The sequence below is a fragment of the Oncorhynchus masou genome, chromosome 22 (assembly GCF_036934945.1).
Source record: "Oncorhynchus masou masou isolate Uvic2021 chromosome 22, UVic_Omas_1.1, whole genome shotgun sequence".
In the NCBI taxonomy this organism is placed as follows: domain Eukaryota; kingdom Metazoa; phylum Chordata; class Actinopteri; order Salmoniformes; family Salmonidae; genus Oncorhynchus; species Oncorhynchus masou.
In genome coordinates this window covers 4,992,022-5,064,110 of record NC_088233.1, presented here as the reverse complement: position 1 = coordinate 5,064,110, position 72,089 = coordinate 4,992,022, and the positions used below count along the sequence as shown (strand labels likewise).

At 46.2% G+C, this 72,089-nt stretch overlaps 1 protein-coding gene and 2 pseudogenes across 1 annotated transcript; all 3 read left to right on the top strand.

Moving 5' to 3' along the window:
* The first annotated feature begins 20,712 nt into the window (after positions 1-20,712).
* On the top strand, positions 20,713-20,868 carry LOC135509804 (U2 spliceosomal RNA; annotated as a pseudogene).
* Positions 20,869-25,767: 4,899 nt separating this feature from the next.
* LOC135509803 (U2 spliceosomal RNA) lies at positions 25,768-25,895 on the top strand (annotated as a pseudogene).
* A 6,628-nt stretch (positions 25,896-32,523) lies between these two features.
* Positions 32,524-47,238, top strand: LOC135508918 (tripartite motif-containing protein 16-like). The gene is made up of 11 exons (XM_064929137.1): positions 32,524-32,875; positions 33,844-34,825; positions 35,014-35,149; positions 35,362-35,457; positions 37,597-37,698; positions 40,453-40,599; positions 40,900-40,922; positions 42,518-42,663; positions 43,506-43,720; positions 44,395-44,517; positions 46,032-47,238. The coding sequence occupies exons 1-11, from the start codon at positions 32,605-32,607 to the stop codon at positions 46,254-46,256; spliced, it is 2,466 nt and encodes an 821-aa protein (XP_064785209.1). The 5' UTR covers positions 32,524-32,604; the 3' UTR covers positions 46,257-47,238.
* Positions 47,239-72,089: the final 24,851 nt, after the last annotated feature.

Here is a 72,089-nt window from a genome sequence, read left to right as displayed (position 1 = left end):
GTTGAGCGACCCTAAATAAAGTTGGGCGAACCTGAAAAAATTAGAACGAACCTGAATAAGGTTGAGCGAACCTGAATAAGGTTGAGAGAACCTGAATAAAGTTGAGCAAACCTGAATAAGGTTGAGCGACCATGAATAAGAACGAACCTGAATAAGGTTGAGCGAACCTGAATAAAGTTGAGCGAACCTGAATAAGGTTGAGCGAACCTGAATAAGGTTGAGCGAACCTGAATAAGGTTGAGCGAACCTGAATAAGGTTGAGCGAACCTGAAAAAAGGTTGAGCAAACCTGAATAAATTACAACGAACCTGAATAAAGTCAAGCGAACCTGGATAAGGTCGAGCAAAACTTCCGGTTCCAAGTGGAATAGGCATCTACTTTCTTAAAAAAAAAAAAATAACAGCCTTCTCCATTTACTGGCATTTCTAAATGGATAAGAGCCTGTTTTACATGTTTTTTTAACATTATATCATACATATAATAATGTCACATATCAGTTTGCAAACAATATAAAAAAAAATAATAGGGTAGCCTAGTGGTTAGAGCATTGGGCTAGTAACTGGAAGGTTGCAAGTTCAAATCCCTGAGCTGACAAGGTACAAATCTGTCATTCTGCCCCTGAATAAAAATTAAATACGTATCGCAGGGGTTGGTAATGTTCTCTAGTTGATTGGCTCAGTGTTCTGTCACTCTTGGAGACACTACGTCACCCCCAAATCTAAGGTTAGAGCTCGAGAATTCAAGCCCCTTGGGTGCTGCCGTAGAGTTACATTCGTAGTAACCATCCAAGAAGGCTCAAGGTCATTGGCCACAGATAAAATTATGTCAAATCACAGTATATCTACACTAGTAGCTTTGATTGGACTGATCATGTCAACATCATACTTTCAAAATGTTAGCTAGCAGTCATCATCATGAATCAAGTCAACAATCTACTGGCAAATGCTTTTAATCCTTGTCATATGAAGAGAAATAATGAAGGGAAATTATAGATAAAATGTATCAGTGATCATCGGCTATTGGACATAAACATTACACAACAAGTTGAAAATCGGAAATTTAGCAATGAGTGGTTTGGAAGGAACCTGTGGCTAACTGCAAGCATTGCAAAGCAATTACTAGTCTGCTATTCAGTGGAGTGGGTGTGTGGTCCAAGTCTGGATTTAAAGGTCTATTTTCCAAGTCAAGTTTTCATGTCAATCCAGCATGACTTCTGCCGCGATCAAAACAATTGGAAACATAGAAAATGGGAACTCTGACTTCAGTGAGTTCAAGACAACTGGGAACTCTGGAAGAAAATCAAGCTCCAACTGGGAAAATACGTTTCGAAAGGTAATCCAACTCAGAATTTCAAGTCGGGAACTCAGGTCTCTTTCTAGAGCTCCAACCTGAAGATCACTGACGTCATTAAGATTCAACCTTGTTTTTTTCAGAGTTCCTCTGTTGTTTAATGAAAAAGTTTGCCCACGAAGGAGCCCCATGCCACCTTCCTGTTCAAGTGAGCACAGCACAACTGTGAGTCCAAAACTGTCTTGTAATATCCCAGGGAGATATGTATACTGTAGCTAAGAAAGTAATACTAAGTGTATGCTGTTTAGTAAGCTGTTAGTAGGCCATGTGTCTCACCCTAATCATTTCACCTACTGTTCTGACTTGGTGGTGCACATGTAGTCTATAGCCTGTTTTAGAGAAATGTAATCATTAAATATTGTAAGAGCATTCATTGTCTGCTTATATGCCCCCTTTATTTATTCAAAAGGTTCTGACTTGGTGTACAGGGAGAATACTGTAAGAACGGCCCATGTTCTGAATTCTGTTGCTGAACATTTCAAAAGTGCTGAACAAATAGTTATATTGACTATTCATTTTCAATGGAAGGAAAGCGGTGAGGAGCGGAAAAGATGGGACCGTTGGGCAGCACGAACGCGGCATGGGAGTCAGTGAAAAAGTTCAAAATTTCCCAACTTTATGCAAATCATCAGTCGCGACCGCTAGGCGATGATCTATCATATCGAGTGGTTCCCATGATGAATTTGACACTATGCGACCCAAGGCCGGAGACTTTCTTTAGCAAAGATGGCTGACAAAAATACCAGGATGGAAGCAAATGTAAGTAATTATAATTTCATAACGAATCATGCAAAAACTGTACAGTTGAGAGGAATATGTTAGTTAATGTAGAAGCAAACGAATATGCATTTTTTTTGTCATAAAGTTAACTTATGGAAATCGCTATTTACCAAGCTAGCTGACTAGCTAACATTAGCCAGCTAGCTGGCTAGATTTATGGGTGTTGTGAAATGAGTATGAAATTGTACTTATGGTTGTTTAATGTTTTAGGGACTCCTGAAACAACCAGCTACCCAGGCTGTCTTGTGAAACAGTGGATGTAAAGAATCTAGCTAGCAAAAGCGTTTCCTGCCTATTTAATGGACAATTTTGTAAGCTCGCCTTGCTGATATTTGCCATGCAGCTGAAGTAACACGGCTAGCTAACTACTTTCTTGCTTATTGTGCAGTGGAGGATAACAATACCTGTATGCCTATGGATGTGTAGCTAGCTATCTAACCGATCTGTGCATGGACCAAAACGTTTGGTATACATATTAGTTCAGAACCTAGCTATGAACCTGGGCTATCATAGCAAGTTGTGTCAACTTCAAAACAAGTCTGAATGACATTAATGAAGCCTATGGATTGAGTAGAATATAATATAATATAACTTTGTGCTTGAGATCCCCACATTGTAGCCTGTACATTTCATATATTCACTGATCATGTACTCTGCCTTGGCAAATAAAAGGTGCGGTCCAGGTATGAATGTCTGTGAGATTCTTTTTCAGTCATATCCAATACCAGGAGTATCAAACTCCAGTCTTTGAATGATGCTGTGTCTGCATGTATGTATGTATGTGTTACGTACATACATATACATTTGATTTGACAATTATATCCTTCAACAGTGTTAACCAATCCTGGTCCTGGGAAACATTGTAACTATGCAATAGACTAGAAACATGATTTAACTAATTAAAAGGCTGATTTGTAATTTGTATATACAGAAATATAATTTTAAAAACAGTACACTGTAGCAGTACACTGCATACAGGTATTGTTACTTCCTATGCATCATAAATACTCTAAAACTGGTTGATCTCGATATCTAATTTCCTTCATCTGCATTGATCTGATAATGTCACGACTTCCACCGAAGTTGTTCCCTCTCCTTGTTCGGGCGGCGTTCGGTTCCCATCTCATAATTATGTTCCTTATTTAACCCTCTGGTTTCCCTTTCTGTTTGTGTGTGATTGTCTTTCGTGTGTTGGAGTTCTATCCTGTTTTGTCCTTGTTTGATAACAGGATTTTTGTTACGTTCTTGGATTGAGTAAATACAGTGTTTTTTTTTAACTCTTACCTGTGACCTGCACCTGACTCCTTTGCTATCCTCTAGATAGACTCTGACAGAATCACGCTCCTCTACATGGAGTCAGCAGGTGCAGCCAGCTCTCCGCTTCAAATGGAGGAGCGCGTTCAGCAGCAAACCATGGAGCAATGGCTGAGAGGGGTATTTCCTGTGAACCCTGTGTCCTCCCCTCAGGTTCCACCACTACCTACCGTGATGTCCGCCTCTCCATCCTCAGGATCCGGTGGGATTCAGCTCTCGCTCCCGAGGGCGTATGATGGGACATCAGGAGTTCCTACTCTAGCTGGAGCTCTACCTGGCATCTGTCCGGCCAGCTCCTTCGGGACGCGAGATAGTGAGCGCCCTTATACTCCAGCTGGAGCTCTACCTGGCATCTGTCCGGCCAGCTCCTTCGGGACGCGAGATAGTGAGCGCCCTTATACTCCAGCTGGAGCTCTACCTGGCATCTGTCTGGCCAGCTCCTTCGGGACGCGAGATAGTGAGCGCCCTTATACTCCAGCTGGAGCTCTATCTGGCATCTGTCCGGCCAGCTCCTTCGGGACGCGAGATAGTGAGCGCCCTTATACTCCAGCTGGAGCTCTACCTGGCATCTGTCCGGCCAGCTCCTTCGGGACGCGAGAGAGTGAGCGCCCTTATCTCCTGTCTGACCGGTAAAGTCCTGGAATGGGCCAACGCCATCTGTGGCAGGGAAGGTCCGACGTTGGATGACTATGGGGAATGGGCGGTATTCGATCATCCCCCGGAGGGGAGAGCGGCGGGGGAACGCCTATTTCATCTACGCCACTAGGCAGGGTAGCCTAGTGGTTAGAGCGTTGGACTAGTAACCGGAAGGTTGTGAGTTCAAGGTTGTGAGTTCAAACCCCCGAGCCGACAAGGTACAAATCTGTCGTTCTGCCCCTGAACAGGCAGTTAACCCACTGTTCCCAGGCCGTCATTGAAAATAAGAATGTGTTCTTAACTGACTTGCCTGGTTAAATAGGTAAAAAAAAGGTAAAAATTAACTTGTAAGTCGCTCTGGATAAGAGCGTCTGCTAAATGACTTAAATGTAAATGTAAATGTTAAGATTTTGCGCTGGACTTTAGAACTCTGGCGGCCAGCGCGGGATGGAATGAGCGGGCCCTGATCAATCACTACAGGTGTAGCTTACGAGAGGATGTCCGTCGGGAGCTAGCCTGCAGGGACTCCACCCTTACACTGGACCAGCTGGTGGACTTGTCAATCCGGTTGGACAATCTGTTGGCCTCCCGCGGACATCCTGATCGGGGTCCGTCAGTTCCATCCCCCAGCGCTCCTGATCCAACACCTATGGAGTTGGGGGGCGCTGCAATGAGGGGGACCGGAGGGGGGGGATCATTCCCTGCACCAACTGTGGCCGTAGAGGGCACACTGCTGGTCGGTGCTGGGGAGGTTCCCCAGGAGGTAGAGGTAGCAGGCGGAGTGCTGGTGGGTCATCCCAGGTGAGTAGGCACACCACTCACCCAGAGCTCCCTGTTGCACACGTGTGGTTGTCGATTGAATTTCCAGACTTTCCCCCGCATTCCCAGCAAAAGGCGCTAGTAGATTCAGGCGCAGCTGGGAACTTTATCGACCATTCCTTTGCTATGAGATTAGGGATCCCTATTGTGTCTGTTGATGTTCCCTTTCCTATACATGCCTTAGACAGTCGTCCTTTGGGGTCGGGGCTAATTAGGGAGGTCACAGCTCCGCACACCATGATAACGCAGGAGAGTCATAGGGAGCAAATTAGTCTCTTCCTAATCGACTCTCCTGCGTTCCCTGTTGTGTTGGGGATTCCTGGTTGGTTTCGCATGATCCCACTATTTCGTGGCAACAGAGGGCTCTCAAGGGATGGTTCCGTCAGTGTTCAGGGAGGTGTGTAGGTGTTTCCTTAGGTGCCACTACGATGCAAAGTCCAAACCAGGTCTCCACCATGCACATTCCCCCAAATATGCCAATTTGGCACTCGCCTTCTGTAAAAAGAAGGCAACTCGATTACCACCCCATCGACAGGGGGATTGTGCGATAGATCTCTTGGTAGAAGCTGCACTTCCCAGGAGTCACATGTATCCTCTGTCACAGGAGGAGACGGCGGCCATGGAGACATGTGCCACCGAATCTCTGGGACAGGGATACAATCAGCCTTCCATCTCACCTGTCTCCGCAAGTTTATTTTTTGTGAAGAAGGATGGAGGTTTGCGCCCGTGTAATGATTATCGAGGTTTAAATAAGATCACGGTAAAATACAGTTACCCGCTACCGCTCATAGCCAGTATGACCCCACGAAATTGGACCTCATGAGCGCTTACAACCTGGTGCGTATCCGGGCGGGAGATGAGTGGAAGACAGCATTTAGCACCACTTCTGGGCATTATGAGAACCTCGTCATGCCGTACGGGTTAATTACTGATCCATCAGTCTTCCAATCCTTTGTAGATGAGATTTTCAGGGACTTGCACGGGCAGGGTGTAGTGGTACATATAGATGACATTCTATTATACTCCACTACACACGCCGAGCATGTGTCCCTGGTACACAGGGTGCTTGATAGACTGTTGGAACATGACCTGTAAGTCAAGGCTGAGAAAAGTCTGTTCTTCCAACAGTCTGTCTCCTTCCTAGGGTATTGCTTTTCCTTGTCAGGGGTAGAGATGAAGAATGACCGCATTCCAGCCGTGAGTAATTGGCCAACTCCAACCACGGTACAGGAGATGTAGAGGTTTTTAGGGTTTGCCAACTACTACCGGAGATTTATCCGGGGTTTTGGTCAGGTAGCGGCTCCCATTACCTCACTGCCGAAGGGGGGACCGGTGCGACTGCAGGGGTGGACAGGGTTTTTGGTCAACTGAAGGCTCTGTTTACCTCGGCTCCCGGTGCTGGCTCATCCTGATCCCTCCTTAGCGTTCATAGTTGAGGTGGACACGTCCGAGGCAGGGATAGGGGCTGTGCTGTCTCAGCGCTCGGGTACGCCACCAAAGCTCCGCCCCTGTGCATTCTTTAAGAAGAAGCTCAACCCAGCGGAGCGAAACTATGATGTGGGGGACCGGGAGTTGTTGGCTGTTGTCAAGGCTCTGAAAGCATGGAGACATTGGCTTGAGGGGGCCAGACACCCTTTTCTCATTTGGGCTGACCACCGCAATCTGGATTATATTCGAGCAGCGAGGAGACTGAACCCTCGCCAGGCAAGGTGGGCCATGTTTTTCACACGCTTTTCTTTCACCCTCTCCTACAGACCAGGTTCCCAGAACGTTAAGGCAGTCGCACTGTCCCGGATGTATGACACAGAGGAGTGGTCCGCAGATCCCGCTCCCATTATTCCAGCTTCTTGCCTGGTGGCACGGGTGGTGTGGGAGGTGGTCGCGGACATCGAACGGGCGTCACGTTCAGAACCCACTCCTACCCTGTGTCCGGTTGGGCGTAAGTATGTTCCGGTCGGTCGATGTTTTATTTATTTATTTATTTAACCTTTATTTTACTAGGCAAGTCAGTTAAGAACAAATTCTTATTTTCAATGACGGCCTAGGAACAGTGGGTTAACTGCCTGTTCAGGGGTAGAACGACAGATTTGTACCGTGTCAGCTCGGGGATTCGAACTTGCAACCTTTCGGTTACTAGTCCAACGCTCTAACCACTAGGCTACCCTGACAATGTCCGCAATCGTTTGATCTGTTGGACCTATACTTCACCCTCCTCTGGTCATCCTGGCATCGGCCGGACAGTGCGCTGTCTTGCTGGGAAGTACTGGTGGCCCATGTTAGCCAAGGATGTGAGGGTTTATGTGTCCTCCTGTTCTGTGTGCGCACAGTGCAAGGCACCTAGACACCTGCCCAGAGGGAAATTACAACCCCTTTTCGTTCCACAACGACCGTGGTCACACCTCTCGGTGGATTTCCTGACGGATTTTCCACCCTCGCGGGGTAACAACGCAAACCTAGTCGTTGTGGATCGGTTGTGGCTAAAAACTCCCCCCGCCACTCCTCCACTAACCTGTCACCTTTTCAGTGTGCGCTAGGTTACCAGCCGGTCCTGGCACCATGGCATCAGAGCCAGATCGAGGCTCCTGCGGTGGATGAATGGTTTCGGCACTCGGAGGAGACATGGGACGCTGCCCATGTGTGTCTGCAAAGGGCCATCAGGCGGCAGAAGATGAGTGCCGACCGCCACCGCAGTGAGGCCCCGGTGTATGCACCGGGGGGCCGGGTCTGGCTCTCGACCCGAAACCTGCCCTGCCGGAAGCTGGGTCCGTGGTTTGTGGAGCCATTCAAAGTCCTGAGGAGACTGAACAAGGTTTGCTATAGGTTACAGCTCCCCCTGATTACCGTATTAACCCCTCATTCCATGTGTCTCTCCTCTGGCCGGTGGTGGCTGGTCCGCTCCTGCAGTCTGAGGTGCGGGGGTTCCTCTGCCCCTTCTGGATATCGAGGGGGCCCCAGCATGGACTCAAGACGTCGGGTGAGAGTACCCATTGGAGTGGGAGGGGTACGGCTCGGAGGAGAGATGCTGGGTACCAGTGGGGGACATCCTGGACCCATCGTTACCCCAGGAATTTCACCGACTCCACCCGGATCGCCCTGCGTCTCGTCCCCGAGGCCGGTGTCGGCACGCTGCTGGAGCCCGTCAAGGGGAGGGTACTGGCACGACATCCACCGAAGTTGTTCCCTCTCCTTGTTCGGTCGGCGGTCAACGTCTTTCTAGCTGCCACAGATCCATGTTTAATTTTTCCTTTTGTTTTGTTTGTTTACACACCTGGTTCCCATCTCATAATTATGTTCCTTATTTAACCCTCTGGTTTCCATTTCTGTTTGTGCGTCTGACTCCTTCGCTATCTTCTAGATAGACTCTGACAGATGAACACAGGATAGGTGTAGTATTTCATCAAACGATAGACTTAATTTCAACCAGTAGAGAATGTGAAACACTTTATTGAAAGAAGTTAATTAATAATCCAAGTGTTAACATTACATAATACATGCACTATAAATATTATAATTGTAATTTTATATTATAAATACAAGTTCAATCTGTACTTCACTGCACATCTGGTGTTAAAAAAAGAGAGGAAGAAAGAGGTGGTGGTGAGAGAGGTGTAAAAGACAGAAAGGGAAAGAGGTCAGAACAGAGGAGCAGGGAAGGCAGCATATGATTAATGAATTACAGTGCTACCCTAATATTCCCTTAGTTCCCAACACTTACATAATAATGTCTCTAGTGGTGTCTCCTAACCAGTCCTGGGCTCCCAGTCGGCCCAAATGGTATCTTAAGGGCGGGTGAGGTGGCGATGACGGGACTGGGGTTTGGCATCCTCTCTCACATTAAAACATACCTGCAGATGACACAGATGGAGAGAGAAAGAGAGAGGGAGCATGTTTAAGCCTTGTTTTTATTTTTTATTCTAACATTGTCAGTCATCATAATAATCAGAAGGTGAAATGCAAAACTGACCTTGGATCATTAACTCTGGGACTAGATAACATTATGTTGGTCGGAGGGGGGACATTCAGCATATACCAGATAACAATATGTAGGGGGAGACATTCAGCATATACCAGATAACAATATGTAGGGGGAGACATTCAGCATATACCAGATAACAATATGTAGGGGGAGACATTCAGCATATACCAGATAACATTATGTTGGTCATGGGGGAGACATTCAGCATATACCAGATAACAATATGTAGGGGGGACATTCAGCATATACCAGATAACATTATGTTGGTCATGGGGGAGACATTCAGCATATACCAGATAACATGATTTGGGTCCTGGGGGGGGCATATACCTGATAACATTATGTGGGTCCTGGGGGGGGGGCATTCAGCATATACCAGATAACAATATGTAGGGGGGAGACATTCAGCATATACCAGATAACATTATGTGGGTCCTGGGGGGGGGCATTCAGCATATACCAGATAACATTATGTGGGTCCTGGGGGGGGGCATTCAGCATATACCAGATAACAATATGTAGGGGGGGAGACATTCAGCATATACCAGATAACAATATGTAGGGGGAGACATTCAGCATATACCAGATAACAATATGTAGGGGGAGACATTCAGCATATACCAGATAACAATATGTAGGGGGAGACATTCAGCATATACCAGATAACAATATGTAGGGGGAGACATTCAGCATATACCAGATAACAATATGTAGGGGGAGACATTCAGCATATACCAGATAACAATATGTAGGGGGGAGACATTCAGCATATACCAGATAACAATATGTTGGTCATGGGGGGGAGACATTCAGCATATACCAGATAACAATATGTTGGTCATGGGGGGAGACATTCAGCATATACCAGATAACATGATTTGGGTCCTGGGGGGGGGCATTCAGCATATACCTGATAACATTATGTGGGTCCTGGGGGGGACATTCAGCATATACCTGATAACATTATGTGGGTCCTAGGGGGGGGGGCATTCAGCATATACCTGATAACATTATGTGGGTCCTAGGGGGGGGGCATTCAGCATATACCAGATAACATTATGTGGGTCCTAGGGGGGGGGGGGCATTCAGCATATACCTGATAACATTATGTGGGTCCTGGAGGGGGGGCATTCAGCATATACCTGATAACATTATGTGGGTCCTGGAGGGGGGGCATTCAGCATATACCTGATAACATTATGTGGGTCCTGGGGGGGGGACATTCAGCATATACCAGATAACATTATGTGGGTCCTGGGGGGGGGGGGGCATTCAGCATATACCAGATAACATTATGTGGGTCCTGGGGGGGGGCATTCAGCATATACCAGATAACATTATGTGGGTCCTGGGGGGGGGGCATTCAGCATATACCAGATAACATTATGTGGGTCCTGGGGGGGGGGGGGGGCATTCAGCATATACCAGATAACATTATGTGGGTCCTGGGGGGGGGGGGCATTCAGCATATACCAGATAACAATATGTAGGGGGAGACATTCAGCATATACCAGATAACAATATGTAGGGGGAGACATTCAGCATATACCAGATAACAATATCTAGGGGGACATTCAGCACATACCAGATAACAATATGTTGGTCATGGGGGAGACATTCAGCATATACCAGATAACATTATGTGGGTCCTGGGGGGGGGGGGGCATTCAGCATATACCAGATAACATTATGTGGGTCCTGGAGGGGGGGCATTCAGCATATACCTGATAACATTATGTTGGGGGGGCATTCAGCATATACCAGATAACATTATGTGGGTCCTGGAGGGGGAGACATTCAGCATATAACTGATAACATTATGTGGGTCCTGGAGGGGGGGCATTCAGCATATACCAGATAACATTATGTGGGTCCTGGGGGGGGGGGGGCATTCAGCATATACCTGATAACAATATGTTGGGGGGGACATTCAGCATATACCAGATAACATTATGTGGGTCCTGGGGGGGGGGGGGGGGGCATTCAGCATATACCAGATAACATTATGTGGGTCCTGGGGGGGGGGTTCAGCATATACCAGATAACATTATGTGGGTCCTGGGGGGGGGAATTCAGCAAATACCTGATAACAATATGTAGGGGGGGGGGCATTCAGCATATACCAGATAACATTATGTGGGTCCTGGGGGGGGGGGGGGGGGGGTATTCAGCATATACCAGATAACATTATGTGGGTCCTGGGGGGGGGGGCATTCAGCATATACCAGATAACATTATGTGGGTCCTGGGGGGGGGGACATTCAGCATATACCAGATAACATGATGTGGGTCCTGGGGGGGGGCATTCAGCATATACCTGATAACATGATGTGGGTCCTGGGGGGGGGCATTCAGCATATACCAGATAACATTATGTGGGTCCTGGGGGGGGGGGCATTCAGCATATACCTGACAACATTATGTGGGTCCTGGGGGGGGGACATTCAGCATATACCTGATAACATTATGTGGGTCCTGGGGGGGGGACATTCAGCATATACCAGATAACATTATGTGGGTCCTGGGGGGGGGACATTCAGCATATACCAGATAACATTATGTGGGTCCTGGGGGGGGGGGACATTCAGCATATACCAGATAACATTATGTGGGTCCTAGGGGGGACATTCAGCATATACCAGATAACATTATGTGGGTCCTGGGGGGGGGACATTCAGCATATACCAGATAACATTATGTGGGTCCTAGGGGGGACATTCAGCATATACCTGATAACATTATGTGGGTCCTGGGGGGGGGGGCATTCAGCATATACCAGATAACATTATGTGGGTCCTGGGGGGGGGTTGTTCAGCATATACCAGATAACATTATGTGGGTCCTGGGGGGGGGACATTCAGCATATACCAGATAACATTATGTGGGTCCTGGGGGGGGGGGGCATTCAGCATATACCTGATAACATTATGTGGGTCCTGGGGGGGACATTCAGCATATACCAGATAACATGATGTGGGTCCTGGGGGGGGGGACATTCAGCATATACCAGATAACATTATGTGGGTCCTGGGGGGGGGGGCATTCAGCATATACCTGATAACATTATGTGGGTCCTGGGGGGGGGGCGTTCAGCATATACCAGATAACATTATGTGGGTCCTGGGGGGGACATTCAGCATATACCAGATAACATTATGTGGGTCCTGGGGGGGGGCATTCAGCATATACCAGATAACATTATGTGGGTCCTGGGGGGGGGGGCGTTCAGCATATACCAGATAACATTATGTGGGTCCTGGGGGGGACATTCAGCATATACCAGATAACATTATGTGGGTCCTAGGGGGGGGGGGGCATTCAGCATATACCTGATAACATTATGTTGGGGGGGGGGCATTCAGCATATACCAGATAACATTATGTGGGTCCTGGGGGGGGGACATTCAGCATATACCAGATAACATTATGTGGGTCCTGGGGGGGGGGACATTCAGCATATACCAGATAACATTATGTGGGTCCTGGGGGGGACATTCAGCATATACCTGATAACATTATGTGGGTCCTAGGGGGGACATTCAGCATATACCAGATAACATTATGTGGGTCCTAGGGGGGGTCATTCAGCATATACCCAATAACATGATGTGGGTCCTAGGGGGGACATTCAGCATATACCAGATAACATTATGTGGGTCCTGGGGGGGACATTCAGCATATACCTGATAACATTATGTGGGTCCTGGGGGGGACATTCAGCATATACCTGATAACATTATGTGGGTCCTGGGGGGGGGGGGGGGGGCGTTCAGCATATACCAGATAACATTATGTGGGTCCTGGGGGGGGGGGACATTCAGCATATACCAGATAACATTATGTGGGTCCTAGGGGGGACATTCAGCATATACCAGATAACATTATGTGGGTCCTGGGGGGGGGGGCATTCAGCATATACCAGATAACATTATGTGGGTCCTGGGGGGGGGACATTCAGCATATACCTGATAACATTATGTGGGTCCTAGGGGGGGGGACATTCAGCATATACCTGATAACATTATGTGGGTCCTGGGGGGGGGGCATTCAGCATATACCAGATAACATTATGTGGGTCCTGGGGGGGGACATTCAGCATATACCTGATAACATTATGTGGGTCCTAGGGGGGGGACATTCAGCATATACCTGATAACATTATGTGGGTCCTGGGGGGGGGACATTCAGCATATACCAGATAACATTATTTGGGTCCTGGGGGGGGGCATTCAGCATATACCTGATAACATTATTTGGGTCCTGGGGGGGGGGGCATTCAGCATATACCTGATAACATTATGTTGGGGGGGCATTCAGCATATACCTGATAACATTATGTGGGTCCTGGAGGGGGGGCGGGGGGACATTCAGCATATACCTGATAACATTATGTGGGTCCTGGAGGGGGGGACATTCAGCATATACCAGATAACATTATTTGGGTCCTGGGGGGGGGCATTCAGCATATACCTGATAACATTATTTGGGTCCTGGGGGGGGGGCATTCAGCATATACCTGATAACATTATGTTGGGGGGGCATTCAGCATATACCTGATAACATTATGTGGGTCCTAGGGGGGACATTCAGCATATACCTGATAACATTATGTTGGGGGGGGGCATTCAGCATATACCTGATAACATTATGTGGGTCCTAGGGGGGACATTCAGCATATACCAGATAACATTATGTGGGTCCTAGGGGGGCATTCAGCATATACCAGATAACATTATTTGGGTCCTGGGGGGGGGGGCATTCAGCATATACCTGATAACATTATTTGGGTCCTGGAGGGGGGGGCATTCAGCATATACCTGATAACATTATTTGGGTCCTGGAGGGGGGGGCATTCAGCATATACCTGATAACATTATTTGGGTCCTGGAGGGGGGGGCATTCAGCATATACCTGATAACATTATTTGGGTCCTGGAGGGGGGGCATTCAGCATATACCAGATAACATTATGTGGGTCCTAAGGGGGGGGGGACATTCAGCATATACCAGATAACATTATTTTGCATGACCTGCATTCTCTTTTTCAGCTTTTTTGATAGCCCACTATACCAAGCAGCGCAGGCATATGCAAAATGACACTGAATCAAGGTTGAGACAAGCAGTTTCTTAACTTTGATGTTAAAATATCTAGTGTTACGATAGAAATGTTAAGTTGTTCGCCATTTTAGAAAGAATTTTAGCAGCAATCAGGTCTTCAGAAAGGGATTCATCTCGTGACACAGCAAGAGAAGTTACACATGTTTTAGATTCAATCTCCTTGCCTGCACAGTTCCCCTTTATCTTGTCAGCCCTGAGCAATCTATGTTTTGTTCCAAACTAAATCGATTCAGTTTTTCACAAATGTAGCGACAATTTGTTGTCAGTCCACCAATCTCTAACAAAATGCAATTCCTCTCCGAGTCATTTTCTGTGCCCACTGCTGATACATCGACTATCTCATCTCTAGATTGCACCCATCATCCTTGCTTGTGTCCAGCATCCCAATGTTTGGCACCGCATTTAAACGGCATACATTGCAAACAAGCGAAATGTGACTTTGATATTTCACAGCTTCATCATACAACAAGGGGTTTGATACTGATCCACACTTTATGTGAACGAACAAACTACAAATGTCGCAAGTCAACCCTTTTTTTAATGATTCCTTACGGTTTTACCACAGTGTGGACATAGTTGTTGAGCGTGTTTTGTGGTGTTTGGGCCAGGACAGGGCTTTTACATTGCCACAGGGTAGCAGGCTGAAGGTAACACGCGTCGTGTCGGGTCTCAGCGGCGCTTCCTGTGCACCTCTACCGAGCGGCTCAGCTGTTCCCGTAGGAAAGGTGATATCAGGTGCCGGTAAAGTTGTTCATGGCTGAAATTCACACTATGAAAGCGAAGATTACCACCCATGTCTCTCGGTGCAGGTGGAATGACAGTTTGGGATGATCTCCGTGTTTGAATTGTAGAATAAATCAGAAACGCCAAAATAGTGTACTCTCTCGTTCACCGACACAGCTGATATAACCTAGAGGAGAGAGGGATGAAGAGAGGGATGAAGAGGAGAGAGGGATGAAGGGGAGAGAGGGATGAGGTGAAGGAAAGAGACTTGTTATTGCATAGTGTATTCCTTTATTTAACAAGGCAAGTCAGGTAAGAACAAATTCTTATTTTCAATGACGGCCTAGGAACAGTGGGTTAACTGCCTGTTCAGGGGCAGAATGACAGATTTGTACCTTGTCAGCTCAGGGATTTGAACTTGCAACCTTCCGGTTACTAGTCCAATGCTCTAACCAGTAGGCTACCCTGCCGCCCCTTATTGAGAAAATAAGGTAGTTAAATAGACAGTCAACATGAATCTGTGTGTGTGGCCTCACCTGGTGTCCACACTAAGTGGCTGCGTACTTTAGGCTGAAAAACATGCACAGACAAACGAGGACAAACAATACAACGTAGTTATAGAAATAATAAAGTGTCTTCCTATTCTCCATGGTTGGGCTTCTTACCTATTCTTTGAAGGTGGAAGAAGCCACAGTTATACACCTGAGCCTGCTTACTGCACAACACAATCCATCAATCAGATTGATATATGAGTGGGTAGGTGTGGGTTATAGGGTGTCTAACAGTTCTACATTTTTTTTCAAATTGGGACTTAAAATAACCTGTTCTGTTTTTATACAGACGTCACACCCTTACCTGAACAGCATCATTACCTGAAATTGAAAGAAACTGGGAATTGAATAACTGCAGTTGACATAGTCAAGAAAATGGAAGAATAGTCTTATTGCAATGTGAATGGATCTTCAAAGAGCCTTTGGTTGTGCATAGTGTAGTCTATGGTGTTGCCAGGAAACAGCGTCCTCTTCAAAGAGCCTTTGGTTGTGCATAGTGTAGTCTATGGTGTTGCCAGGAAACAGCACCCTCTTTAAAGAGCCTTTGGTTGTGCATAGTGTAGTCTATGGTGTTGCCAGGAAACAGCACCCTCTTTAAAGAGCCTTTGGTTGTGCATAGTGTAGTCTATGGTGTTGCCAGGAAACAGCACCCTCTTCAAAGTGCCTTTGGTTGTGCATAGTGTAGTCTATGGTGTTGCCAGGAAACAGCACCCTCTTCAAAGTGCCTTTGGTTGTGCATAGTGTAGTCTATGGTGTTGCCAGGAAACAGCACCCTCTTCAAAGTGCCTTTGGTTGTGCATAGTGTAGTCTATGGTGTTGCCAGGAAACAGCACCCTGTTCAAAGTGCCTTTGGTTGTGCATAGTGTAGTCTATGGTGTTGCCAGGAAACAGCACCCTCTTTAAAGAGCCTTTGGTTGTGCATAGTGTAGTCTATGGTGTTGCCAGGAAACAGCACCCTCATCGAAGAAGCAGGAGGTGAAGATCTCCCGCACATGGATTGCCTCTTGCTGTGTTGTTGGATCCCATCCATGAAACATCCTGCAGAGCAGCAGACCTCTCCTCTGGCACACGGCGGCGAGCTGCAGATCCCCTCCTGGTCCTCGTGTCCATCCTCATGAAGTTACGCCGGACACAGATAGCCGCACACACCTGAATTCCCCCAGGAGACAGTCCCAGATGACTGTGAACGCTCTGAGAGACTCTGGGTTGAGGTCAGTGGGCTGACTGAACGCTCTGAGAGACTCTGGGTTGAGGTCAGTGGGCTGACTGTGAACGCTCTGAGAGACTCTGGGTTGAGGTCAGTGGGCTGACTGTGAACGCTCTGAGAGACTCTGGGTTGAGGTCAGTGGGCTGACTGTGAACGCTCTGAGAGACTCTGGGTTGAGGTCAGTGGGATGACTGTGAACGCTCTGAGAGACTCTGGGTTGAGGTCAGTGACAACGTAGTCTACAGTACTACTGCCAAGAGATGAGCTATAGGTGTACCTACCATTGGAGTCTCCTCAAAGCCTACCATTGACTATGTACATACCCAGCGTGCGACAGAGCTGCAGGAGTTGTGACCCGTTTTTGTTAGTTATGTTGTGTTGGATGTGCCTAAGGGGGTATATGGGGGAGGGAATGCTGCAACCTCCTGGTAGGTGTTTGTCTACCTGTGTGCTGAGGGTGGAAGGTTCTTGTCCAGTTCTGGCATTTAGGTCTCCACAGACTAGTACATGTCCCTGTGCCTGGAAATGATTGATTTCCCCCTCCAGGAGGGAGAAGCTGTCTTCATTAAAGTATGGCGATTCTAGGTAGCAGGTAGCACACAGGAGGACATTTTCTCTGTTGAGATCATTTCCTTTAGAATTTCTAGCCAAATGTAAAATGTTCCTGTTTTGATTAATTTAAAAGGGTGAGGGGTCCCGCAGGTCTGGTAGAGTATCTCGCTGGTCTGGGAGGGTGTCTCGCTGGTCTGGGCGGGGTGTCTATTGATCTGTTGCTCCTGTGTGAAGTGTTGGGTCTGCGTTTGAGGGCGATGTCCTTTAGAGTCTGGGTGAAGGTGGGCACCGCTGCCATGTAGAGGTGGACCTGATCGTAAAGGCTGTTCAAGTCCAGGGTGGAGTGGTGGGCCAGGAAAATATTTGGTTTTGAGCCACTGTCACGGGAAATACTTGCGTTTACCCGATGTATGGTAGTAGGGTGGAGATAACCACTTGTGCATTGGGGAAAGTAGAAGAAGCTTTTTCAATCACTCCCGTCAGTGCTGTGGCCACCCTTTCCCGCTGTGCTCTCAGGTCGTTGTGCCTGTGTGTATTATCATGTGGCTGGGTGAACCTAGTTGGTCCTCAGACAGAAGGTCTAGGGCGCGCTGGGTATTTGGACACCAGAGTTTAGACACTCTGTGTTTGGGAAAATGTTTATTTTCTTCTATATATTTCACATTTGAGTCCATAAGGAGTACAATATGTGTCTTCTGTATGTCCTCAGTGGGTGGGGTGGGGGGGGGTCCCCTGGGTTTGGGGTTCTTCATTTGTGTGTCCTGCTGTGATGTCGACGCTATGGTCAGGGTCTGGGGTGGACTGTTCTGCTGTGGTGTCAAGGCTTTTGTTGGGTGCTGAGGTGGGTTGTTCTGCTGGCTGCTCTGCGGGGGTTGCCTCCTCTGTAATGGTTGTTCTGCTGGCTGCTCTGCGGGGGTGGCCACCTCTGTAACGGTTGTTCTGCTGGCTTCTCTGCGGGGGTTGCCTCCTCTGTAATGGTTGTTCTGCTGGCTGCTCTGCGGGGGTGGCCACCTCTGTAACCGTTGTTCTGCTGGCTGCTCTGCGGGGGTGGCCTCCTCTGTAACGGTTGTTCTGCTGGCTTCTCTGCGGGGGTGGCCTCCTCTGTAACGGTTGTTCTGCTGGCTTCTCTGCGGGGGTTGCCTCCTCTGTAACGGTTGTTCTGCTGGCTGCTCTGCGGGGGTGGCCTCCTCTGTAACGGTTGTTCTGCTGGCTGCTCTGCGGGGGTGGCCACCTCTGTAACGGTTGTTCTGCTGGCTGCTCTGCGGGGGTTGCCTCCTCTGTAACGGTTGTTCTGCTGGCTGCTCTGCGGGGGTGGCCTCCTCTGTAACGGTTGTTCTGCTGGCTGCTCTGCGGGGGTTGCCTCCTCTGTAACGGTTGTTCTGCTGGCTTCTCTGCGGGGGTTGCCTCCTCTGTAACGGTTGTTCTGCTGGCTTCTCTGCGGGGGTGGCCACCTCTGTAATGGTCACAAGACATCCCCCTTACTCTCCTCCAGCAGTCTGTTCCTCTCCTCCAGCAGTCTGTTCCTCTCCTCCAGCAGTCTGTTCCTCTCCTCCAGCAGTCTGTTCCTCTCCTCCAGCAGTCTGTTCCTCTCCTCTACTGCTCTGTTCCTCTCCTCCAGCAGTCTGTTCCTCTCCTCCAGCAGTCTGTTCCTCTCCTCCAGCAGTCTGTTCCTCTCCTCCAGCAGTCTGTTCCTCTCCTCCAGCAGTCTGTTCCTCTCCTCCAGCAGTCTGTTCCTCTCCTCCAGCAGTCTGTTCCTCTCCTCCAGCAGTCTGTTCCTCTCCTCCAGCAGTCTGTTCCTCTCCTCCAGCAGTCTGTTCCTCTCCTCCAGCAGTCTGTTCCTCTCCTCTACTGCTCTGTTCCTCTCCTCCAGCAGTCTGTTCCTCTCCTCCAGCAGTCTGTTCCTCTCCTCCAGCAGTCTGTTCCTCTCCTCCAGCAGTCTGTTCCTCTCCTCCAGCAGTCTGTTCCTCTCCTCCAGCAGTCTGTTCCTCTCCTCCAGCAGTCTGTTCCTCTCCTCCAGCAGTCTGTTCCTCTCCTCCAGCAGTCTGTTCCTCTCCTCCAGCAGTCTGTTCCTCTCCTCTACTGCTCTGTTCCTCTCCTCTCCTGCTGATTGTGTCTACAGTTACAGACATGTTCCTCTCCTCCAGCAGTCTGTTCCTCTCCTCTACTGCTCTGTTCCTCTCCTCCAGCAGTCTGTTACTCTCCTCCAGCAGTCTGTTCCTCTCCTCTACTGCTCTGTTCCTCTCCTCTACTGCTCTGTTCCTCTCCTCCAGCAGTCTGTTCCTCTCCTCCAGCAGTCTGTTCCTCTCCTCCAGCAGTCTGATCCTCTCCTCCAGCAGTCTGTTCCTCTCCTCCAGCAGTCTGTTCCTCTCCTCCAGCAGTCTGTTCCTCTCCTCCAGCAGTCTGTTCCTCTCCTCTACTGCTCTGTTCCTCTCCTCTCCTGCTGATTGTGTCTACAGTTACAGACATGTTTCTCTCCACCTTCAGTCTCCGGGTCTGGTTGAGGGGTTGTTGTTGAGCTGGACTGTTTTTTGTGCTGACTCTCAATCTCCTCTCCTTCTCTCATTCATATTATGGGGACATACAGGGTACTAAGTGTGTAGAGGGTCATATATAATAATCTATTGATTGATGAATTGATTGGTCGATTGATTGATAAGGCCTGATGAAGTTATTCCAGTCCTATACCTCTATCGTGAGTGAGGAGGAGGAAGAGGAGGAGGAAGAGGAGGAGGTGTGGTGAGCTTTAGCGTTAATACTGGAGAAAGGCCTGTCCCAGTCTCCTCTCTATATGTACCACTAATGTAAATATCAAAACAGATACCAAACATTAAGAAACGGTAAGGAAGAGAAGAGTAACTGCAATGAAATGAAACCAGAGACCTGTGGAAAGAAGCCCTCTGATCTCCTCGTGTCCACCAGCAGGGGAGGAGCCAACGCCAGCAGGGGAGGAGCCAACGACAGCAGGGGAGGAGCCAACGCCAGCAGGGGAGGAGACAACGCCAGCAGGGGAGGAGCCAACGCCTCAGCTCAGCTCAGGACACAACACCTCAGCTCAGGACACAACACCTCAGCTCAGGACACAGCACCTCAGCTCCTGCTGTAACGGGTGGACGGAAGGCCGATTCCACCAAGCTCTGGCTCACCCTCACGTGTCTGAAGGACGCACTGTGGTCCTCTGACAACTTGTTGGAAGGGAAACGCGTGGAGACCACCCATCAGACAGTGGCCTTGATAGCTACGGAAGCCCTGAGGTGGTATGGACAAAATGCTAAATGACTTAAATGTAAATGTAAAATAGAGCCTCGACCCCAGACAAAGTATCACCACCACCATCTAAGGTCCCGGCCTGACAGTGCTGCAAGCGCCGAGGGGAGGGATCTCTTCTGGGCCCTGAAGGATGGGGCGGAGTTGATTCGGAAGAGCAGGAGGAGGCAAATTTGATAAGGACTCACCTCGTTCCTGCACAAAGGAGACAAGACAGCTTTTCTAATAAAGGGACTTTTAAACCGTTTTACATGTCTTTAAAAGGTATACTCTTTGAATTATAATGTGCACATTTGAAATGGCTTTTACAGATTGGGTATTTTTTAAAGTACTTGTTTCTTTTAACATATTTCAATGCAGTTTTGTATGCATATTGTCATTTTAAAGTGTACAAATGATTATGTTAAACCATGAGCTATTGCAATACCCATTTTTCAAAAATAAAAATCTGTTCTTATCAGTTTAATATCTGATATGTCCCCTATCTGGGGACAATATATTAAATGGATTTTTCCACAGTGAAGTAGGTTATACATAACTGTGCCATTATTCAGAATTCTGATTGTGTGCCGTCATAATTCGCTTGTATGAAATTTGGAGCTCCAGGCTTCCGTAGGGCTAAACGTGCCAAGCTGAAAACATGCGCTTCAGAAGGGTTCGATTATACGCCCAGGCTTTTATTTTACAATTAGTATCAGCAACGATCTGGGGCCATCTGTCTGTAATACACACATACAATTATTTTAGCGATCATTGTGGACATGTAGCCTATTGTAATCATTATGGAACTATGTAGCAGGTTAAACCTGGAGCCTGGCGCACGGTTCACGACAACTGGACTGTTGTCATACAGTTCAACGATTAGTGAGAATGGAAGTAGATTTATGTGATTATGGTTCAACCACTATTGGACACTTTTTCTCAGCATTCCAATATTTCATGGATGGAACTTGAATATGACAACTTTCAGCATGAATCAGTTTTATGAATCGATATCCAGTATTTCGTGAGTAGATAGATGCTCTCCAACCCAAAAGGCCTATTGGTATTTTATGTGCATGATATTTTTATTTTTTTTACCTTTATTTTCAATGACGGCCTAGGAACAGTGGGTTAACTGCCTGTTCAGGGGCAGAACGACAGATTTGTACCTTGTCAGCTCGGGGATTCGAACTTGCTGTAGTGACTGACTAAGCTTAATTGTAAACGTATGCCTCAACAGTGCCATGTTTGCAAAAGTTTATTATGCGAAGCTTCACACATTTAGTTAGGCAGCCAGGACCATAGTGCATCCTACGGAGTGGTCCTGGCCTGTCGGTCTCGCTCTCACTGCAGTCCAGTGCCATGGACATCTTTGAAGTTTGGCCTCTAGTCATTTAGGAGGGCAACTTTATAAAGGCCTCCTCATAATGACCTTATCATGCAAGGCTCTACAGACAGATTAAATAAATATATAGACTATTTTTGCGTTGATGACGAATGTATTGAAGTCGAGTGGTTCAACATGAAAATGTATTTTATTGACAACAAAGAACAGCTTGTTTCGCAACCTGCTGGTAGCGAAACAAGTAGAGACCACCCCCCCGGGCAGTGGCCATGGTAGCCACGGAAGCCCTGGGGTGGTACAGAAGAAAGGGGGCCTCGACCCGAGGCGAAGGGTCCCCCACAACACCCAAGGTCCCGGCGGGCCATTTTTATAAACTATCTCAGGAAGCGTTGATGTCACAAGGGAACTAGAATAATTGTCCACTTGGTGGCGCCAGACTTCCACCAACCGTCGCCTTGTTCAAGCTGTTCTTTGTTGTCAATAAAATACATTTTCATGTTGAACCACTCGACTTCAATACATTCGTCATCAACGCAAAAATAGTCTATATATTTATTTAATCTGTCTGTAGAGCCTTGCATGATAAGGTCATTATGAGGAGGCCTTTATAAAGTTGCCCTCCTAAATGACTAGAGGCCAAACTTCAAAGATGTCCATGGCACTGGACTGCAGTGAGAGCGAGACCGACAGGCCAGGACCACTCCGTAGGACGCACTATGGTCCTGGCTGCCTAACTAAATGTGTGAAGCTTCGCATAATAAACTTTTGAAAACATGGCACTGTTGAGGCACACGTTTACAATTAAGCTTAGTCAGTCACTACAATAAACTTCATATCATGCACATAAATTGCCATTACGCAGAAAATACTTTATATTGATGAATAAAAACTACACTGGTTCGATTCATCCTAAAAGTTAGGTTGAGGCGACTACATGATACTGTCCCTATACTCATCATTAGTTGCAACAACCTGGCCTATGAAGGAAAGTTAGGTTGAGGCGACTACATGATACTGTCCCTATACTCATCATTAGTTGCAACAACCTGGCCTATGAAGGAAAGTTAGGTTGAGGCGACTACATGATACTGCCCCTATACTCATCATTAGTTGCAACAACCTGGCCTATGAAGGAAAGTTAGGTTGAGGCGACTACATGATACTGTCCCTATACTCATCATTAGTTGCAACAACCTGGCCTATGAAGGAAAGTTAGGTTGAGGCGACTACATGATACTGTCCCTATACTCATCATTAGTTGCAACAACCTGGCCTATGAAGGAAAGTTAGGTTGAGGCGACTACATGATACTGTCCCTATACTCATCATTAGTTGCAACAACCTGGCCTATGAAGGAAAGTTAGGTTGAGGCGACTACATGATACTGTCCCTATACTCATCATTAGTTGCAACAACCTGGCCTATGAAGGAAAGTTAGGTTGAGGCGACTACATGATACTGTCCCTATACTCATCATTAGTTGCAACAACCTGGCCTATGAAGGAAAGTTAGGTTGAGGCGACTACATGATACTGTCCCTATACTCATCATTAGTTGCAACAACCTGGCCTATGAAGGAAAGTTAGGTTGAGGCGACTACATGATACTGTCCCTATACTCATCATTAGTTGCAACAACCTGGCCTATGAAGGAAAGTTAGGTTGAGGCGACTACATGATACTGTCCCTATACTCATCATTAGTTGCAACAACCTGGCCTATGAAGGAAAGTTAGGTTGAGGCGACTACATGATACTGTCCCTATACTCATCATTAGTTGCAACAACCTGGCCTATGAAGGAAAGTTAGGTTGAGGCGACTACATGATACTGTCCCTATACTCATCATTAGTTGCAACAACCTGGCCTATGAAGGAAAGTTAGGTTGAGGCGACTACATGATACTGTCCCTATACTCATCATTAGTTGCAACAACCTGGCCTATGAAGGAAAGTTAGGTTGAGGCGACTACATGATACTGTCCCTATACTCATCATTAGTTGCAACAACCTGGCCTATGAAGGAAAGTTAGGTTGAGGCGACTACATGATACTGTCCCTATACTCATCATTAGTTGCAACAACCTGGCCTATGAAGGAAAGTTAGGTTGAGGCGACTACATGATACTGTCCCTATACTCATCATTAGTTGCAACAACCTGGCCTATGAAGGAAAGTTAGGTTGAGGCGACTACATGATACTGTCCCTATACTCATCATTAGTTGCAACAACCTGGCCTATGAAGGAAAGTTAGGTTGAGGCGACTACATGATACTGTCCCTATACTCATCATTAGTTGCAACAACCTGGCCTATGAAGGAAAGTTAGGTTGAGGCGACTACATGATACTGTCCCTATACTCATCATTAGTTGCAACAACCTGGCCTATGAAGGAAAGTTAGGTTGAGGCGACTACATGATACTGTCCCTATACTCATCATTAGTTGCAACAACCTGGCCTATGAAGGAAAGTTAGGTTGAGGCGACTACATGATACTGTCCCTATACTCATCATTAGTTGCAACAACCTGGCCTATGAAGGAAAGTTAGGTTGAGGCGACTACATGATACTGTCCCTATACTCATCATTAGTTGCAACAACCTGGCCTATGAAGGAAAGTTAGGTTGAGGCGACTACATGATACTGTCCCTATACTCATCATTAGTTGCAACAACCTGGCCTATGAAGGAAAGTTTACAACGTAGGTGAACACAGGTTGAGAGACTTTTGAGTAATCAAGGTGACAGACATTATTGACACATTCAATACCGCCTTGTTCAATCTTCCCTTCATCTCGCTGCCCGAGAGTGTAATCATTAGTCCAACAGTTGCAAACGAGAGTTTCCATTGGACAAATTCAGGTATGTTTTATCCCCATTTGGTTCCGCTTTAAGAAACTTTTTTCAACGGAATCGACGGAATGAACACACCCCTGATCACACGCAAACACAGATCATTTTCAAAACCGTCACATAAAAACAGCACAATCCCTTTGATCGTTGGATAATTCCTTCTGGCACCTACATGCTCTCCTCCTCTCACCTTTAACCTTCGCTTGTGGACTTCAGTGCACAACACATCAGCTGTCTGTGACCAGGCGAAAAAAAACCTTACCAAGCCAAACCTTCATGTCATAACCACTCACTGCTACACACAGCCGACAATAGAGTACCACAGTATGAGTCATAATACCCATAATGCCTAGCGGTCAAACAGGGAAATGGTTCCAAGTATTTCAGCAAGGCCATTTTCTTGCCTGCAGAAATTCTCCCCCCCCACTTCTAATTTACTTCATTTTGTGGCGAGAGTCAAATACTTTCTATAGAACAAACTTCACGTCAGGATAGGCAACCCGAAAGGAATAATTAATGTATGTGCGTTACATTAAACATAGATGAGGGAGTAAAATGTTGGCAAGCAATAAACATTTCAGAACAACTACTAGTCGAATAAGACATGGGAGAGATGATGAATTTTGGCAAAGAGATTCATTTATAGACTAATACACTTGAAACAAACCAAACCCGAAAACTGCAGACACACAGTGGGGCAAAAAAGTATTTAGTCAGCCACCAATTGTGCAAGTTCTCCCACTTATTTTCCACCATAATTTGCAAATAAATTCATAAAAAAATCCTACAATGTGATTTTCTGGATTTTTTTTCTCATTTTGTCTGTCATAGTTGAAGTGTACCTATGATGAAAATTACAGGCCTCTCATCTTTTTAAGTGGGAGAACTTGCACAATTGGTGGCTGACTAAATACTTTTTTTACCCCAGTGTATATTGACTATGACAGCTGATATGAATGGTGAGTTGATCATCACATCAACGTTTATTCGTCACGTGCACAGGATACAGGGTGGAAACGGTCCAGTGAAATGTTCACTTGCATCATATATACATTACAACACGCCCGGTCTCGGAAGCTAAGCAAGGTCAGGCCTGGTTAGTCCTTGGACGGGAGACTGCCTGGGAATACCAGGTGCTGTCAGCATTTCTGTCCCTCATGGTACTGTACTCTTGTACTATTTAAAATCAGGAAACAACCTATTGCAGTTTCTCAATCATCTACAAGCATTTTTTTTGGAACAAGGTTGTTGAGTTTTTAGAACAGAGTCCATAAGACACAGAGCTGTTGCAAAACAGTAAATGTATTTTCAAAATGTAGACCATATATTAGATAGATTTTTGGAATAGGGAGATGGAATAGGGGCCTGCTCCGTCCACTCCACGCATCGACCTGGTATTGCAGTACCTCCAGGAACGGTGCGCCCCCTGCCGTTATTATTATATTACAAATTAGCTCCATAATATCGACAGAAACATGGCAAACGTTGTTTATAATCAATCCTCAAGGTGTTTTTCAAATATCTATTCGATAATATATCCACCGGGACAATTCGTTTTTCAGTAGGACGGAGTGGAGTAATGGCTACCTCTGTATTTTACCGAAAGTCACTCTGGCAGCATCAGGTCACAATGCCTGAGACACCTTGGGGAATACGGAGAAAGAGTAACCTGGTTGATAGCCCATTCACTGCTCAATAGGGACGCATTGGAACACAGCACTTTCAAAACATGAGGCACTTCCGGATTGGATTTCTCTCAGGCTTTCGCCTGCAACATCAGTTCTGTTATACTCACAGACAATATTTTTACAGTTTTGGAAACTTTAGTGTTTTCTATCCTCAGCTGTCAATTATATGCATATTCTAGCATCTTGTCCTGACAAAATATCCCGTTTACTACGGGAACGTTATTTTTCCAAAAATGAAAATACTGCCCCCTCGTCAATGTCAATGATGACTAGATAGTGTTGGTCAAGTCAGTCACCTATTCTATTGAGTATGACAGCTGATATGAATGGTGAGTTGATCATCACATCAAAGTTTATTTGTCACACAGGATACAGGGTGGAAACGGTACAGTGAAATGATTACTTGCAAGCTCTCCTAAACAAAAATATCCACAAATAACTAAGTAATAAAGTTGTTAAAAAAATAAAATGGTTGATTGGAAATATATACACAATAGCAATATACAGTATGAACTCTGAAATGTGTGTAAGTTATGTACTGGTATCTTTACCTGTATGAGTGGCAGTCCATGTTATCTAATGTACAGTGGGGAGAACAAGTATTTGATACACTGACGATTTTGCAGGTTTTCCTACTTACAAAGCATGTAGAGGTCTGTAATTTTTTTATCATGGGTACACTTCAACTGTGAAAGACGGAATCTAAAGCAAAAATCCAGAAAATCACATTGTATGATTTTTAAGTAATTCATTTACATTTTATTGCATGACATAAGTATTTGATCATGTTGCCATGTTGTGCTGCTACCATGTTGTGTTGCCATGTTGTGCTGCTACCATGTTGTGTTGCTACCATGTTGTGTTGCCATGTTGTGCTGCTGCCATGTTGTGTTGTCATGTGTTTCTGCCATGTTGTGTTGGCATGTTGTGCTGCTACCATGTTGTGCTGCTGCCATGTTGTGCTGCTACCATGTTGTGTTGCCATGTTGTGCTGCTGCCATGTTGTGCTGCTGCCATGTTGTGCTGCTACCATGTTGTGTTGCTACCATGTTGTGCTGCTGCCATGTTGTGTTGTCATGTGTTTCTGCCATGTTGTGTTGGCATGTTGTGTTGATACCATGTTGTGTTGTCATGTTGTGCTGCTACCATGTTGTGATGCTACCATGTTGTGTTGCCATGTTGTGCTGCTACCAATTCAATTCAAATTTTATTTGTCACATACACATGGTTAGCAGATGTTAATGCGAGTGTAGCGAAATGCTTGTGCTTCTAGTTCCGACAATGCAGTAATAACCAACAAGTAATCTAACTAACAATTCCTAATCTACTGTCTTATACACAGTGTAAGGGGATAAAGAATATGTACATAAGGATATATGAGTGAGTGATGGTACAGAGCAGCATAGGCAAGATACAGTAGATGGTATCGAGTACAGTATATACATGTGAGATGAGTATGTAAATAAAGTGGCATAGTTAAAGTGGCTAGTGATACATGTATTACATAAGGATGCAGTCGATGATATAGAGTACAGTATATACGTATACATATGAGATGAATAATGTAGGGTAAGTAACATTATATAAGGTAGCATTGTTTAAAGTGGCTAGTGATACATGTATTACATAAGGATGCAGTCGATGATATAGAGTACCATGTTGTGCTGCTACCATGCTGTGCTGCTACCATGCTGTGTTGTCATGTGTTTCTGTCCTGCTATGTTATCTTAGGTCTCTCTTTATGAAGTGTTGTCTCTTGTCATGATGTGTGTTTTGTCCTATATTTATCCCCATCCTCGCAGGAGGCCTTTTAACCTTCTGGTAGGACGTCATTGTAAATAAGAACTTGTTCTTAACTGACTTGCCAAGTTAAATAAAAGTTAAAGAGAGAGGAATTGGAAGAGGTCCATTCCAGGGACTCATCAACTTTTTATCGTGTAGAAAGAGTTACTCCTTTGCTTACGGCCATACTAGCCTGAAACCGGCCGACCTCGGCTGCTAAGCAGGGTTGGGCTTGTTTAGTAATGGGAATGCCAGGTTCTGTACATTTCAGCATGGGGTGTCTTCTTTCCTTGTTTTATATTTAGAACATTGACATTGTAATGAAACAGGCAGGGAGCAGGTCTCGAACCCTCGACCTTCTAGCCCGAAGTCCAGCGCGCTATCGACTGTGACGCAAAGGCACGCTCGGGCGGCGGAGTCGATATCCTCGCTAATAAACCCAGGGTCGTTACAATGTTCGGTCAGTTACAATTTGTAAGAGGTGGTGTGGTTGAAACCCTCTGCCATTATAACGCTTTATTAATGCTCTCTGACTTAACGTGCCAGTATGGGTGAGTGGGACCTATGAGTTAGTCTGGCTAACACAAAGTCCTGTTGTTGTTGTTGTTGTTGAGAGAACCAACCAATGTGTCGGCTTCATTTCTGAGCAAATGCTGCCTTTTTTTACAAAAGGCCTCCTGTCCAGACCAGTGTGTCACAGCTCTCAGCACTAAAATAACATGTCTTCAAACATGGAAGGCGGTCGGGAGGAGGCAAGATCAGGTGGGTCCATTCTAGCCAATAAGAGGGCAACAAGAGGCACAACTCTGCATTTAAACTGTTTTAGAAAAAAAAAAAGTGTCCGTGATGTCACGTGTGTTACTCTTATATATCAGTACACTCAGAAAAACCTAAGCACGAGTAGGACTGGGGAGGAGTTTAACGTTTGGTTTAATCTCCCCCGAGAACCACACAAACCACAGCTGATTCAAATAATCAAAGCTTGATAATGAAGTGATTATTTGAAGTCAGCTGTGTAGCGCTATAGGGCAAAAAAACTAAATGTTCACCCCTTGGGATCCCCAGGACCCAGTTTGGAGAAAGGCCGCTATTGGACACACTTCAAAACACAGCCTGCTATATGACAGACACTTCAAAACACAGCCTGCTATTGGACACACTTCAAAACACGGCCTGCTATAGGACAGACACTTCAAAACACAGCCTGCTATAGGACAGACACTTCAAAACACAGCCTGCTATAGGACAGACACTTCAAAACACAGCCTGCTATTGGACAGACACTTCAAAACACAGCCTGCTATAGGACAGACACTTCAAAACACAGCCTGCTATTGGACAGACACTTCAACACACAGCCTGCTATAGGACACACTTCAAAACACAGCCTGCTATAGGACAGACACTTCAACACACGGCCTGCTATAGGACAGACACTTCAACACACAGCCTGCTATTGGACAGACACTTCAAAACACAGCCTGCTATAGGACAAACACTTCAACACACAGCCTGCTATAGGACAGACACTTCAAAACACGGCCTGCTATTGGACAGACACTTCAAAACGTGGCCTGCTATAGGACAGACACTTCAACACACAGCCTGCTATTGGACAGACACTTCAAAACACAGCCTGCTATAGGACAGACACTTCAAAACACAGCCTGCTATAAGACAGACACTTCAAAACACAGCCTGCAATTGGACAGACACTTCAAAACACAGCCTGCTATAGGACAGACACTTCAAAACACAGCCTGCTATAGGACAGACACTTCAAAACACAGCCTGCTATAGGACAGACACTTCAAAACACAGCCTGCTATAGGACAGACACTTCAAAACACAGCCTGCTATTGGACACACACTTCAAAACACAGCCTGCTATAGGACAGACACTTCAAAACGTGGCCTGCTATTGGACACACACTTCAAAACGTGGCCTGCTATAGGACAGACACTTCAAAACACAGCCTGCTATAAGACAGACACTTCAAAACACAGCCTGCTATTGGACAGACACTTCAAAACACAGCCTGCTATAGGACAGACACTTCAAAACACAGCCTGCTATAGGACAGACACTTCAAAACACAGCCTGCTATTGGACAGACACTTCAAAACACAGCCTGCTATAGGACACACACTTCAAAACACAGCCTGCTATTGGACACACACTTCAAAACACAGCCTGCTATTGGACAGACACTTCAAAACACAGCCTGCTATAGGACAGGCACTTCAACACACAGCCTGCTATAGGACAGACACTTCAAAACACAGCCTGCTATAGGACAGACACTTCAGAACACAGCCTGCTATTGGACAGACACTTCAAAACACAGCCTGCTATTGGACAGACACTTCAAAACACAGCCTGCTATAGGACAGACACTTCAAAACACAGCCTGCTATAGGACAGACACTTCAAAACACAGCCTGCTATTGGACAGACACTTCAAAACACAGCCTGCTATAGGACAGACACTTCAAAACACAGCCTGCTATTGGACAGACACTTCAAAACACAGCCTGCTATAGGACAGGCACTTCAACACACAGCCTGCTATTGGACAGACACTTCAAAACACAGCCTGCTATTGGACAGACACTTCAAAACACAGCCTGCTATTGGACAGACACTTCAACACACAGCCTGCTATAGGACAGACACTTCAAAACACAGCCTGCTATAGGACAGACACTTCAAAACACAGCCTGCTATAGGACAGACACTTCAAAACACAGCCTGCTATAGGACAGACACTTCAAAACACAGCCTGCTATTGGACACACACTTCAAAACACAGCCTGCTATAGGACAGACACTTCAAAACGTGGCCTGCTATTGGACACACACTTCAAAACGTGGCCTGCTATAGGACAGACACTTCAAAACACAGCCTGCTATAAGACAGACACTTCAAAACACAGCCTGCTATTGGACAGACACTTCAAAACACAGCCTGCTATAGGACAGACACTTCAAAACACAGCCTGCTATAGGACAAACACTTCAAAACACAGCCTGCTATTGGACAGACACTTCAAAACACAGCCTGCTATAGGACACACACTTCAAAACACAGCCTGCTATTGGACACACACTTCAAAACACAGCCTGCTATTGGACAGACACTTCAAAACACAGCCTGCTATAGGACAGGCACTTCAACACACAGCCTGCTATAGGACAGACACTTCAAAACACAGCCTGCTATAGGACAGACACTTCAGAACACAGCCTGCTATTGGACAGACACTTCAAAACACAGCCTGCTATTGGACAGACACTTCAAAACACAGCCTGCTATAGGACAGACACTTCAAAACACAGCCTGCTATTGGACAGACACTTCAAAACACAGCCTGCTATTGGACAGACACTTCAAAACACAGCCTGCTATAGGACAGACACTTCAAAACACAGCCTGCTATTGGACAGACACTTCAAAACACAGCCTGCTATAGGACAGGCACTTCAACACACAGCCTGCTATTGGACAGACACTTCAAAACACAGCCTGCTATTGGACAGACACTTCAAAACACAGCCTGCTATTGGACAGACACTTCAACACACAGCCTGCTATAGGACAGACACTTCAAAACACAGCCTGCTATAGGACAGACACTTCAAAACACAGCCTGCTATTGGACAGACACTTCAACACACAGCCTGCTATAGGACAGGCACTTCAACACACAGCCTGCTATTGGACAGACACTTCAAAACACAGCCTGCTATAGGACAGACACTTCAAAACACAGCCTGCTATTGGACAGACACTTCAACACACAGCCTGCTATAGGACAGGCACTTCAAAACACAGCCTGCTATAGGACAGGCACTTCAAAGCGTGGCCTGCTATTGGACAGACACTTCAAAACGTGGCCTGCTATTGGACAGGCACTTCAAAACGTGGCCTGCTATAGGACAGGCACTTCAAAACGTGGCCTGCTATTGGACAGGCACTTCAAAACGTGGCCTGCTATAGGACAGACACTTCAAAACGTGGCCTGCTATTGGACAGACACTTCAAAACGTGGCCTGCTATTGGACAGGCACTTCAAAACGCGACCTCTCTGTTTCTAAACGTACTACTGCACGTCGGAGCTCCAAAAGCCCAGGCCACTTTGGAGAATTTAAACTATGAATGAAACACAGAACCCATATTGGAATTGTTTAGTAAACCATATTAAGAAATAATTGAAAGGTTAGAGTAGACCTATGTTCAGAGATTAACTTCCACAATCTATGTTTACAAGCCATTCAAAAATGTATTTCATGTGACGTTAAAATGGTGAGAGGCCAGTATGCTTTTAACCCCTTGGGTACCTTACAATCACAGCAATCCTGAAACTGCCGGGTTGGGCAACAGGTACGCATTCTTTTTCCTCGTGTGTATGTTTTCTTCAAATGATGACACTAGTGCAGACCTCTGCGAAGTTTGATCTGTCGACCAAACGAGCTACATGTATTTGGGTCAGAGAAGACATTGTTTTCCTGTACCTTTAAGAGTGGGGCGCAGTGTGCAGGACTACACTGGGTACGTAATTCAAACACTTGGCTCCTCCTAATTTTACCGTTTCGTTTCCTGGAGGTCGAGCCTGTCGTGTTGTTGACAAAAAAACGTAAAAAATATCGTTTTTTACTGGGCAAAATGGGTCAGTCGTTGCCGACCCCGGACTGCGAGCCCTCGGTGTGTCCTTTGTGCCACGGTATATGTCGGAATCCGACCGCGCTGAGATGCAAACATATTTTCTGCTACTGCTGTATACAGGAGTTATGGAGTGGTTCGCCCACCGGTCCATACTACTGCCCCGAGTGCAAGGAGGAGTACAAGACATTACCGGTGGGGTTCAAGAGAGACACTACCGCAAGTCCGTGGCGACATGAAGCGCCTGCACATACACGCACCACCGCAGCCACAGGTAACTTCCCGAATTCCCCAGACACTTCTGCCCATGCGCAATTAGGCTGGGGACAACGATACAGGGGTTTATTCATTACGCCAATTCTGTTGCAAAACGTTTCGTCTGTTACAAAACGTTTGCAACACAAACCGTTTATTTCAAACGGAAAACCTTTTGCAACGAAAACGAGAATTTAATATTGGACCAATTCTGATAGGTCCCTCCACGCTTCATTCCGTTTGAAGCGTGTAGCCTCGTGGTTAGAGCATTGGACTATTTACCGAAAGTTCAAATCCCCGAGCTGACAAGGTACAACAATCTGTCGTTCTTCCCCTGAACAGGCAGTTAACCCACCGTTCTGAGGCCGTCATTGAAAATAAGAATTTGTTCTTAACTGACTTGCCTAGTAAAATAAAGGTTAAATAAAAATAAAAAATTGCTCTGTTTTGTTCATAAACGGTTTCCCGTTCCAAGACGTAATAAATACACCCCAGGTTGGCTGACGAGTCATGGGAACGAACATTTCCAAAGTTAGGCCCCTGCTGGTTAAGATGTACCTGTGGAATGGTACTTGGCCTACAGTTTAAAACAATAACACATCGTTAACACATTGTTTTAATATGGTGATGATGACTTGGCTATGATAGAAACATTAACAACAATAGTACGCTATATTGACTGACGCACACGAGTGACGACACAGGTCAAAGTCTACTGAAGTCCATTGACTTGCCTTAAAATCAATCGACCTTATTCTATCTTAAAATAATAATATATTTATGATATTTCCCATCATTTTGTAACTCTGCATCATTGGGAAGGGCTTGTAAAGCAAGCAGTTCGCTTAGTGTTACACCTGTTGTATTCTGTGCTGTGACAAATGCAATTTGATTTGATTTAGCTCGGTTTGTGTCCTTTTGATGTAACCTGAGTAGGCCTAATCACTACTCATTTATTTGTGTTTATGTATGTTGTGTTGGGTATAGAAGGCAGAGCCAATGAAGAGGATTTCATTGAGATAAATTCGGCAGGCTGGACCCTTGGGGAGAGAGCCTCCATCTCTCAATCCAAGCGTCTGTTAGGGAAGAGACCAGCCAGTTCTCCTGTCCCAGGAGGCCATCTTCACGACAACAAGAGACAAGCCACTGGCAGCTCCTCTTCCTCCCACTCCAGGGGACAGTCTGGTGACCGTAAGAGACCCGCCACTTCCTCTTCCTCCTCTTCAGCCAATCAGAACACGTCGTCTGATGTCGAGTTGTCCAGTGAGGAGGAGGTGCCAGGAGCACCATTCTCCTTAGCAACCAAACCGTCTAGTACTGCGTCCGTCGCCGTCAGAGGACCGGACCTGACACGTGATAGGTCTTGGTCCCCTAGGAGAGACCCACCCATTGAGCTGGACGAACCCCCTGCTGCAACACAACCTCTTACAAGGGAACACCTGAATGACCCTAGAAAATCACCTGAAGCAGCAGCAGGTCACATGATCAACACATCGCCAAGTAGAATCACCACCGTTGAGCTGGACCCACCTCCACCCCCTGCAAGAGATCTGTACACACCCGCCAAGAATCCTGCTGAAACGACCATAACAACCCATTTACGTTTAGTCACCCCTACGAAGGAGAAGCCTGTTGAAGCTGAGCGGGAGCCTCTTCCAGAGATCTCCAACAGATCTGGTCCAATCGGCACCTCCACCTCTCCTACCCGTGCTGCCAACAACCTGTCCCCTGGACGTACCAACCTGTCCCCTGGACGTACCAACCTGTCCCCCAGTCTGGCTCGTCAAACCTCTAGGGAGACCTTCCTACCCTGCCACTATTGCCCCGGCCAGGGCTCTCTCCCTGCGGTGAAGACCTGCCTGGTGTGTGGAGCCTCCATGTGCTCCGACCACCTCCGGCCTCACCTGGAGTCCCCTGTCTTCCAGAGCCACACCCTGGTACCCCCTGTGGAGGACACCTCACCCTGGAGGTAAGGTTTCACTCTTATTTGGGGAGAATCTCAATTGAATTTCCTTTTCTGAGCTGCACAAAGTGAAATTCCTAACAACTTTGTGTTTCAACATTTCATTTAAAGTTGACGATTGTTTTATTTAATTTATTATGTGACATTAACCAACTGGCAGCAGCAAGCTGAAGTATAACTTGCGTTGTCATCAGGTGCCCGGAACACCAGGAGATGAACCGGATCTATTGCCGTCAGTGTAGTGTGTGTGTCTGTACTGTGTGTACCGTGATCGGGTCGCACCGGGACCACGCTTGCGTCAGCATCAGAGAGGCCGAGAGGGAGCTGAGGGTGAGAAACAGAGGAGTATTTACCAAACACACATACCCCCCCCAAAAAAAATACCTGATCACATCCCAGTTGTATGAGCCGTAGAATTAATGTTGTCTAAGTATCGTTAGTGGTGAATAACCAGATCACACGTGTTACAGTGTAAATACTAAATACTAAAGCATGTTTTCTATTGATGGCAGTATGACGTCACTGTGTTTTTTCTCTTGCAGGGGAACCTGAAACAGGAGATGAAGAAGATGCAGGGAACGGAACAGTCTTTAATCAGCAGAGTGACTGAGATGACAGAGAAGAAACAGAGATTCCAGGTAAGAAAGACAGGACCTCAGGTATTCTCTTTTTTTAGGTCTGACCTGACGCAAAAGCCTGATAATGTATCCCTCTAAATCAAATGTTACAGTTCACCTTACAGTGAAATGCTGAATACAACAGGTGTAGTAGACCTGACAGTGAAATGCTGAATACAACAGGTGTAGTAGACCTTACAGTGAAATGCTGAATACAACAGGTGTAGTAGACCTGACAGTGAAATGCTGAATACAACAGGTGTAGTACATTTACATTTAAGTCATTTGGCAGACGCTCTTATCCAGAGCGACTTACAAATTGGTGAATTCACCTTATGACATCCACTAGACCTCCAGTAGACCTCACAGTGAAATGCTGAATACAACAGGTGTAGTAGACCTCACAGTGAAATGCTGAATACAACAGGTGTAGTAGACCTTACAGTGAAATGCTGAATACAACAGGTGTAGTAGACCTTACAGTGAAATGCTAAATACAACAGGTGTAGTAGACCTTACAGTGAAATGCTGAATACAACAGGTGTAGTAGACCTTACAGTGAAATGCTGAATACAACAGGTGTAGTAGACCTTACAGTGAAATGCTGAATACAACAGGTGTAGTAGACCTTACAGTGAAATGCTGAATACAACAGATGTAGTAGACCTTACATAGAAATGCTGAATACAACAGGTGTAGTAGACCTTACATAGAAATGCTGAATACAACAGGTGTAGTAGACCTTACATAGAAATGCTGAATACAACAGGTGTAGTAGACCTTACAGTGAAATGCTGAATACAACAGGTGTAGTAGACCTTACAGTGAAATGCTGAATACAACAGGTGTAGTAGACCTTACAGTGAAATGTTTACAAGTCCTTAACCAACAATGCAGTTTTAAGAAAGACAATAATATATATATATAATATAACAATAACAAATAATTAAAGCGCAGCAGTACATGACAACAGCAGGGTTATATACAGGGTATTACGGTACAGAGTCAATGTGGAGGCTATATACAGGGGGCACCGGTACAATGTGGAGTCTATATACAGGGGGTACTGGTACAGAATCAATGTGGAGGCTATATACAGGGTATTACGGTACAGAGTCAATGTGGAGGCTATATACAGGGTGTTACGGTACAGAGTCAATGTGGAGGCTATACAGGGTATTACGGTACAGAGTCAATGTGGAGGCTATATACAGGGTGTTACGGTACAGAGTCAATGTGGAGGCTATATACAGGGGGTACCGGTACAGAGTCAATGTGGAGGCTATATACAGGGGGCACCGGTACAGAGTCAATGTGGAGGCTACATACAGGGGGTACCGGTACAGAGTCAATGTGGAGGCTATATACAGGGGTTACCAGTACAGGGTCAATGTGGAGGCTACATACAGGGGGTACCGGTACAGAGTAAATGTGGAGGCTATATACAGGGGGTACCGGTACAGAGTCAACGTGCAGTGGCACCAGTGTCGGTAATTGAGGTAATATTTACATGTAGGTTGAGTTTGAAAGTGACTATGCATAGATAACAAACAGAATAGCAGCAGCAGTGGGGGGGGGGGGGGGGGTCCATGACCAGGGTCCATGATGCTCCATGACCAGGTTCCATGATGCTCCATGACCAGGTTCCATGATGCTCCATGACCAGGGTCCATGATGCTCCATGACCAGGGTCCATGATGCTCCATGACCAGGGTCCATGATGCTCCATGACCAGGGTCCATGACCAGGGTCCATGATGCTCCATGATCAGGGTCCATGATGATCCATGACCAGGGTCCATGATGCTCCATGACCAGGGTCCATGATGCTCCATGACCAGGGTCCATGACCAGGGTCCATGATGCTCCATGACCAGGGTCCATGATGCTCCATGACCAGGGTCCATGACCAGGGTCCATGATGCTCCATGACCAGGGTCCATGATGCTCCATGACCAGGGTCCATGACGCTCCATGACCAGGGTCCATGATGCTCCATGACCAGGGTCCATGACCAGGGTCCATGACGCTCCATGACCAGGGTCCATGATGCTCCACATTAGACACACTACTACACTGGATGTACCTGTACGTTAGGCGTTTGGATACAACTATGTCTACATACTGTCACTATGTCAACCCTGACTCCTCCTCTCCCCAGGTGTTGCTAGGTGACGCACGTGCGGGTGTGCAGCAGCAGTACGAGACCATGCGTGAGGCCCTGCAGCAGGAGGAGGACACGGCCCTGCTGTGTGTGACTCAGGTAAATAAGGAAGAGAACCCAGGCTCAACTCTAGCCTAAAAAACAAACAATGAAACCGGGCAAATGCATGTATTCTAGTAGGACAATGGTGGCTTAAGGCTGAAAACAAGAGAAACAATAATTGCGACTGCATTAAAAGCGTGAGGGGGGGGTTGTGAAACATGTGCGTCGGTGCAGGGCTGGAACAAAAACATGGGCCGTACTTTAAGTAGTAACACCTGCTGTCGCGCAGCCTGGCTCAACATAAGTAGGCTTTGATTGAAGCTTAGCGTTACATTCAAATCTCCCGACCGTCACATCACAGCCAATATGACACCAATGTCCGTGACAACTGGAAATCGTCCTAATTGGAGGTACACAACACACTCCCTGCCTCTCGTCGTGAGGTGGACGTGACCGTCCGGATGTTACCTCGAACCACATACTGGATTTTTAACAAGGCCGTTAGCATTAGGCAAAAAAGACAATGTCTTGCCCTGACCTCAATATCTAGGTGTCCATGAAGTGACCATCGACTTGCCACCTTTCGTACTGAATATGTTTGTAGGGGGCAACAGTTTGATTAACTGTGTAATTTATCGATCTCACATGCTCATTTCTGTCCATGAAGAACCGAAGATGTGCTACCTATTTGTAGCATTTCTGACATTGCTAACATGTTTATTTTTTATCCAAAGCTCAGCTTTAACACTGGGTCTCAACTCAGTTGCTTGGCAACAACACAGATAATACTAAATGACAAAAGCCTGCTCGTCGAACATCTCATTCCACAATCATGGGCATTAATATGGAGTTGGCCCTCCCCCCTTTGCTGCTACAACAGCCTCCACTCTTCTGGGAAGGCTTTCCACTAGATGTTGGAACATTGCTGCTATAACAGTCTCCACTCTTCTGGGAAGGCTTTCCACTAGATGTTGGAACATTGCTGCTATAACAGTCTCCACTCTTCTGGGAAGGCTTTCCACTAGATGTTGGAACATTGCTGCTATAACAGCCTCCACTCTTCTGGGAAGGCTTTCCACTAGATGTTAGAACATTGCTGCTATAACAGCCTCCACTCTTCTGGGAAGGCTTTCCACTAGATGTTAGAACATTGCTGCTATAACAGCCTCCACTCTTCTGGGAAGGCTTTCCACTAGATGTTGGAACATTGCTGCTATAACAGCCTCCACTCTTCTGGGAAGGCTTTCCACTTGATGTTGGAACATTGCTGCTATAACAGCCTCCTCTCTTCTGGGAAGGCTTTCCACTTGATGTTGGAACATTGCTGCTATAACAGCCTCCTCTCTTCTGGGAAGGCTTTCCACTTGATGTTGGAACATTGCTGCGGGGACTTGCTTCCATTCAGCCACAAGAGCATTAGTGAGGTCAGGCACTGATATTGAGGCGATTAGGCCTGACTCACAGCTGGCGTTCCAATTCATCCCAAAGTTGTTCGATGGGGTTGAGGTCAGAGCTTTGTGCAAGCCAGTCAAGTTCTTCCACTCCGAACTCGACAAACCAAACTAGCAAAGACCTGGTATTGCAGTACCTCCAGGAACGGTGCACCCCCTGCCGTTGTAAAGGAAAAGTAGACCAAGTTAACCGGGTGGTTCTTTTATTTTACTTTCACTTTAATCCGAATGCTGATTTAACGGTGCCAAACGAAACAACTCTGCCAGGTGTTGGATATTTGTCATCAACTCTGCTATCCAAGGCCATTCCAGTGGCACGGCTCTGGCTTTTCATGTGGAAATTTTGTATAACGCACAAATTTAACAGAACATCTACTTCCTGTGGAAAAACCATGACAATTAAAACATAAATATCAAAAATTAAGTGAGAAGTAAGCATTGGTCTGAAGAAAGGAAATTCCCATGAGCACCACGATGCCTATTCCACCCATGTTCTACCAAGGTTTTACAGCACCACAATGCCTACTCCACCCATGCTCTACCAAGGTTTTACAGCACCACGATGCCTATTCCACCCATGTTCTACCAAGGTTTTACAGCACCACAATGCCTACTCCACCCATGCTCTACCAAGGTTTTACAGCACCACAATGCCTACTCCACCCATGCTCTACCAAGGTTTTACAGCACCACAATGCCTACTCCACCCATGCTCTACCAAGGTTTTACAGCACCACGATGCCTATTCCACCCATGTTCTACCAAGGTTTTACAGCACCACAATGCCTACTCCACCCATGCTCTACCAAGGTTTTACAGCACCACGATGCCTATTCCACCCATGTTCTACCAAGGTTTTACAGCACCACGATGCCTACTCCACCCATGTTCTACCAAGGTTTTACAGCACCACAATGCCTACTCCACCCATGCTCTACCAAGGTTTTACAGCACCACAATGCCTACTCCACCCATGCTCTACCAAGGTTTTACAGCACCACAATGCCAACTCCAACAAAGGTTTTACAGCACCACAATGCCTACTCCACCAAGGTTTTACAGCACCACAATGCCTACTCCACCAAGGTTTTACAGCACCACAATGCCTACTCCACCCATGCTCTTCTAACGTTTTCCAGCACAGCTTTGACCAGCTCCAGTAGATATGTTGGTCTTTTGTAATTTAAACAATGTGTATGCCGGTTGCTTAGGATTCAAAACCTTCTCAAACTGTATTGTGGTGCTCATGTGAATTTCCTTTTATTGGCCTCAGACTAATGCCTACTTCTCACTTAAAACGTAGTTTAAAATTTTTTTTAAGTGCATTGAGTGTTTTTATTGTGTGTGTGTGTGTTCCCAGGAGGAGAGCAGGGCGGTGGGGGGACTGGAGGAACAGCTGACACAGCTACAGGAAACCCTCTCCTCCCTCCAACGGGGTCTTCATACTCTGGAAGGGCTGGCTGACACCCGGGGCGCCGCACGCATACAGGACCAGTCCTTCATCATGGTACTTACTCGATCCTCTTACTTCCTGTAGGAACATAGGGCACGTACTAAAGGGCACTACTATAAGGACAGTGTTTGTGTGCATAGCGCACCTTGCCCTGACCTAAATACACATGGAACAGTGGCTTGTCTCTTGTATTGTAAAGTGGCTGTTCCACTGGATGTCAGAAGGTGAATTCACCAATTTGTAAGTCGCTCTGGATAAGAGCGTCTGCTAAATGACTTAAATGTAATGTAAATGTTGTCGTGACGATGGTCACCGGGAACACGTTTTCTTATCTTTTTGTTTTGTTCTTGACAGGAGTACAGTAAGATAACCAAAAGGTAAGCAACTATTATATATGACGATAGGCTAATTCTCATATAGTTTCTAAGAAAGAAACAAAGTTTAGAAAAGTTAAGTCCTACCAAGTCAGAACTGAGTCAGTATGTTAAGTAGAAAACCTTGTCTAAGCTCTTTTATATAAGTATGGAATCATTTTATAAAATTACTTAGACCACTATTCCCAAACAGATTTATTACCTTGGTGAAAATATGTATCCTACGTTTTTCTGTAGATCAGCCCGCATTTCCTGTCGTAGCATTGTGATGCCGTAGCTAGCATTGTGATGCCGTAGCTAGCATTGTGATGCTGTAGCTAGCATTGTGATGCCGTAGCTAGCATTGTGATGCCGTAGCTAGCATTGTGATGCCGTAGCTAGCATTGTGATGCTGTAGCTAGCATTGTGATGCTGTAGCTAGCATTGTGATGCCGTAGCTAGCATTGTGATGCCGTAGCTAGCATTGTGATGCCGTAGCTAGCATTGTGATGCCGTAGCTAGCATTGTGATGCTGTAGCTAGCATTGTGATGCCGTAGCTAGCATTGTGATGCTGTAGCTAGCATTGTGATGCCGTAGCTAGCATTGTGATGCCGTAGCTAGCATTGTGATGCCGTAGCTAGCATTGTGATGCCGTAGCTAGCATTGTGATGCTGTAGCTAGCATTGTGATGCCGTAGCTAGCATTGTGATGCCGTAGCTAGCATTGTGATGCTGTAGCTAGCATTGTGATGCCGTAGCTAGCATTGTGATGCCGTAGCTAGCATTGTGATGCCGTAGCTAGCATTGTGATGCTGTAGCTAGCATTGTGATGCTGTAGCTAGCATTGTGATGCCGTAGCTAGCATTGTGATGCCGTAGCTAGCATTGTGATGCTGTAGCTAGCATTGTGATGCAGTAGCTAGCATTGTGATGCTGTAGCTAGCATTGTGATGCTGTAGCTAGCATTGTGATGCTGTAGCTGGCATTGTGATGCTGTAGCTGGCATTGTGGCGTGTACGGATGCTGTAGCTGGCATTGTGGCGTGTACGGATGCTGTAGCTAGCATTGTGGCGTGTACGGATGCTGTAGCTAGCATTGTGGCGTGTACGGATGCTGTAGTTAGCATTGTGATGTGTACGGATGCTGTAGTTAGCATTGTGGCGTGTACGGATGCTGTAGTTAGCATTGTGGCGTGTACGGATGCTGTAGTTAGCATTGTGATGTGTTAGGATGCTGTAGTTAGCATTGTGATGTGTACGGATGCTGTAGTTAGCATTGTGGCGTGTACGGATGCTGTAGTTAGCATTGTGGCGTGTATGGATGCTGTAGTTAGCATTGTGGCGTGTACGGATGCTGTAGCTAGCATTGTGACGTGTACGGATGCTGTAGTTAGCATTGTGACGTGTACGGATGCTGTAGTTAGCATTGTGACGTGTACGGATGCTGTAGTTAGCATTGTGACGTGTACGGATGCTGTAGTTAGCATTGTGACGTGTACGGATGCTGTAGTTAGTTTCCGGTATATTTACAGAATAAAAATAGTTGTATAACGGTTTCATAGTAATAGTAGTACAGTCAGTATTGAGAGTAAACCTCATATCCCGTCTCCTCTCCCTCCAGTGTGTCTGAGAGCTGTTCTGTGGAGGAGCTGGAGGTCCCACAGGAGGTGGACAGGGCCAGGCTGAGATGCCTACAGCAGTGGACTGAGAGGCGGCTGGTCTCAGTGGTCATCTCCCTGCCTGACCGGGACCCCTTCAGGCTGCTCTGTAAGTGACCCCCCCTCCATCTCATACAGTGCCAACACCAAGGGTTCCCGAACTTTTGTTTGTCCTGCGGCCCATAAAATATGCGACCCCCAACTTGTGATAAAAGTGACAGTGTAATCAACGGCAAATGTTTACTTACAAAAAAAAAAAATGGGCTCTGACCATCTGTTACAAATCAGTCTGACAGATTTACAGTATTTAAATCGGACGGAAGTGACTGAAATGCATGAGAAAAGGTATTGGCAAGTTCAGAAGACCAGATTTTTCTGTGATCTTTAAACCCCTAGTCTGATTTCGTGCCTGGTCTTGTCCACTTGGTCCCTGTAGAAGGAAACTGAAGACACGCGTACGTGTTCGTCAGTCATCTGTCAGTGAAAGGGGTCATAATATGTTGTAGCTTAAACCGTTCAAAAAGATTGAGCCACGTTTGTAGGAAGAAAACTGAAAGCGTGGCTATCTGAGGTGACTGACGTTCTGTTAAACAAGCACGATTTTAATTTCATAGTTTCTCTCACGGCCCCGTTTAAAAAATCAGGCCCTTTCCCTAGTTTGGGAAACGCTACCCTACCCTACACCATACCAGCTCCCTACTCAAAAGGTAGTGGATATTCAACCAAGGGTATTAAAATAGGTTACGGTTAGGATTAACATTAGGGTTTAGGTTAAGGCATTGGGGTTAGTGATCCGCCATCCGAAACCATTCAAAATCTGCCTGTCTATATCAATCACAGCACCCCAGACAAGTTCTGTTAGACACAATGCCAATGACTATGGGTAGTTTTTTGACTGACAAACCTCTTTTGCTCATGCCCCTCGTGTGTGTGTGTGTGTGTTCTGTGCAGATGGCGCTATCCCCCGTCTGGACCCGGACACAGCCCACCCCAAGCTGCTCATCTCTGAGGAGAATAGGAAGGTGTCTTACAGTGAGGTCCAGCAGGCCTACCCGGAGCAGGGGGCTCGCTTTAGCTCTTTCCCCCAGGTCCTGGCCTCTAAACCCCTGGAGGGAGGCCGTGCGTACTGGGAGGTGGAGGTGGAGGAAGACGAGGGCAAATGGAAGGTAAGAGGTCAGAGGGTGTACCGTTTAGGGTCAGAGGGTGTACCGTTTAGGGTCAGAGGGTGTGCCGTTTAGGGTCAGAGGGTGTGCCGTTTAGGGTCAGAGGGTGTGCCGTTTAGGGTCAGAGGGTGTGCCGTTTAGGGTCAGAGGGTGTGCCGTTTAGGGTCAGAGGGTGTGCCGTTTAGGGGCCCGAGGGTGTGCCGTTTAGGGGCCCGAGGGTGTACCGTTTAGGGGGCGAGGGTGTACCGTTTAGGGTCGGAGGTCAGAGGAGGTTATAGACAAGCAGATTAATGTTAGTTTCTTAGCGTCAGCTAAATGGCATATTATTCTAATATGTTACAAGAGGGGATTATAATTTGTCATTTTTAATAATTTTATTAAGGTAAAACATCACATAGCATATAGTTAGTAACACATCACAACACTTTCACATTCCCTATTGCATTAACAAGCATTTCCCTACACTCGCATTAACATCTGCTAACCATGTGTATGTGACAAATAAAATTTGATTTGATTAGATAACTGAGCCCTGTCAAGAGGACATCCATTGATTTACATATTCGGAAACCCTTCGTTGGCACTATTTAGCTAAATCAAATGCCCCCCCCCCTCCTCAAAAATAAAATGTCACTACCTAGTACAGCGTTGTCATAGTCCCCTGCGCTTATCTACAGGTGGGAGTCTGCGAGGGTCAGATCGGCCGTAAGGGCCAGAAAGACACCTGCCGTATCGGCTTCAACCCCTATTCTTGGTGCCTGCTGAGTGAGAAGGGGCAGATAGAAGCCCTGCACGACAAGGTATGTGGATGTGATCGCTGATGTGGATGCTTCCGTTCAGTTACATATATAGAATGTGGATGCTTCCGTACAGTTACATATATAGAATGTGGATGCTTCCGTACAGTCACATATATAGAATGTGGATGCTTCCGTACAGTTACATATATAGAATGTGGATGCTTCCGTACAGTTACATATATAGAATGTGGATGCTTCCGTACAGTCACATATATAGAATGTGGATGCTTCCGTACAGTTACATATATAGAATGTGGATGCTTCCGTACAGTTACATATATAGAATGTGGATGCTTCCGTACAGTCACATATATAGAATGTGGATGCTTCCGTACAGTCACATATATAGAATGTGGATGCTTCCGTACAGTTACATATATAGAATGTGGATGCTTCCGTACAGTTACATATATAGAATGTGGATGCTTCCGTACAGTTACATATATAGAATGTGGATGCTTCCGTAAAGTCACATATATAGAATGTGGATGCTTCCGTACAGTCACATATATAGAATGTGGATGCTTCCGTACAGTTACATATATAGAATGTGGATGCTTCCGTACAGTCACATATATAGAATGTGGATTCTTCCGTACAGTTACATATATAGAATGTGGATGCTTCCGTACAGTTACATATATAGAATGTGGATGCTTCCGTACAGTTACATATATAGAATGTGGATGCTTCCGTACAGTTACATATATAGAATGTGGATGCTTCCGTACAGTTACATATATAGAATGTGGATGCTTCCGTACAGTCACATATATAGAATGTGGATGCTTCCGTACAGTCACATATATAGAATGTGGATGCTTCCGTACAGTCACATATATAGAATGTGGATGCTTCCGTACAGTCACATATATAGAATGTGGATGCTTCCGTACAGTCACATATATAGAATGTGGATGCTTCCGTACAGTCACATATATAGAATGTGGATGCTTCCGTACAGTCACATATATAGAATGTGGATGCTTCCGTACAGTTACATATATAGAATGTGGATGCTTCCGTACAGTTACATATATAGAATGTGGATGCTTCCGTACAGTTACATATATAGAATGTGGATGCTTCCGTACAGTCACATATATAGAATGTGGATGCTTCCGTACAGTCACATATATAGAATGTGGATGCTTCCGTACAGTCACATATATAGAATGTGGATGCTTCCGTACAGTCACATATATAGAATGTGGATGCTTCCGTACAGTCACATATATAGAATGTGGATGCTTCCGTTCAGTTACATATATAGAATGTGGATGCTTCCGTACAGTCACATATATATAGAATGTGGATGCTTCCGTACAGTCACATATATATAATGTGGATGCTTCCATACAGTTACATATATATAATTTAATCAGATCTCTATGAAAGCGTCTATGTACCACACCAAGAGAAATTCCTAGGAACATTTTTGTTGTTGTTGCTGCATTGCAATACATTTCTCTCTCTCTCTCTCTCTCTCTCTCTCTCTCGTTCTGATTCCGAAGGTGGCTGTCCCTGTGGAGGTCGACGGACTGGAAAGGGTTGGGGTGTTTCTGGATTTCGAGGAGGGTAGCCTGTCGTTCTATAAAGTGGCACAAGGGGGCGCTCTGAGCTTGCTCCATTGTTTTAAACAGAGGTTCAGTGAACCATTGTATCCTGCACTAGCCGTGTCTAAAACCCAGCTCAACATCTCTGATCTGTTCCAGGCAGAATCTGTTACGTCAGAGTAGTTACACGAGTACTTCAGATATCTATAAATCTTCTTCTTTTTTTTTAACGGCAATCTGATTCAAACAACAACAGGTGGTCAATCCGCCACTATTTTATTCTGTAAACCGCTGATGAGTGGGGCTAGAGAAGGAGAATTGTTCCAGACAGGCTCAGTAGAATACACACAGTGGGGAAGTTAAGTTTTTTCTACAGATCATAAATACCTTTTTGTGTAAGCAATAAAACATTTTTTTAAACTTTTTATAAATGTTAATCAAATAGAGGATTGCGAAGAGAAATCTCAACGCAGAGATAATCTTAAATATTCTTATGTTTCATTGTTTTCAAATGTAGATGTAATGAGAAGCATAAATACACTGAGTGGACGAAAAATTAGGAACACCTGCCCTTTCCATGACAGACTGAGAAGGGGAAAGCTATGATCCCTTATTGGTGTCACCTGTTAAATCCACTTCAATCAGTGGAGATGAAGGGGAGGAGACGGGTCAAGGAAGGGTTTTTAAGTCTTGAGCCATGGATTGTGTATAATTTAGAGGGTGAATGGGCAAGACAAAATAATTAAGTGCTTTTGTACGGGATCTGGTAGTAGGTGCCAGGCGCACCGGTTTGGGTCAAGAACTGCAACGCTGCTGGGTTTTTCAATAATGGTCCACCACCCAAAGGACATCCAGCCAACCTGACACAACTGCGGGAAGCATTGGAGTCAACATAGACCAGCATCCCTGTGGAACGCCTTCGACACCTTGTAGAGTCCATGCCCTGACGAATTGAGGCTGTTCTGAGTGGAAAAGGGGGGGAGGGGCGCAGCTCAATATTAGGAAGGTGTTCTTAATGTTTTGTATACTCAGTGTAGAGGTCTCTGTTCAGTATAATCTGCATTGCTTGGGGTTTTAAGTTGGGTTTCTGTACAGCACTTTGTGATATCTGCTGATGTAAAAAATGGCTTTATAAATAAATTTGACTTACCCTTCCCTTTCCTGACCAGTTGTCTGAGCTTTTGTTTTGATGTGCCAATTTGTAGTCAAGTTCTCTGGGTTTGATGCTACTAACACCATGAAACTGGTCTGCGAGATTCTTGATATCTTTATCAAGCTCAGACTCTGTGTCATCAGATACAACTTTTTGTTCCTCTGCACTTCTAAATCATAGAGGGTAGCCTAGTGGTTAGAGTGGAGGGGCGGCAGGTAGCCTAGTGGTTAGAGTGGAGGGGCGGCAGGTAGCCTAGTGGTAAGAGTGGAGGGAGGGGCGGCAGGTAGCCTAGTGGTTAGAGTGGAGGGGTGGGACATAGCCTAGTGGTTAGAGTGGGGGGCAGCAGGTAGCCTAGTGGTTAGAGTGGAGGGAGGGGCGGCAGGTAGCCTAGTGGTTAGAGTGGAGTGAGGGGCGGCAGGTAGTCTAGTGGTTAGGGTGGGGGCGGCAGGTATTCTTGTGGTTAGAGTGGAGGGGTGGCAGGTAGCCTAGTGGTTAGAGTGGAGGGGCGGCAGGTAGCCTAGTGGTTAGAATCGAGGGCGGCAGGTAGCCTAGTGGTTAGAGTGGAGGGGCGGCAGGGAAGCCTAGTGGTTAGAGTGGAGGGGCGGCAGGTAGTCTAATGGTTAGAGTGGAGGGGCGGCAGGTAGCCTAGTGGTTTGATTCGAGAGGCGGCAGGGTAGCCTAGTGGTTAGAGTGGAGGGGCGGCAGGTAGCCTAGTGGTTAGAATCGAGGCGGCAGGGTAGCCTAGTGGTTAGAGTGGAGGGGCGGCAGGGAAGCCTAGTGGTTAGAGTGGAGGGGCGGCAGGTAGTCTAATGGTTAGAGTGGAGGGGCGGCAGGTAGCCTAGTGGTTAGAATCGAGGGGCGGCAGGGTAGCCTAGTGGTTAGAGTGGAGGGGCGGCAGGTAGCCTAGTGGTTAGAATCGAGGGGCGGCAGGGTAGCCTAGTGGTTAGAGTGGAGGGGCGGCAGGTAGTCTAATGGTTAGAGTGGAGGGGCGGCAGGTAGCCTAGTGGTTTGATTCGAGAGGCGGCAGGGTAGCCTAGTGGTTAGAGTGGAGGGGAGGCAGGGTAGCCTAGTGGTTAGAGTGGGGGGGCGGCAGGTAGCCTAGTGGTTAGAGTGGAGGGGCGGCATGTAGCCTAGTGGTTAGAGTGGAGGGGCGGCAGGTAGACTAGTGGTTAGAGTGGAGGGGCGGAAGGTAGCCTAGTGGTTAGGGTGGTGGGGCGGCAGGTAGCCTAGTGGGTAGAGTGGAGGGGCGGCAGGTAGCCTAATGGTTTGAGCAGGTAGCCTAGTGGTTAGAGTGGAGGGGCGGCAGGTAGACTAGTGGTTAGAGTGAATGGGCGGCAGGTAGCCTTGTGGTTAGGGTGGAGGGGCGGCAGGTAGCCTTGTGGTTAGGGTGGAGGGGCGGCAGGTAGCCTAGTGGTTAGGGTGGAGGGGAGGCAGGTAGCCTAGTGGTTAGGGTGGATGGGCGGCAGGTAGCCTAGTGGTTAGAGTGGAGGGGCGGCAGGTAGCCTAGTGGTTAGAGCGTTGGGCTAGGAACTGAAAGGTTGCAAGTTCAAATCCCCGAGCTGACAAGGTACAAATCGTTCTTCCCCTGAACAAGGCAGCTGACTGTCTTGCCTCGTTAAATAAAGGTTTGAAAAAAATACTCACTTTCACACAGGTAAGTTTTTCTCAGTGTACCTCTTCATTGACATTCTGTTTTTTGTCCTGCTACTCTACTGGACCTGGTTGCTCTCTTAAGAACCTCAAGGGAGGGTTCTGTGTTCTAGACCCCTGTGTTGCGTTCCCTCTCCATAGAGGCGTGCGTAACACCCTGCTTGTTCTACATTTGTTTACAGAATGATGTCTGCTATGTAACGATACACACGTCACAGTCTGGAGTTTGTGTACATGACGTGTTTTTGAAATACTATGCGTATTTTTTATAAAACAGACAAATGTTTCTTATTTGTATTGGGAATTCAACCATGAGGCATGATTCAGGCAGTCTCCTCTGAACAGTTGATGTGGAGATGTGTCTGTTACTTAAACTATGTAAAGCATTTATTTGGGCTGCAATTACTGAGGCTGGTATATCTCATGAACTTATCCTCTGCAGCAGAGGTAACTCTGGGTCTTCCTTTCCTGTGGCGGTCCTCATGAGAGCCAGTTTCATCAGAGCGCTTGATGGTTTTTGTGACTGCAACTGAAGAAACTTTTAAAGTTCTTGAAATTTACCGGATTGACTGACCTTCATGTCTTTAAGTAATGATGGACTGTCATTTCTCTTTGCCTATTTGAGCCGTTCTTGGAGCGTGGAATCAGATTGGTCGGACCAGCGTTGAACAGACCTCAGCGCGGGAGCGCTTGATGGTTTTTGCACTTGAAGTAACATTTAAAGTTCTTGACTTTTTCCAGATTGACTGACCATGTCTTAAAGGACTCCAGCAGTCTAAGGCGTCTCCGTGCGAGAGGTGTCTCTACAGTCCCTGGTTCAAATCCAGGCTGTATCACATCTGGCCTTGATTGGGAGTACCATTGGGCGGCGCACAATTGGCCCAGCATTGTCCGGGTTTAGCCGGGGTAGGGTTTGGCCGGGGTAGGGTTTGGCCGGGGTAGGGTTTGGCCGGGGTAGGTTTTGGCCGGGGTAGTGTTTGGCCGGGGTAGGTTTTGGCCGGGGTAGGGTTTGGCCGGGGTAGGATGTCATTGTAAATAAGAATTTGTTCTTAATTAACTTGCCTAGTTAAATAACAACAACTTTAAACATTAAGGTAAAGATGGACTGTCGTTTCTCTTTGCTTATTTGAGCTGTTCTTGCCAGAATATGGACTTGGTCTTTTACCAAATAGGTCTATGTTCTGTATACCACCCCTACATTGTCACAACACAACTGATTGGCTCAAATGCATTAAGAAGGAAAGAAATTCCACAAATTAACTTTCAACCAGGCACACCTATTAGTTGAAATGCATTTCAGGTAACAACCTCATGAATCTGGTTGAGAGAATGCCAAGAGTGTACAAAACTGTCATCAAGGCAGAAGATGGCTACTTTGAAAAATTTGTTAAACACTTTTTTTTGGTTACTGCATGATTCCATATGTGTTATTTCATAGTTTTAATGTCTTCACTGTTATTCTACAATGAAGAAAATAATTTAAAAGTAAGTAGGTGTGTATTTTGATTTGTTTAACACTGTTTTGGTTACTACATTACTACATTATTTCATAGTTTTAATGTCTTTAATGTCTTTTCATTTTATTACTATATAAGTCCACAAAGCTACAACGATGCTCTTTCATGCTAGGTTTAGGACCTCCTATTGTATCTTATAGAGACAACTGACGTATACAACTATCTGTTTTGATTTAGATACAAGCAGTATGAAACCTGGAACACTAACAAAACAGTGGGCAGCACCTATTTCTCTATCAGCCCTTCAGGGCAGCACCTATTTCTCTATCAGCCCTTCAGGGCAGCACCTATTTCTCTATCAGCCCTTCAGGGCAGCACCTATTTCTCTATCAGCCCTTCAGGGCAGCACCTATTTCTCTATCAGCCCTTCAGGGCAGCACCTATTTCTCTATCAGCCCTTCAGGGCAGCACCTATTTCTCTATCAGCCCTTCAGGGCAGCACCTATTTCTCTATCAGCCCTTCAGAGCAGCACCGATTTCTCGCTCAGCCCTTCAGGGCAGCACCTATTTCTCCATCAGCCCTTCAGGGCAGCACCTATTTCTCCATCAGCCCTTCAGGGCAGCACCTATTTCTCCATCAGCCCTTCAGGGCAGCACCTATTTCTCCATCAGCCCTTCAGGGCAGCACCTATTTCTCTATCAGCCCTTCAGGGCAGCACCTATTTCTCCATCAGCCCTTCAGGGCAGCACCTATTTCTCCATCAGCCCTTCAGGGCAGCACCTATTTCTCTATCAGCCCTTCGGGGCAGCACCTATTTCTCTATCAGCCCTTCAGGGCAGCACCTATTCTCTCTCAGCCCTTCAGGGCAGCACCTATTTCTCCATCAGCCCTTCGGGGCAGCACCTATTTCTCTCTCAGCCCTTCAGGGCAGCACCTATTTCTCCATCAGCCCTTCAGGGCAGCACCTATTTCTCCATCAGCCCTTCAGGGCAGCACCTATTTCTCCATCAGCCCTTCAGGGCAGCACCTATTTCTCTATCAGCCCTTCAGGGCAGCACCTATTTCTCCATCAGCCCTTCAGGGCAGCACCTATTTCTCTATCAGCCCTTCAGGGCAGCACCTATTTCTCTATCAGCCCTTCAGGGCAGCACCTATTTCTCTATCAGCCCTTCAGGGCAGCACCTATTTCTCCATCAGCCCTTCAGGGCAGCACCTATTTCTCCATCAGCCCTTCAGGGCAGCACCTATTTCTCTATCAGCCCTTCAGGGCAGCATCTATTTCTCTATCAGCCTTCCAGGGCAGCACCTATTTCTCTATCAGCCCTTCAGGGCAGCACCTATTTCTCCATCAGCCCTTCAGGGCAGCACCTATTTCTCCATCAGCCATTCGGGGCAGCACCTATTTCTCCATCAGCTCTATAGGGCAACACTTCTTTCTTCGTTTTTAGTTTTTAAAATGTCACAATTATTTCCAATTTATCCTGGAAGCACAGGAGGTTGGTGGCATCTTAATTGGGGAGGACAGGCTCGTGGTAATGGCTGGAGCAGAATGAGTGGAGTGGTATCAGGCACATGGGTTCCATGTGGAAGGCCCTAAAAATTGTCAAAGACTCCAGCCACCCCAGTCATAGACTGTTCTCTCTGCTACTGCACGGCAAGCGGTACCGCAGCACCAAGTCCAGGTCCAAGAGGCTTCTGAACAGCTTCTACCCCCCCAAGCCATAAGGCTCCTGAACATCCAATCAAATGTCTACCCTGACTATTTGCAGTGCCCTCCCCCTCTCTACACCACTGCCACTCTCTGTTGTCATCTATGCATAGCCACTTTAATAACTCTACCTACATGTACTGTACATACTACCTGAACTAACCGGTGCCCCCGCACATTGACTCTGTATCGGCACCCCCCCCTGTATATATTGTTATTTTTTTACTGTTGCTCTTTAATTAATTAATAATAATTAATTAAATTACTTTCATTTGTATCTCTTATTCTTGTCTGTATTTTTTGAAACTGCATTGTTGGTTAGGGGCTCGTAAGTCAGCATTTCACTGTGAGGTCTACTACACCTGTTGTATTCAGCATTTCACTGTAAGGTCTACTACACCTGTTGTATTCAGCATTTCACTGTGAGGTCTACTACACCTGTTGTATTCAGCATTTCACTGTAAGGTCTACTACACCTGTTGTATTCAGCATTTCACTGTAAGGTCTACTACACCTGTTGTATTCAGCATTTCACTGTAAGGTCTACTACACCTGTTGTATTCAGCATTTCACTGTAAGGTCTACTACACCTGTTGTATTCAACATTTCACTGTAAGGTCTACTACACCTGTTGTATTCAGCATTTCACTGTGAGGTCTACTACACCTGTTGTATTCAGCATTTCACTGTGAGGTCTACTACACCTGTTGTATTCAGCATTTCACTGTGAGGTCTACTACACCTGTTGTTTTCGGCGCATAACATTTCATTTGATTTAACTAGAACCAGACGTTAGAGAGTACCAAACTAGAACCAGACATTAGAGAGTAACTAACTAGAACCAGACGTTAGAGAGTAACTAACTAGAACCAGACGTTAGACAGTAACTAACTAGAACCAGACGGTAGAGAGTAACTAACTAGAACCAGACCGTAGCAGTCTCCACTGAGTTCCATGTTAATTGTCTTATCCTGGTGGAGTTCCATGTTAATTGTCCTATCCTGGTAGAGTTCCATGTCAATTGTCTTATCCTGGTAGAGTTCCATGTTAATTGTCCTATCCTGGTAGAGTTCCATGTTAATTGTCTTATCCTGGTAGAGTTCCATGTTAATTGTCTTATCCTGGTAGAGTTCCATGTTAATTGTCCTATCCTGGTAGAGTTCCATGTTAATTGTCCTATCCTGGTAGTGTTCCATGTTAATTGTCCTATCCTGGTAGAGTTCCATGTTAATTGTCCTATCCTGGTAGTGTTCCATGTTAATTGTCCTATCCTGGTAGAGTTCCATGTTAATTGTCTTATCCTGGTAGAGTTCCATGTTAATTGTCCTATCCTGGTAGAGTTCCATGTTAATTGTACTATCCTGGTAGAGTTCCATGTTAATTGTCCTATCCTGGTAGAGTTCCATGTTAATTGTCCTATCCTGGTAGTGTTCCATGTTAATTGTCCTATCCTGGTAGAGTTCCATGTTAATTGTCCTATCCTGGTAGAGTTCCATGTTAATTGTCCTATCCTGGTAGAGTTCCATGTTAATTGTCTTATCCTGGTGGAGTTCCATGTTAATTGTACTATCCTGGTAGAGTTCCATGTCAATTGTCTTATCCTGGTAGAGTTCCATGGTAAATGTCTTATCCTGGTAGAGTTCCATGTCAATTGTCTTATCCTGGTAGAGTTCCATGGTAAATGTCTTATCCTGGTAGAGTTCCATGGTAATTGTCTTATCCTGGTAGAGTTCCATGTTAATTGTACTATCCTGGTAGAGTTCCATGTTAATTGTCTTATCCTGGTAGAGTTCCATGTTAATTGTACTATCCTGGTAGAGTTCCATGTTAATTGTCCTATCCTGGTAGAGTTCCATGTTAATTGTCTTATCCTGGTAGAGTTCCATGTTAATTGTCCCTATTCTGGTGGAGTTCAATGTTAATTGTCTTATCCTGGTAGAGTTCAATGTTAATTGTCCCTATCCTGTTAGAGTTCAATGTTAATTGTCTTATCCTGGTAGAGTTCAATGTTAATTGTCTTATCCTGGTAGAGTTCCATGTTAATTGTCCCTATCCTGGTAGAGTTCAATGTTAATTGTCTTATCCTGGTAGAGTTCAATGTTAATTGTCTTATCCTGGTGGAGTTCCATGTTAATTGTCTTATCCTGGTAGAGTTCCATGTTAATTGTCCTATCCTGGTAGAGTTCCATGTTAATTGTCTTATCCTGGTAGAGTTCCATGTTAATTGTACTATCCTGGTAGAGTTCCATGTTAATTGTCTTATCCTGGTAGAGTTCCATGTTAATTGTCCCTATCCTGGTAGAGTTCCATGTTAATTGTCCTATCCTGGTAGAGTTCCATGTTAATTGTACTATCCTGGTAGAGTTCCATGTTAATTGTACTATCCTGGTAGAGTTCCATGTTAATTGTCCTATCCTGGTAGAGTTCCATGTTAATTGTCCTATCCTGGTAGAGTTCCATGTTAATTGTACTATCCTGGTAGAGTTCAATGTTAATTGTTTTCTCATCCTTTGTCATTGTGATCCACAATGTGTCAGCCAATCCAATGATTACTCCTACTGTTAGTAAATCGTTTGCGTGTTGATGCACAGTGAGTCCGTAATCATTACTAATGCGCTGTACTGCGTGTGGCTCATTAAAGCCAGTGTGTCCTTTAGCTACGTGGTGTCTTCGGTAGTGGTCACAGACCACAGTGCCGCGCTGCCAGGAGACGCTTAGTAGGCCACTGTGATGCCACGTCGCTCTGTGTGTGTGTGTGTCAGTGCGCGCCATGCTCTGTGTCTGAGACAGCTGCTGTCTGTCGGCTGCCATCCTGCAGCCAGGCCTCGTCCCAGATGGCATCCATGGGACTCTGGTCAGAAGTAGTGTACTATGGTAGAAGGGTTCATTATTGTAATATTCTCTCTGAAGCCACTGTTTCCTCTTCCTCCACCTGCTCTGTGTATCACCTTCCTTTTTGTTTTTCTCTCAGGTTTTATTCTCCTATGTCTGGTCTCTTCTGTCTTCTGTCTCCTCTCCTTTGTCCTGTTTGTCCCTTCTGTCCTGTTTGTCTCTTCTGTCTTCTGTCTTGTCCCTTCTGTCCTGTTTGTCTCTTCTGTCTTCTGTCTAGTCTCTTCTGTCTTCTGTCTCCTCTCCTCTGTCCTGTTTGCCCCTTCTGTCCTGTTTGTCTCTTCTGTCTTCTGTCTTGTCCCTTCTGTCTTCTGTCTCCTCTCCTTTGTCCTGTTTGCCCCTTCTGTCCTGTTTGTCTCTTCTGTCTTCTGTCTAGTCTCTTCTGTCTTCTGTCTCCTCTCCTCTGTCCTGTTTGCCCCTTCTGTCCTGTTTGTCTCTTCTGTCTTCTGTCTTGTCCCTTCTGTCTTCTGTCTCCTCTCCTTTGTCCTGTTTGCCCCTTCTGTCCTGTTTGTCTCTTCTGTCTTCTGTCTAGTCTCTTCTGTCTTCTGTCTCCTCTCCTCTGTCCTGTTTGCCCCTTCTGTCCTGTTTGTCTCTTCTGTCTTCTGTCTAGTCTCTTCTGTCTTCTGTCTCCTCTCCTCTGTCCTGTTTGCCCCTTCTGTCCTGTTTGTCTCTTCTGTCTTCTGTCTTGTCCCTTCTGTCTTCTGTCTCCTCTCCTTTGTCCTGTTTGCCCCTTCTGTCCTGTTTGTCTCTTCTGTCTTCTGTCTAGTCTCTTCTGTCTTCTGTCTCCTCTCCTCTGTCCTGTTTGCCCCTTCTGTCCTGTTTGTCTCTTCTGTCTTCTGTCTTGTCCCTTCTGTCTTCTGTCTCCTCTCCTTTGTCCTGTTTGCCCCTTCTGTCCTGTTTGTCTCTTCTGTCTTCTGTCTAGTCTCTTCTGTCTTCTGTCTCCTCTCCTCTGTCCTGTTTGCCCCTTCTGTCCTGTTTGTCTCTTCTGTCTTCTGTCTTGTCCCTTCTGTCCTGTTTGTCCCTTCTGTCCTGTTTGTCTCTTCTGTCCTGTTTGTCTCTTCTGTCTTCTGTCCTGTTTGTCCCTTCTGTCCTGTTTGTCTCTTCTGTCTTCTGTCTTGTCCCTTCTGTCCTGTTTGTCCCTTCTATCCTGTTTGTCTCTCCTGTCTTGTCTCTTCTGTCTTCTGTCTTGTCCCTTCTGTCCTGTTTGTCTCTTCTGTCTTGTCTCTTCTGTCTTGTCCCTTCTGTCCTGTTTGTCTCTTCTGTCTTGTCTCTTCTGTCTTCTGTCTTGTCCCTTCTGTCCTGTTTGTCTCTTCTGTCTTGTCTCTTCTGTCATGTCCCTTCTGTCCTGTTTTTCTCTTCTGTCTTTTCTCTTCTGTCTTCTGTCTTGTCCCTTCTGTCCTGTTTGTCTCTTCTGTCTTGTCTCTTCTGTCTTCTGTCTTGTCCCTTCTGTCCTGTTTGTCTCTTCTGTCTTGTCTCTTCTGTCTTGTCCCTTCTGTCCTGTTTGTCTCTTCTGTCTTCTGTCTTGTTTGTCTCTTCTGTCCTGTTTGTCTCTTCTGTCCTGTTTGTCTCCTCTGTCCTGTTTGTCTCTTCTGTCTTGTCCTTTCTGTCCTGTTTGTCTCTTCTGTCCTGTTTTCTCTTCTGTCTTCTGTCTTGTCTCCTCTGTCCTGTTTGTCTCTTCTGTCCTGTTTGTCTCTTCTGTCTTGTCCCTTCTGTCCTGTTTGTCTCTTCTGTCCTGTTTGTCTCCTCTGTCCTGTTTGTCTCTTCTGTCCTGTTCGTCTCTTCTGTCTTGTCCTTTCTGTCCTGTTTGTCTCTTCTGTCCTGTTTTCTCTTCTGTCTTCTGTCTTGTCTCCTCTGTCCTGTTTGTCTCTTCTGTCCTGTTTTCTCTTCTGTCTTCTGTCTTGTCTCCTCTGTCCTGTTTGTCTCTTCTGTCTTGTCACTTCTGTCCTGTTTGTCTCTTCTGTCCTGTTTGTCTCTTCTGTCTTCTGTCTTGTCTCTTCTGTCTTCTGTCTTGTCTCTTCTGTCTTCTGTCTTGTCTCTTCTGTCTTGTCTCTTCTAGCTCTGCTAAAGTCCTTCGTTATAGTATCTGTCTGGTAGAACAAAGGGTCCTGCTGCTCTCTTTGTCCCTCTCCACCACACCGCTCGTCGCGAGACAACATTACTTAGGGATGTGTCCCAAATGCCACCCTAAAACCTACATCAGGGATGGGCGACTCCAGCCCTCGGAAGCCTGATTTAGTGTCTCACACTTTTGCCCCAAGCCCCAGTGAACACACCTGACTCCAATAGTCATCTGATTATGATCTATCGGTTTAGAATTAGTATTAATTACGGTGTGTTAGCCAGGGATAGAGGACAACGTGTGACTTTAGCCCTTGACAACTGGAGTTAACCATCCCTGCCCTACATAGTGCACTACTTTTAACTAAGAGTCCTATGGGCCTTGGACAAAAGTAGAGAACAGGGTGCTATTTTGGACGTAGCCGTAGTTAGGAAAGGAGGGATATTCCTTCACAGCTCTGACGTGTGTGTGGGTGTCCTGACTGCCCTGTGTTGGCATGGCAACGTGTGAGCTTCTGGTCCCTGGCATCTGACTAACCCGATCACCTGTGCCACAGTGTCTCTATCTCTCTCTCTATATCTCTCTCACACACAGACACGAAAGCTGGTCTCTGGCAGCTCTGACGCCAAGGCCACCTGTGGAACAGTGTCAACAGAAATCAGATGAGGACGTGATGAGACTGTTATTGGGTGACACGCCTATTAATTTCTCCATCCTACCTTCCCTCCCTCCTATTCATTTCTCCCCTCATCCTACCTTCCCTCCCTCCTATTCATTTCTCCCCTCATCCTACCTTCCCTCCCTCCTATTCATTTCTCCCCTCATCCTACCTTCCTCCCTCCTACTCATTTCTCCCCTCATCCTACCTTCCCTCTCTCCTATTAATTTCTCCCCTCATCCTACCTTCCCTCCCTCCTATTCATTTCTCCCCTCATCCTACCTTCCCTCCCTCCTATTCATTTCTCCCCTCATCCTACCTTCCCTCCCTCCTATTCATTTCTCCCCTCATCCTACCTTCCCTCCCTCCTATTCATTTCTCCCCTCATCCTACCTTCCCTCCCTCCTATTCATTTCTCCCCTCATCCTACCTTCCCTCCCTCCTATTCATTTCTCCCCTCATCCTACCATCATTTCTGCCTATGAATTTTCATAACTTTTCTATTCGCCGTGCAGACAATTCAATCCTCCGTGTGCACCTTCACACAAAGCAGAGGCCCTATTGACTTTCATGACTGAATCTTTCATCTTTCCCCTGTTTGTTTTTTTGCCTGTCTGTGAGCAAGGTCTTTATATTGTGTAACAGAAATACCTTGTTGAATAGAGGTGAACCTTACGTGGACTTTTTGAATCACGGGCATTTCACACAAACACTCCCATTATCTTATTTTTTTTAAAGGTGACGTTAGCATTACTGATTATCTTATTTATTTATTTAAAGGTGATGTTAACATTACTGATTATCTTATTTATTTATTTAAAGGTGACGTTAACATTACTGACGTCACCGTTGCTCCCGGGCCGATAGTCTGAAAACATTGTGCCGTCTGACGCTAAGACTATATATTGACAAGCCCTGTAATCATTTGGAAATATAAGGAAATTGAACCCACACGTACTGACATGCTGATTAACTTCTTGTCTGGTCACAGTATTCATTGAACGAGGCATATATCTGCACTGTGAACGAGGCATATATCTGCACTGTGAACGAGGCATATATCTGCACTGTGAACGAGGCATATATCTGCACTGAACGAGGCATATATCCACACTGAACGAGGCATATATCTACACTGTGAATGAGGCATGTATTTGCACTGTGAACGAGGCATATATCTGCACTGTGAACGAGGCATATATCTACACTGAACGAGGCATATATCCGCACTGAACGAGGCATATATCCACACTGTGAACGAGGCATATATCTACAATCAACGAGGCATATATCCACAATGAACGAGGCATATATCCACACTGAACGGGGCATATATCCACACTGTGAACGAGGCATATATCTACAATGAACGAGGCATATATCTGCACTGAACGAGGCATATCTGCACTGAACGAGGCATATCTACACTGAACGAGGCATATATCCACACTGTGAACGAGGCATATATCCACACTGTGAACGAGGCATGTATCTACACTGTGAATGAGGCATATATCTGCACTGTGAACGAGGCATATATCTACACTGTGAACGAGGCATATATCTGCACTGAACGAGGCATATATCTACACTGTGAACGAGGCATATATCTGCACTGAACGAGGCATATATCTACACTGTGAACGAGGCATGTATCTACACTGTGAACGAGGCATGTATCTACACTGTGAACGAGGCATAAATCTACAATGAACGAGGCATATATCTGCACTGAACGAGGCATATCTACACTGAACGAGGCATATATCCACACTGTGAACGCGGCATATATCTGCACTGTGAACGAGGCATATATCTGCACTGTGAACGAGGCATATATCTACACTGTGAACGAGGCATATATCTGCACTGTGAATGAGGCATATATCTACACTGTGAACGAGGCATATATCTGCACTGTGAACAAGGCATGTATCTACACTGAATGAGGCATATATCTACACTGTGAACGAGGCATATATCTGCACTGTGAACAAGGCATGTATTTGCATTGTGAACGAGGCATATATCTGCACTGAACGAGGCATATATCCGCACTGAACGAGGCATATATCCACACTGTGAACGAGGCATATATCTACAATCAACGAGGCATATATCCACAATGAACGAGGCATATATCCACACTGAACGGGGCATATATCCACACTGTGAACGAGGCATATATCTACAATGAACGAGGCATATATCTGCACTAAACGAGGCATATCTACACTGAACGAGGCATATATCCACACTGTGAACGAGGCATATATCCACACTGTGAACGAGGCATATATCTGCACTGTGAACGAGGCATGTATCTACACTGTGAATGAGGCATATATCTGCACTGTGAACGAGGCATATATCTACACTGTGAACGAGGCATATATCTGCACTGAACGAGGCATATATCTACACTGTGAACGAGGCATATATCTGCACTGAACGAGGCATATATCTACACTGTGAACGAGGCATGTATCTACACTGTGAACGAGGCATGTATCTACACTGTGAACGAGGCATAAATCTACAATGAACGAGGCATATATCTGCACTGAACGAGGCATATCTACACTGAACGAGGCATATATCCACACTGTGAACGCGGCATATATCTGCACTGTGAACGAGGCATATATCTGCACTGTGAACGAGGCATATATCTACACTGTGAACGAGGCATATATCTGCACTGTGAACGAGGCATATATCTGCACTGTGAACGAGGCATATATCTACACTGTGAACGAGGCATATATCTGCACTGTGAACGAGGCATATATCTACACTGTGAACGAGGCATATATCTGCACTGTGAACAAGGCATATATCTACACTGAATGAGGCATATATCTACACTGTGAACGAGGCATATATCTGCACTGTGAACAAGGCATGTATCTACACTGTGAATGAGGCATATATCTGCACTGAACGAGGCATATATCTGCACTGAACGAGGCATATCTACACTGAACGAGGCATATATCTGCACTGAACGAGGCATATCTACACTGAATGAGGCATATATCTGCACTGTGAACAAGGCATATATCTACAATGAACGAGGCATATATCTGCACTGAACGAGGCATATCTACACTGAATGAGGCATATATCTACACTGTGAACAAGGCATGTATCTACACTGAATGAGGCATATATCTACACTGTGAACGAGGCATATATCTGCACTGTGAACAAGGCATGTATTTGCATTGTGAACGAGGCATATATCTGCACTGTGAACGAGGCATATATCTGCACTGAACGAGGCATATATCCGCACTGAACGAGGCATATATCCACACTGTGAACGAGGCATATATCTACAATCAACGAGGCATATATCCACAATGAACGAGGCATATATCCACACTGAACGGGGCATATATCCACACTGTGAACGAGGCATATATCTACAATGAACGAGGCATATATCTGCACTAAACGAGGCATATCTACACTGAACGAGGCATATATCCACACTGTGAACGAGGCATATATCCACACTGTGAACGAGGCATATATCTGCACTGTGAACGAGGCATGTATCTACACTGTGAATGAGGCATATATCTGCACTGTGAACGAGGCATATATCTACACTGTGAACGAGGCATATATCTGCACTGAACGAGGCATATATCTACACTGTGAACGAGGCATATATCTGCACTGAACGAGGCATATATCTACACTGTGAACGAGGCATGTATCTACACTGTGAACGAGGCATGTATCTACACTGTGAACGAGGCATAAATCTACAATGAACGAGGCATATATCTGCACTGAACGAGGCATATCTACACTGAACGAGGCATATATCCACACTGTGAACGCGGCATATATCTGCACTGTGAACGAGGCATATATCTGCACTGTGAACGAGGCATATATCTACACTGTGAACGAGGCATATATCTGCACTGTGAATGAGGCATATATCTACACTGTGAACGAGGCATATATCTGCACTGTGAACGAGGCATGTATCTACACTGTGAACGAGGCATGTATCTACACTGTGAACGAGGCATAAATCTACAATGAACGAGGCATATATCTGCACTGAACGAGGCATATCTACACTGAACGAGGCATATATCCACACTGTGAACGCGGCATATATCTGCACTGTGAACGAGGCATATATCTGCACTGTGAACGAGGCATATATCTACACTGTGAACGAGGCATATATCTGCACTGTGAACAAGGCATATATCTGCACTGAACGAGGCATATATCTACACTGAACGAGGCATATATCTGCACTGTGAACAAGGCATGTATCTACACTGTGAATGAGGCATATATCTGCACTGAACGAGGCATATATCTGCACTGAACGAGGCATATCTACACTGAACGAGGCATATATCTGCACTGAACGAGGCATATCTACACTGAATGAGGCATATATCTGCACTGTGAACAAGGCATATATCTACAATGAACGAGGCATATATCTGCACTGAACGAGGCATATCTACACTGAATGAGGCATATATCTACACTGTGAACGAGGCATATATCTACACTGTGAACGAGGCATATATCTACACTGTGAACGAGGCATATATCTACACTGTGAACGAGGCATATATCTACACTGTGAACGAGGCATATATCTACACTGTGAACGAGGCATATATCTACACTGTGTGTGTGTGAAAGGATATTGAGATACATGATCTAAATCACACCAGTTCATCTCGCTGTGCATCATATTTGCAACAGCTTTATTGCACCTGAGGTCATGCTGGTAAATGTGTATTTTTACTCCTAGTGTTGTTATTAGGATATGTTACTTATGGTAACCTGTTCCCCATATAGTGTACCCTATGGGCTCTGGTCTAAAGTAGTGCACTATATAGGGAATAGGGTTATATAAGGTCCTAGTCTAAAGTAGTGCACTATATGGGGAATAGGGTTCTATAGGGCTCTGGTCTAAAGTAGTGCACTATATAGGGAATAGGGTTCTATAGGGCTCTGGTCTAAAGTAGTGCACTATATAGGGAATAAGGTTCTATAGGGCCCTGGTCTAAAGTAGTGCACTATATAGGGAATAGGGTTCTATAGGGCTCTGGTCTAAAGTAGTGCACTATATATAGGGAATAGGGTTCTACAGGGCTCTGGTCTAAAGTAGTGCACTATAGAGGGAATAGGGTTGAATAGGGCCCTGGTCTAAAGTAGTGCACTATAGAGGGAATAGGGTTCTATAGGGCCCTGGTCTAAAGTAGTGCACTATAGAGGGAATAGGGTTCTATAGGGCCCTGGTCTAAAGTAGTGCACTATAGAGGGAATAGGGTTCTATAGGGCTCTGGTCTAAAGTAGTGCACTATAGAGGGAATAGGGTTCTATAGGGCTCTGGTCTAAAGTAGTGCACTATATAGGGAATAGGGTTCTAAAGGGCCCTGGTCTAAAGTAGTGCACTATAGAGGGAATAGGGTTCTATAGGGCCCTGGTCTAAAGTAGTGCACTATATAGGGAATAGGGTTCTATAGGGCTCTGGTCTAAAGTAGTGCACTATATAGGGAATAAGGTTCTATAGGGCCCTGGTCTAAAGTAGTACACTACATAGGGAATAAGGTTCTATAGGGCCCTGGTCTAAAGTGGTGCACTATATAGGGAATAGGGTTCTATAGGGCCCTGGTCTAAAGTAGTGCACTACATAGGGAATAGGCTGCCAGTAGGGACTGATCCTTGGTGCTTAAAGGCCATGACTGCTAACTGCTATGTAATCTCCTCTCTCTCTGCCCACGTTGTAATGGAGATGCCCTTTACTGTGGCCAAATGAACCATCACCGTATGGTGACACAGTGATTAGGAGGAGACAGAGGGAGAGAGGGGCCAGAGAAAGAGAGAGAGGGAGAGAGGGGCCAGAGAGAGGGAGAGAGGGGAGAGAGGGGCCAGACAGAGGGAGAGAGGGGAAAGAGGGGCCAGACAGAGGGAGAGAGGGGCCAGAGAGAGGGAGAGAGGGGGCAGAGAGACGGAGAGGGGCCAGAGAGAGAGAGAGGCCAGAGAGAGAGAGGGGAGAGGGAGGGAGAGAGGGGCCAGACAGAGGGAGGGAGGGGGCCAGAGAGAGGGGAGAGAGGGGCCAGACAGAGGGAGAGAGGGAGAGAGAGGAGAGAGGGGGGCCAGAGAGGGAGAGAGGGGGCCAGAGAGAGAGAGAGGGGCCATAGAGAGGAGAGAGGGGCCAGAGAGAGAGGGGAGAGGGGCCAGAGTGAGAGAGAGAGGGGCCAGAGAGAGAGAGAGAGGGGAGAGAGGGGCCAGAGAGAGGGAGAGAGGGGAGAGAGGGGCCAGAGAGAGAGAAGGGCCAGAGAGAGGGAGAGAGGGGGGAGAGAGGGTTCAGAGAGAGAGAGAAGGGCCAGAGAGAGGGAGAGAGGGGCCAGAGGGAGGGAGGAGGGGCCAGAGAGAGGGAGAGAGGGGCCAGAGAGAGAGAGAGGGGCCAGAGAGAGGGAGAGAGGGGCCATAGAGAGGGAGAGAGGGGAGAGAGGGGCCAGAGAGAGAGAGAAGGGCCAGAGAGAGAGAGAGAGAGAGAGGAGAGAGGGGCCAGACAGAGGGAGAGAGGGGCCAGAGAGAGGGAGAGAGGGGGGAGAGAGAGAGAGGGGCCAGAGAGAGGGAGAGAGGGAGAGAGAGAGAGGGCCAGAGAGAGAGAGAAGGGCCAGAGAGAGGGAGAGAGAGGGGCCAGAGGGAGGGAGGGAGGGGCCAGAGAGAGGGAGAGAGGGGCCAGAGAGAGAGAGAGAGCCAGAGAGAGGGAGAGAGGGAGAGAGAGAGGGAGAGAGGGGCCAGAGAGAGAGAGAGAGGGGCCAGAGGGAGGGAGAGAGGGACAGAGGTGGGAGAGAGGGGGCCAGAGAGAGGGAGAGAGTGGAGAGAGGGGCCAGAGAGAGAGAGAGAGGGAGAGAGGGGCCAGAGAGAGAGAGAGAGGAGAGAGGGGCCAGAGAGAGAGAGAGGGGCCAGAGAGAGGGTCCAGAGAGAGAGAGAAGGGCCAGAGAGAGGGAGAGAGGGGGCCAGAGAAAGGGAGAGAGGTGCCAGAGAGGGGGCCAGAGAGAGAGAAGGGCCAGAGAGAGGGAGAGAGGGGCCAGAGAAAGGGAGAGAGGGGTCAGACAGAGGGAGAGAGGGGCCAGCGAGAGGGGCCAGACAGAGGGAGAGAAGGGCCAGACAGAGGGAGAGAGATAGGGGCCAGAGAGAGGGAGAGAGGGGCCAGAGAGAGGGAGAGAGGGGCCAGAGAGAGAGGGGGCCAGAGAGAGAGAGAGAGAGGGGCCAGACAGAGGGAGAGTGGGGCCAGAGAGAGGGAGAGAGGGGAGAGAGGGGCCAGAGAGAGGGAGAGAGGGGCCAGAGAGAGGGAGAATGGCCAGATAGAGGGGCCAGGGAGAGGGGCCAGATAGAGAGAGAGAGAAGTGCCAGAGAGAGGGAGAGAGGGGCCAGAGGGAGGGAGAGAGGGGCCAGAGAGAGGGAGGGAGGGGCCAGAGAGAGGGAGAGAGGGGCCAGAGAGAGGGAGAGAGGAGCCAGAGAGAGGGAGAGAGGGGCCAGAGAGAGGAGAGGGGGCCAGAGAGAGAGAGAGAAGGGCGAGAGAGGGGCGATAGGAGACAGTGAGGGAGAGGGCATCTTTCTCGTACTGCAGCCTCTCTATGGCTGGTAGGGCTTCAGCTCTGGTGCCTCCCTGTCTCTATCTCTGTTTGTAGTCTCAATTCAATTCAATTCAAGGTGCTTTATTGGCATGGGTAACATGTGTTAACATTGCCAAAGCAAGTAAGGTAGATAATATATAAAGTGAAATAAGCAATAAAATTAACAGTAGGGTAGAGAGTAGTCTCTCTCTCTCTCTCTCTCTCTCTCCCCTTAACCCACTAGCTGTCTCTCTCTCCCCCTTAACCCACTAGCTGTCTCTCTCTCTCTCCCCCTTAACCCACTAGCTGTCTCTCTCTCTCCCCCCTTAACCCACTAGCTGTCTCTCTCTCCCCCTTAACCCACTAGCTGTCTCTCAAGACGTCTGTCTCTGAGCTTGTAAGTTGGCCAATGCGTTCAGGAGTTAAGAGTTTTTTCGGATGATTTTGGAGACGGCTCTGTGTTTTCTCTTTTGTGTGTGTCTGCCTTCAACCTCCACACGGACGGTCAAATTGTCAGCCAGGAAAGGTCTCCCCTCGTCCCAATGCTGTCTGGGTCCTAGCATTTCACTGACTGGTTTCCCTAGCAACCTCTTAACACATACTAGACATTTTTTGTACCGTCACATATTATTCTGAATGAATGTGAACTTGCCCACTTGCTACGTCTCGACCGCTTGAAGCAGGTCAGTGTAAACGGAATGGTCTCGTCGAGCCAACACTCCTACAGCATATATGGTAATCTCACTCGCCAGTCCTAAAACCACAGTTATGAGTTACGTGTGGTTGGTTCAGCCATCCCTATGGGGGAAGATGAATGGGGGATTTAAAAACTAGAGTTTTGGGATGACCGTCGACAATAAAGCCGGAGATTAACACAAGTTTAGATCATTTGCAGGTGTTTTTATTATTACATAAATGCTTCAAAATTAAACAAAAGAAAAGTGACGTTAGCTGATAAAGATGATCTCATAGAACAAAACGTATGAGATCTGCTAAGCCTGTGTTTACCACTGACCTTATTTTCGGGCGTTTTCCCCCAAAAACGACGAAAATGCCCTTTAATTTCCCCATAGGAAATTAAATTCCCCATGTCCAACGAACCATAGAGGAACTAGCGTCTCCAAAAAGACACTATTACTATTTCTGGCTATAGCAGAGCAATGTTTTTTTTAAACAGCCGGAAATGTATAGACATTTTCCTCATATTTGAGACTTTTTTAAATTAACCTGAATTTGCAGTAACGGCCTGTTAAATTCTGAAATTGTAGCCGTAGCTGCAGACCTGCACCGAGCCACATAAAACTACGGAAGCCCATCCCCACCAAAAAACACATGTCGAATGTAGATCAAACCAATAGGATATGTATTTGTAACATTGTGTGATGGTTTCAGAGGTGTCACCACAGGTCTTAAGAGTGGGTGGGTGGAAATGGTTTTCCTGATCTGATAGTGGACCAACCTAACCAACCCTGGACCCTACATGGTGCAATGCCATCGTAATAAACTGTTTTATCTGGGCTGTTATGGGAACAGAACCTTTTTATGAATCAGGGCATATTTTTTGGGGGGGGGGGCTGCAGGTACAGGGCCTTGCAGAAGTAATCATCCCCCTTGGCATTTTTCCGATTTTTGTTGCATTACAACCTGTAATTTTAAAGGATTTTTCTTCGGATGTAATGGACAGACACAAAATCATCCAAATTGGTGAAGTGATTTTTTTTTTTAAAGACTTGGTTCAAAAAATGTAAACACAAAAGTGATGCTTCCATATATGTATATTCACCCCCTTTGCTATGAAGCCCCTCCCCTTTGGTATGAAGCCCCTCCCCGTTGCTATGAAGCCTCTCCCCTTTGCTATGAAGCCCCCCCCTTTGCTATGAAGCCACTCCCCTTTGATATGAAGCCACTCCCCTTTGATATGAAGCCACTCCCCTTTGATATGAAGCCACTCCCCTTTGTTATGAAAGCCACTCCCCTTTTCTATGAAGCCCACCCCCCCTTTGCTATGAAGCCACCCCCTTTGCTATGAGCCCCCCCTTGCTATGAAGCCACTCCCCTTTGATATGAAGCCACTCCCCTTTGATATGAAGCCACTCCCCTTTGTTATGAAGCCACTCCCCTTTGCTATGAAGCCCATCACCTTTGCTATGAAGCCACTCCCTTTTCTATGAAGCCCCCTAAATAAGATCTGGTGCAACCAAATATCTTCAGAAGTCTGCAAAGCAGGGGGTGGGTGAATCACGCTCAATCTTTCTGTTTTCTTGTCCTATTTCTTCTTTGTTTCACAAGTGATAGGCATGTTGTGTAAATCAAATGATACAACCCCCCCCCCCCAAAAAAATGTTTTTTTAATTCCAGATTGTAATGCAACAAAATAGAAAAAATGCTAAGTGGGTGAACACATTTGCTAGCCACTGTAGCCTAGTGGTTAGAGTGCTGGGCTGGTAACAGGTTGCTGGATCGAATCCCCCGAGCTGACGAGGTGAAAGTCTGTCGTTCTGCCCCTGAACAGGCAGTTAACCCACTGTTCCCCTGAACAGGCAGTTAACCCACTGTTCCCCTGAACAGGCAGTTAACCCACTGTTCCTCTGAACAGGCAGTTAACCCACTGTTCCCCTGAACAGGCAGTTAACCCACTGTTCCCCTGAACAGGCAGTTAACCCACTGTTCCTCTGAACAGGCAGTTAACCCACTGTTCCCCTGAACAGGCAGTTAACCCACTGTTCCTAGGCCGTCATTGTAATTAAGAATTTGTTCTTTACTGACTTGCCTAGTTAAATAAAGGTAAAATAAATATAAATAAATAAAAAGTAAGGCAAGGATGTGATGTGAATTAAAATGTAGAATTCTCTTTATATATTTATATATATCTGACCTGGGTTGGGACACACACACAGTCAGAGCTCAGGTTTCCTCAGACTGTTCTTCCTATCACCTAGAATATCTGCCATTGGCATTTTCAGCCACACAATAGGAATCTGTGTGGTTAAAATGTGGTCTTTGTTAGTTCTGGCTGTAGAGTGTGGAGACTCTGGCTGATGTGGAGAGAGAGGGTTGTAATGGGTTTGATCCATGGATCCTGTGGTGTTGAGGTGAGAGCACCACAAAAGCCCGGGCAGAGGCAGTATTATGTATGAATCCAGTCTGTAGAGGCAGTATTATATATGAATCCAGTCTGCAGAGGTCTGTAGTATTATATATGAATCCTGTCTGTAGAGGCAGTATTATATAGGAATCCAGTCTGCAGAGGCAGTATTATATATGAATCTTGTCTGCAGAGGCAGTATTATATATGAATCCAGTCTGCAGAGGCAGTATTATATATGAATCCAGTCTGCAGAGGCAGTATTATATATGAATCCAGTCTGTAGAGGCAGTATTATATATGAATCCAGTCTGCAGAGGCAGTATTATATATGAATCCAGTCTGTAGAGGCAGTATTATATATGAATCCAGTCTGCAGAGGCAGTATTATATATGAATCCAGTCTGCAGAGGCAGTATTATATATGAATCCAGTCTGCAGAGGCAGTATTATATATGAATCCAGTCTGTAGAGGCAGTATTATATATGAATCCAGTCTGCAGAGGCAGTCTGCATTATATATGAATCCAGTCTGCAGAGGCAGTATTATATATGAATCCAGTCTGCAGAGGCAGTATTATATATGAATCCAGTCTGCAGAGGCAGTATTATATATGAATCCAGTCTGCAGAGGCAGTATTATATATGAATCCAGTCTGCAGAGGCAGTATTATATATGAATCCAGTCTGCAGAGGCAGTATTATATATGAATCCTGTCTGTATATTTATTTATTTTATTTCACCTTTATTTAACCAGGTAGGAAAGTTGAGAACAAGTTCTCATTTACAATTGCGACCTGGCCAAGATAAAGCAAAGCAGTTCGACACATACAACGACACAGAGTTACACATGGAGCAAAACAAACATACAGTCAATAATACAGTATAAACAAGTTTATATACGATGTGAGCAAATGAGGTGAGATAAGGGAGGTAAAGGCAAAAAAAGGCCATGGTGGCAAAGTAAATACAATATAGCAAGTAAAACACTGGAATGGTAGATTTGCAATGGAGGAATGTGCAAAGTAGAAATAAAAATAATGGGGTGCAAAGGAGCAAAATAAATAAATTAAATACAGTAGGGAAAGAGGTAGTTGTTTGGGCTAAAATATAGGTGGGCTATGTACAGGTGCAGTAATCTGTGAGCTGCTCTGACAGTTGGTGCTTAAAGCTAGTGAGGGAGATAAGTGTTTCCAGTTTCAGTGCTTTTTGTAGTTCGTTCCAGTCAGCAGAGAACTGGAAGGAGAGGCGGCCAAAGAAAGAATTGGTTTTGGGGGTGACTAGAGAGATATACCTGCTGGAGCGTGTGCTACAGGTGGGAGATGCTATGGTGAGAAGCGAGCTGAGATAAGGGGGGACTTTACCTAGCAGGGTCTTGTAGATGACATGGAGCCAGTGGGTTTGGCGACAAGTATGAAGCGAGGGCCAGCCAACGAGAGCGTACAGGTCGCAATGGTGGGTAGTATATGGGGCTTTGGTGACAAAACGGATTGCACTGTGATAGACTGCATCCAATTTGTTGAGTAGGGTATTGGAGGCTATTTTGTAAATGACATCGCCAAAGTCGAGGATTGGTAGGATGGTCAGTTTTACAAGGGTATGTTTGGCAGCATGAGTGAAGGATGCTTTGTTGCGAAATAGGAAGCCAATTCTAGATTTAACTTTGGATTGGAGATATTTGATATGGGTCTGGAATGAGAGTTTACAGTCTAACCAGACACCTAAGTATTTGTAGTTGTCCACGTATTCTAAATCAGAGCCATCCAGAGTAGTGATGTTGGACAGGCGGGTAGGAGCGGGTAGCGATCGGTTGAAGAGCATGCATTTAGTTTTACTTGTATTTAAGAGCAATTGGAGGCCACGGAAGGAGAGTTGTATGGCATTGAAGCTTGCCTGGAGGGTTGTTAACACAGTGTCCAAAGAATGGCCAGAAGTATACAGAATGGTGTCATCTGCGTAGAGGTGGATCAGAGACTCACCAGCAGCAAGAGCGACCTCATTGATGTATACAGAGAAGAGTCGGTCCAAGAATTGAACCCTGTTGGCACCCCCATAGAGACTGCCAGAGGTCCGGACAGCAGACCCTCCGATTTGACACACTGAACTCTATCAGAGAAGTAGTTGGTGAACCAGGCGAGGCAATCATTTGAGAAACCAAGGCTGTCGAGTCTGCCGATGAGGATGTGGTGATTGACAGAGTCGAAAGCCTTGGCCAGATCAATGAACACGGCTGCACAGTAATGTTTCTTATCGATGGCGGTTAAGATATCGTTTAGGACCTTGAGTGTGGCTGAGGTGCACCCATGACCAGCTCTGAAACCAGATTGCATAGCAGAGAAGGTATGGTGAGATTCGAAATGATCGGTAATCTGTTTGTTGACTTGGCTTTCGAAGACCTTAGAAAGGCATGGTTGGATAGATATAGGTCTGTAGCAGTTTGGGTCAAGAGTGTCCCCCCCTTTGAAGAGGGGGATGACCGCAGCTGCTTTCCAATCTTTGGGGATCTCAGACGACACGAAAGAGAGGTTGAATAGGCTGAATAGGGGTGATAGGTTGAATAGGGGTGGCAACAATTTCGGCAGATAATTTTAGAAAGAAAGGGTCCAGATTGTCTAGCCCGGCTGATTTGTAGGGGTCCAGATTTTGCAGCTCTTTCAGAACATCAGCTGAACGGATTTGGGAGAAGGAGAAATGGGGAAGGCTTGGGCGAGTTGCTGTGGGGGGTGCAGTGCTGTTGACCGGGGTAGGAGTAGCCAGGTGGAAAGCATGGCCAGCCGTAGAAAAATGCTTATTGAAATTCTCAATTATGGTGGATTTATCAGTGGTGACAGTGTTCCCTATCTTCAGTGCAGTGGGCAGCTGGGAGGAGGTGTTCTTATTCTCCATGGATTTTACAGTGTCCCAGAACATTTTTGAGTTAGTGTTGCAGGAATCAAATTTCTGCTTGAAAAAGCTAGCCTTGGCTTTTCTAACTGCCTGTGTATAATGGTTTCTTGCTTCCCTGAACAGCTGCATATCACGGGGGCTGTTCGATGCTAATGCAGAACGCCATAGGATGTTTTTGTGTTGGTTGTGTTGGTTAAGGGCAGTCAGGTCTGGGGAGAACCAAGGGCTATATCTGTTCCTGGTTCTAAATTTCTTGAATGGGGCATGTTTATTTATTTATTTATTAGGAAGGCATTTAAAAAAAATATCCAGGCATCCTCTACTGACGGGATGAGATCAATATCCTTCCAGGATACCCCGGCCAGGTCGATTAGAAAGGCCTGCTCGCTGAAGTGTTTCAGGGAGTGTTTTACAGTGATGAGTGGGGGTCGTTTGACCGCTGACCCATTACGGATGCAGGCAATGAGGCAGTGATCGCTGAGATCTTGGTTGAAGACAGCAGAGGTTTATTTAGAGGGCAAGTTGGTTAGGATGATATCTATGAGGGTGCCCGTGTTTAAGGCTTTGGGGAGGTACCTGGTAGGTTCATTGATAATTTGTGTGAGATTGAGGGCATCAAGTTTAGATTGTAGGATGGCTGGGGTGTTAAGCATGTTCCAGTTTAGGTCACCTAGCAGCACGAGCTCTGAAGATAGATGAGGGGCAGTCAGTTCACATATGGTGTCCAGAGCACAGCTGGGGGCAGAGGGTGGTCTATAGCAGACTGCAACGGTGAGAGACTTGTTTTTAGAGAGGTGGATTTTTAAAAGTAGAAGTTCAAATTGTTTGGGTACAGACCTGG

What these genes read in the sequence shown, in the direction of transcription:
- LOC135508918 (XM_064929137.1), top strand. Translation starts at nt 32,605, where the DNA reads ATGGGTCAGTCGTTGCCGACCCCGGACTGCGAGCCCTCGGTGTGTCCT. An exon ending in AGGACCAGTCCTTCATCATG is followed by an intron (nt 40,600 to 40,899) that starts GTACTTACTCGA and finishes TGTTCTTGACAG; the next exon opens with GAGTACAGTAAGATAACCAA. An exon ending in GGACCCCTTCAGGCTGCTCT is followed by an intron (nt 42,664 to 43,505) that starts GTAAGTGACCCC and finishes TGTTCTGTGCAG; the next exon opens with ATGGCGCTATCCCCCGTCTG.